Here is a 72,089-nt window from a genome sequence, read left to right as displayed (position 1 = left end):
GGCATGAAGGACGCGCTGGAAGTTCGAGAGAAGTCCTTGGAGGAGGCGCTGGAGGCAAACAGGGTGTTGACGGCGGAGGTGGAGAGGACGGGGAAACAGAGGACTGAGCTGCACAAACAGATGAGCATCCTGAACAAACGATGCATAGCCCAAGAGAAGTATGTCACCGACTGGGCTGCGTAGATGATGACTCGTCTGGCTGGTAAGTCTTATGCTTTGTCGAGTGGTTGGACCGTGTGACGAACACTCGGTTTTTACTGTCTGCTTGCTCGTTTGGTGCAGACTTTTGCGGTGACGTCGAAGCTGAAGCGGCGGCTGTGGAGCGATCCATGAAGGACAATGTGCCACTCGGCGAGGACGCCAACCGGGATCTGCTCCGGGCGCATATCCGCGTAGGCAAAGTGGGTCCTTTCATCAGCCGACTGAAAGAAGTCATCGGCCGCATTGACAAGGAGCTTTGGTCGGAAGACGAGTGGCGGGAGGAGATGGAGACTCTGTTGGGGTGACTGGAGGAGATTCCGGGCCGAGTGCAATCATGGAAGAAATCGGCAGCGCGTTGCGGTGCTGACATTGCGCTGTCCTTGGTCCGAGTCCATTGCAAGGAGGTGCGGGAAGATAAGCTGAAAGCATTGAAGGTCGCCAACACGAAGAAGCTTCGATTCGAAGACTTCATGGAGACATTCCTTGAGACTGCTACCCGCATCGCTGATGGAATCGACTTGGACACTTTTGTGGAGCCCTCCAGTCCTGACGCCGGCCCAGCTGACGCGTGATCAAACTTTATCCTCGGTATGTCGAGTGTTTGCCTGTAAGATACTCTGGCCACTTCTGTTGGCTATCGTACTTTTAAATCGGTGCGGGTAAGCTTGATCTGCACCGAGTCAGTTATCGTTGCTAAACTTGTGAAATCGGAATGAAAACGTTTAGTCTTTTGTTTGAATGCTGTTTCGAATGCAACACTTAGTGCGTACTCGGAGAAGATTAAGACTTAGGTGATTGTTGGCCACGTCTAAGTCTCCGAGTGGGACTTGTAGTGCACACTCGAATGAGTTATTACTTAGGTGATTCGTGATCACAGCTAAGTCCCCGAGTGCGACGTATAGTGCACACTCGAAGGAAGTTATTACTTAGGTGATTCTTGATCACAGCTAAGTCCCCGAGTGTGACGTGAAGTTCACACTCGGAGGAAGTTAGTACTTAGGCGATGTAGGATCGCAGCTAAGTCTCCGAGTGCGACGTGAAGTGCACACTCGGAGGAAGGTAGTACTTAGGCGATTCAGGATCGCGGCTAAGTCCCCGAGTGCGACGTATAGTGCACACTCGGAGGAATTGAGTACTTAGGCGATGCAGGATCGCAGCTAAGTCGCTGAGTGCGACGTGAAGTGCACACTCGGAGGGAGTTATTACTTAGGTGATTCGTGATCACAGCTAAGTCCCCGAGTGCAACATATAGTGCACACTCGGAGGGAGTTATTACTTAGGTGATTCGTGATCACAGCTAAGTCCCCGAGTGTGACGTATAGTGCACACTCGGAGGAAGTGAGTACTTAGGCGATGCAGGATCGCGGCTAAGTCCCCGAGTGCGACGTATAGTGCACACTCGGAGGAGGTTCGTACTTAGGTGATTCTTGATCACAGCTAAGTCCCCAAGTGCGACGTATAGTGCACACTCGGAGGAGGTTAGTACTTAGGCGATTCAGGATCGCAGCTAAGTCCCCGAGTGTGACGTATAGTGCACACTCGGAGGAGGTTAATACTTAGGCGATTCAGGATCGCAGCTAAGTCCCCGAGTGAGACGTATAGTGCACACTCGGAGGAAGTGAGTACTTAGGCGATGCAGGATCGCGGCTAAGTCCCCGAGTGCGACGTATAGTGCACACTCGGAGGAGGTTAATACTTAGGCGATTCAGGATCGCAGCTAAGTTCCCGAGTGTGACGTATAGTGCACACTCGGAGGAAGTGAGTACTTAGGCGATGCAGGATCGCGGCTAAGTCCCCGAGTGCGACGTATAGTGCACACTCGGAGGAGGTTAATACTTAGGCGATTCAGGATCGCAGCTAAGTCCCCGAGTGTGACGTATAGTGCACACTCGGAGGAAGTGAGTACTTAGGCGATGCAGGATCGCGGCTAAGTCCCCGAGTGCGACGTATAGTGCACACTCGGAGGAGGTTAGTACTTAGGCGATTCAGGATCGCAGCTAAGTCCCCGAGTGTGACGTATAGTGCACACTCGGAGTAAGTGAGTACTTAGGCGATGCAGGACCGCAGCTAAGTTTTTTTTGTATGTGTGTGAGAACTCTGAATCTGCACAAAACTGAATCTACTGAATATATTATTTCTTCAAACTTGTTCGTTCAGTCGACGATCACGTATAAAAACGCTTGAGGAGATCTCCGTTCCATGCACGCGGCTCGTCTGTCTCCCTCTGAATGTTGTATAGTCTGTATGCTCCGTTGTTCAGCACCTTGGAAATGATGAAAGGCCCTTCCCAGGCCAGAGCCAACTTGTGTGGTCTTTGCTGATCCACTCGGAGCACCAAATCGCCAGCTTGGAATGTGCGACTCCTGATGTGACATGCGTGAAAACGTTGCAGATCTTGCTGGTAAATTGTTGAGCGAGTGAGTGCCATCTCACGCTCCTCCTCTAGAAGATCGACTCCATCTTGCCTTGCTTGTTCTGCTTCGGCTTCGGAGAAGAGTTCAACTCTCGGGGCGTTGTGAAGCTGGTCACTCGGAAGGACTGCTTCTGCTCCATAAACGAGGAAGAACGGTGATCGCCCCGTTGATCTATTTGGAGTGGTGCGGAGGCCCCAAAGCACCGAAGGTAACTCGGTAACCCAAGCGCCAGCAGCGTATCCTACCTCTCGCAGTAGTCGGGGCCTCAAACCTTGAAGAATAAGCCCATTCGCCCTCTCGGCTTGCCCATTGGATTGAGGATGTGCTACTGAAGCAAAATCCACTCGGATACCCTGACTCGCACAGAAACCTTTGAATCTGTCCGAGTCGAAGTTTGTCCCATTGTCCGTGATTATGCTGTGAGGCACTCCGAATCTGGAGATGATGTCCCTGACAAACTTAACGGCTGTGGAGGCGTCGAGTTTCTTGATGGGCTTGGCTTCTATCCATTTTGTAAACTTGTCGACTGCCACCAATAGATGTGTGTAGCCTCCTTGGCCTGTCTTGAATGGTCCGACTGTGTCTAATCCCCAAACTGCAAATGGCCACACAAGTAGGATTGTCTTTAGTGCAGATGTTGGCTTGTGGGACTTGTTGGGGTAGAACTGACAGCCTTCACATCGGTCGACCATAGCTTTGGCCATCTCGTTAGCCTGCATCCAGAAGAATCCAGCTCTGAACGCCTTGGCGACGATTGCTCTCGAAGAAGCGTGATGGCCGCAGATTCCCGAGTGGATATCCTCTAGGATCAACTGTCCTTCCTCTGGGGAAATGCAACGTTGGAGGACGCCTGAAACACTCTCCTTGTACAATTGACCGTCAATGACAGTGAATGCCTTCGACCTGCGAACTATTTGCCGGGCTTGGACTTCATCTTCTGGAAGTTCTTGCCTTAGGATATATGCGATGATCGGCACAGTCCAATCGGGAATGACTACCAGAATCTCTGTGACCAGATCAACCACAGCAGGCACATCGACTTCAGTCGGATCTGTTGCGCTCTTGAGTTGTACTGGTTCTTCCGTGAAGGCATCTTCTTTAACTGAAGGAAGATGAAGGTGCTCAAGGCAGACATCACTCGGGACTGGTCTCCGAGTGGATCCGAGTTTCGCCAACTCGTCAGCTGCTTGGTTCTTTAGTCTTGGAACATGATGAAGTTCTAGACCTTCAAACTTCTTCTCCAGCTTCCTAACTGCATTGCAGTATGTTGTCATGGTGGGGTTCCTTACGTCCCACTCTTTCATCACTTGATTGACCACCAAATCCGAATCGCCGTAGACCATCAGGCGACGGACGCCGAGTGAGATGGCCATGCGCAATCCATAGAGGAGGGCTTCATACTCCGCCTCATTGTTGGAGGAATCAAAGTGTATCTGGAGCACGTACTTGAGCTTGTCGCCTTTGGGTGATATGATCACAACACCAGCGTCGGATCCATTCAACATCTTAGACCCATCGAAGAACATTGTCCAATGAGCCAAGTAGATGTGAGTCGGTTGCTGTTGTTCTACCCATTCTGCTATAAAGTCAGCCAGGGCTTGAGACTTAATAGCTTTCTTGGCCTCGAACTTGATGTCACAGTACAACATCTCCATTGCCCACTTCGCCACTCGGCCTGACGCGTCTCGATTGTGGAGAATTTCCGACAAAGGAGCATCAGAAACGACAGATACCGAGTGGTCTTGGAAATAATGGGCCACCTTCTTCGCAGTCATATAGATCCCATAGATAAGCTTCTGATAATGGGGATACCTCTGCTTGGAAGGGGTCAGGACTTCGGAGACGTAGTACACTGGCCGCTGCACTTTGTATGCTTTGCCTTCTTCTTCTCGCTCGACTGTAAGAACAGTACTGACGACTTGATTTGTAGCCGCGATATATAGAAGAAGGGGCTCTTTACTGAGCGGAGCAGTAAGAACCGGCTGGGTGGAAAGTAGGACTTTGAGGTCGTCGAATGCGACTTGGGCTTCATCTGTCCACTCGAAGGTATCTGACTTCTTCATGAGTCGGTACAGAGGTAGTGCTTTTTCGCCGAGTCGACTGATGAACCTGCTCAAAGCCGCTAGGGAACCTGTGAGCCGTTGAACATCGTGTATTCTGACCGGCCTATCCATTCGGACGATGGTCCCGATCTTTTCGGGGTTAACATCGATCCCTCGTTCGGAAACGAAGAAACCGAGTAACTTTCCGCTGGGAACACCGAATGAACATTTGGCTGGGTTTAGCTTGATATCGTACCTACGAAGGTTGGCGAATGTTTCTGCCAAGTCAGTCAGCAGGTCGGAACCTTTGCGTGAGTTGACTACGATATCATCCATGTATGCCTCCACATTGCGACCGATCTGGTCGAGGAGACGTTTTTGGATCATGCGCATAAAGGTAGCTCCTGCATTCTTCAGACCGAAAGGCATAGTGATGTAGCAGAAGCACCCAAACGGGGTGATGAAGGCTGTTTTCAACTCATCGGGACCATACAGACGGATCTGATGATAACCCGAGTAGGCATCAAGGAATGACAAACGCTCGCATCCCGCAGTCGAATCGACAATTTGATCTATGCGGGGGAGCGGAAAATGGTCTTTCGGGCAGACCTTATTGAGGTGCTTGAAGTCAATGCACATTCGGAGTGACTTGTCCTTCTTGGGCACCATGACGACATTGGCGAGCCACTCGGAGTGGTGAACCTCGCGAATGAAGTTGGCAGCCAGCAGCTTGGCCACCTCTTCTCCAATTGCCTTCCTCTTGTGCGCGGCGGACCGACGCAGGCGCTCTCGGACGGGCCGAGCGACGGGATCCACATGCAGTCGGTGCTCAGCCAACTCCCTGGGTACACCCGGCATGTCAGAAGGTTTCCATGCGAAGATGTCCCAGTTCTCACGGAGGAATTGGGTGAGCTCGGCTTCCTATTTAGGATCGAGGGTGGTGGAGATGTTCGTCGGGGCGGCAGACTCGTCCGTCGGGTGGATGCTGACCTTCTTAGTCTCTCCCGCCGACTGGAACGCGGACTCAGAAGCTGGCTTCTTTGAGCGCATTAAGTCGGCAGGGTCGACTGTCTTCTTGTACTCTTCGAGCTCGAGTACAACCATCTGCTGGTCGGCGATCCTTGATCCCTCTTGCAGACACTCCTCGGCTCGCTGACGGTTGCCGGTGATGGTGATAACGCCTTTTGGACCTGGCATCTTCAACTTCAAGTACGCATAGCACGAGCGTGCCATGAAACTCACGTACACCGGTCGGCCCAGAATTGCATGGTAAGCGCTCTGGAAATCCACCACCTCGAATATGAGCTTCTCTTTGCGAAAGTTTTTGTCGGAGCCGAAAGTGACGTCCAACGCGATCTGGCCGAGTGACTTGGCCTTCTGCCCGGGGACGACTCCGTGGAACAGCATATTGCTCTCGCTGAGTCTGGACATCGGAATGCCCATTCCCTTGAGGGTGTCGGCGTACATGATGTTCAGTCTGCTACCGCCGTCCATGAGGACTTTGCGGAGTCGGACTCCTTCCACCACCGGGTCGACGACCACAGTCTGTCTTCCTGGAGTGGGAACATGCGTTGGATGGTCCGACTGATCAAAGGTGATCGCAGTCTGAGACCATCTAAGGAACTTGGGAGCAGTCGGAACGGTCATGTTGACCTCTCTGTTCACTAGCTTCAGTCGACTCTTGCTTTCGACGTCAGCGAAAATCATGAGGGTTGCATGGACTTGGGGGAACGGATCCTCCTTATCCTCCTCATCTTGTTCAGGATTCTTCTCACACGGTTGTCCTTCGCTGAACCCCTGGATCAGGAGACGACACTGCCGAGTGGTATGCTTCGCGTATATGGGATTGCCTTCCTCGTCCATCTTCGTGTGCATTGGACAAGGCTGATCCAGGATGGGATTTTTGAACGGCTTCTTCTTGGGGGCAGACTGCGCTTTCCCTTTGCCCTTGAACTTGGCGCTGGTCACAGCTGCAGCTTCTGCCTGCGGTGTGGGTGGAACTTTCTGTTTCTGCTTCCGAGTGTTACCTCCGTCGGCATCGCCGACTGTCTTGTGTTTGCCGCTCCGGATGCGGTCTTCTTCCTCGCCATTTGCATAACGAGCAGCTATCTCCATCATCTTGCTCATGGAGATGTCGCCTGTCCGGCCGAACTTTAGGTACAACTCTCTGTACCGTACGCCTGCCTTGAATGCGCAGACTGCTTGATGCTCGGTGACGTTCTCCACCGTGTGGTAGAGAGTTGTCCATCGCTGGATGAAGTCGCGCAAGGGCTCATTCGGCTTCTGGACACAGTGCTGAAGCTCCACAAGGCCTGCAGGGCGTTTGCACGTCCCTTCGAAGGTCCTGATGAACACTCGGGCCAGATCTGCCCAACTGTAAATGCTTGAGGGGGCTAACTGGTTCAGCCAAGCTCGCGCCGAGCCGTCGAGCATCAGAGGAAGGTGCTTCTGTTGAGGAACGTCGCATGGGAAACAAAAATTTTCCTACGCGCACGAAGACCTATCATGGTTATTGTTGGGGATATTGCCTGCGGTTATGACCCGCCAAATATGGGCCGGGTCACTGTTAAGGCGATTCATCCTTTAAGGCTAGTTGGGCCTCTGTCCGGGCGGTTTGAAGTCGCAAGATGGTTATGATTTGTGGAAGGACTCTGGGTTCGGCAAGAAGGCGACTTAGAGATCGTGGTGGTCACGAGTTGTAAACCGGCTGGGACTCTTGTAAACCCTAAGGCTTCGACCTATATATAAAGGCGAGTCTGGAAGGGGAGAGGCAGGTTAGAAATCATCGAGTGCTAGGTTAGGGCGAGTTACGCCTCCCTTGTAATCGAATCCACATCAATACACACAAAGCAGGACGTAGGCTATTACCTCTTCTCGAGGGGCCGAACCTGGGTAAATCGCCGTGTCTCTCCCACTTAACCCCTTTGAGTCGCCACCAAGGTGCGATGGCTCCAGTACTAAGTCCTTTCACGAGGACATCTGCCGTGAAAAAACCACGACAGTTGGCGCCCACCGTGGGGCATGCGCACGGTGGAGTTGAGTTCTCAAAGGGAGCCCTACCAGGGTCTGGGAGTTACGCGGCGGCGCTCATGACTTGGAGCCGGCGCGGGATAGCCTATATCGACAACAGGCGATGGGGACCTGAAGCAAATTCTCTCGAATAAGGCTACAGGGTCCCCTTCGGCAAGATCAACGTCTTCGTCGGCATGGTCGGGTCACCCGTTCCTGAGCCGGACACCTCCTCCGACATCGTCGAGCCGGCCAGGTACGTTCGCCAAATCTGTTGGGGAACGTCGCATGGGAAACAAAAATTTTCCTACGCGCACGAAGACCTATCATGGTGATGTCCATCTACGAGAGGGGATGAGTGATCTACGTACCCTTGTAGATCGTACAGCAGAAGCGTTAGAGAACGCGGTTGATGTAGTGGAACGTCCTCACGTCCCTCGATCCACCCCGCGAACAATCCCGCGATCAGTCCCACGATCTAGTACCGAACGGACGGCACCTCCGCGTTCAGCACACGTACAGCTCGACGATGATCTCGGCCTTCTTGATCCAGCAAGAGAGACGGAGAGGTAGAAGAGTTCTCCGGCAGCGTGACGGCGCTCCGGAGGTTGGTGATGATCTTGTCTCAGCAAGGCTCCGCCCGAGCTCCGCAGAAACGCGATCTAGAGGAAAAACTATGGAGGTATGTGGTCGGGCAGCCGTGAGAAAAATCGTCTCTAATCAGCCCTAAAACCTCCGTATATATAGGTGGGAGGGAGGGGAGGAGGCAGCCTCAAAACCTAAAGGTTTGCCGAAATTGGAGGTGGAGGAGTCCTACTCCAATCCTACTTGGAGTAGGATTCCACCTTCCCACTTGGAAACTCTTTCCACCTTGTGTTTTTTTCCTTCTCAAACCTTATGGGCCTTAGTGGGAACTTATTCCAGCCCACTAGGGGCTGGTTTATCTCTTCGCACAGCCCATGAGACCCCTTGGGGCGTGACACCCCTCCCGATGGTCCCCGGCACCCCTCCCGGCACTCCCGGTACACTACCGATGAGCCCGAAACTTTTCCGGTAATGCACGAAAACCTTCCGGTAACCAAATGAGGTCATCCTATATATCAATCTTCGTTTCCGGACCATTCCGGAAACCCTCGTGACGTCCGTGATCTCATCCGGGACTCCGAACAACATTCGGTAACCAACCATATAACTCAAATACGCATAAAACAACGTCGAACCTTAAGTGTGCAGACCCTGCGGGTTCGAGAACTATGTAGACATGACCAGAGAGACTCCTCGGTCAATATCCAATAGCGGGACCTGGATGCCCATATTGGATCCTACACATTCTACGAAGATCTTATCGTTTGAACCTCAGTGTCAAGGATTCGTGTAATCCCGTATGTCATTCCCTTTGTCCTTCGGTATGTTACTTGCCCGAGATTCGATCGTCAGTATCCGCATACCTATTTCAATCTCGTTCACCGGCAAGTCTCTTTACTCGTTCCGTAATACAAGATCCCGCAACTTACACTAAGTTACATTGCTTGCAAGGCTTGTGTGTGATGTTGTATTACCGAGTGGGCCCCGAGATACCTCCCCGTCATACGGAGTGACAAATCCCAGTCTTGATCCATACTAACTCAACGAACACCTTCGGAGATACCTGTAGAGCATCTTTATAGTCACCCAGTTACGTTGCGATGTTTGATACACACAAAGCATTCCTTCGGTGTTCGTGAGTTATATGATCTCATGGTCATAGGAACAAATACTTGACACGCAGAAAACAGTAGCAACAAAATGACACGATCAACATGCTACGTCTATTAGTTTGGGTCTAGTCCATCACATGATTCTCCTAATGATGTGATCCTGTTATCAAGTGACAACACTTGCCTATGGCCAGGAAACCTTGACCATCTTTGAACAACGAGCTAGTCAACTAGAGGCTTACTAGGGACAGTGTTTTGTCTATGTATCCACACAAGTATTGTGTTTCCAATCAATACAATTATAGCATGGATAATAAACGATTATCATGAACTAAGAAATATAATAATAACTAATTTATTATTGCCTCTAGGGAATATTTCCAACAAAATCATAACCCGGAATCTGACCCGCCCGGTCTTTGTGGGCTTCACACAGGGAACGGAGGAACCAGAGCGCGCGGCGGCTCAGGAGGTCACCCCCGTCAACTCTGACGACGAGTCATCCATGGGCGAGTCCAATTCCATCCAGTCCCTCCACGGAGACGGTCTTGGGGGCTTGTCATTGGCCATGGATCCGGAAATCCTCGATCGAACCCGCCGCCAGATCGCCATCTACATGCCCGGGGCGACTCAACCCGCACCGAACCCCGCCGGGGGCGATGGAACCGGCGGGACGTCCAGAAGTGCGTCAGCAGTCCTAGTGGATTTAGCGGCGGAAATCACGAGGCTGATGTCAACTCCCCTCACGCCGGAGAACCAAGGAGAGATAAATGCGGAGATAGCAAAACTGAGGGAGGCGGTGGCAAAGGCCCATCAGGATGCTGAGACGGAGTCCGCCAGGATGGAAACTCGACAGGCCGAGATTACGGCCGAAAGGATGCGGTTGAGCACCGACAATTGGCGGCTCGAAAGACAGCAGCGCGCATCTGATGCTGTCCATCAGCGGAGGCACCAAGGACGCCTACCCCATGATCTCAATCCGACTCGCCTGTTCGACACTCCCCAGACGCCCGGGATGGGAGCCGCTCCAGCAGGAGGGATGGGCCGCCCTGCTAACCCGCCGATTCAGCCGACTGAGGGTCAAATCCCTCGGTTCCGCACCCCCCGAGGCCACTTCTCTAACCCGGTGGATAACGTGCTTGCCGCAACTCGCCATCTGGAGTCTCTCCCGATCCACGGCAACACCCCAGCTGAGATCGAAGCAAGAAACGCCATCGAGATGTTGAAAACAGCGGTGGTACAAAACGCGCAATTCTCACACAGCCCCGAGCGATTGCACTCCACCCCCCAGGCGAGCTATACCAGGGGTTGGCCGGAGGATCAACCGGCCGTAAACAGCGCCCCACGACACCCCCCGCTGGACAACCCGCCCGAGCGGGACCCGCCGGGCGGACGTCCACCCAACACTCAGGAGGCTCAGACTCCTCCCGTGGGGACCGGAGGGCGAGTCGGGGTGCCCTGCTTATCCCTGGCCCTCCGAAACGAAAGAATGCCCAAGGATTTCAAAGGACCAAGAAAGGTGCCAAATTACACACCAGATCTCGAACCGACGTCTTGGATCAAGGGCTATGAGATCGCCATGGACATGCTCGACGTAAACGAGGCGGTTTGCGCCAGATATTTCACCATGATGCTCGAGGGATCGGCACGCACTTGGTTGAAAAATTTACCCCCCAACTCTATACAGTCCTGGGCCGAGTTAAAGGAGCGTTTTATCAAAAACTTCCGGGGAACCTGTAAACGACCGATGACAATCGTCGACTTGCAACACTCCGTGCAACGCCCGGATGAGTCGGCGCATCATTGGTCGCGGCGAGTCACGGAAATTATCCATTCGTCGGACGGCATCACGGCGGCGCAAGCCGTGCTTATCCTCGAGCACAACTGCCACTACGAACCGCTGGTCCAGAAGCTGGGGCGACTCAAACGGAAAGTTTAGGATATGGGCGAGCTGATGGATACCCTCACTAGGTACGCCGAAGCCGATGATACTAAGGATCCCGGCGAGGACGGCAAGGGTAGCTCGCCCAAGAAGGGCGATTCAACGAATAAGCATGCCCGCCTCCAGGGCCGCAACCGTCATAACCAGGGGACCAACGGCAAACGTAGGCCGCACGAGGAGCCCTCGGATCTGGTTGCCAACACCAACGCCAACGACGGCAAAAAGAAGAATCGAGGCTTCAGTGGGAAAAGACCGCGCAACTACGAAGAATTACTCAAAGGCCCTTGCCCGCACCACGCCACGGCCAATGGCCCGGCGGGTCACTCCTGGGAGAACTGCTTCGTGATGCGGGAGTTTCGGGCCGAGGCAATCAAGAAGAGCCAGAGCGAAGACCCGAACCGTCGCCAAGACCAACTCGCCGCGCCTAACCAAAGGCACAACCCCTTCGGCGGTTTTCCCGAACAGGAGGCTCAGGGGGGGCCGCAGCCAGGCGGCGGCCAGTACCCGGTGCACCACCACCGGCGGTACAACCCGCCGGGAGTCTTCCAGCAGCAACCCCCGCAGGGGGCTCCGCAGGACCAGGATGACCATGGTGGCTTCCGCAACAATCCTAAACAGCTAAGTAATGGGCAATATCATGTTTTCACCACTAATGCTTGCAGACGTGATAAAAAGGTAAATCACCGGGCGTACAGCGTAATTGAGCGGGCAGTTCCCAGATACCTCCACTGGTCCGAACAGACCATAACATGGAGCAGAGAGGATCACCCGCCGAGGGTAGATAACCCGTGCGACCTGGCCTTGGTCGTGGCTCCCCAAGTGGCGGGTTACACTCTATCGAAAGTACTGATGGATGGCGGCAGCAGCATTAACATCCTATACTTCGACACCTTCCGGAGGATGAACCTATTAGAGAAAGACTTGATGCCTTCAACCACAGTTTTCCACGACATCGTCCCAGTCAAATCCGCTTATCCGATTGGCCGAGTCAAGCTCTCAGTAGCGTTTGGAACTGCACAGAACTACAGGTCGGAGTCTTTGGTCTTCGAGGTGGTCAAATTAAAAAGCCCATACCATGCGCTGTTCGGACGACCGGCTTACGCCCCTTCATGGCCCGCCCATGCTACGTCTACCTCAAGCTCAAAATGCCTGGCCCTAAAGGGCCCATCACGGTCGACAGAGATAGAAGGATTGCAAAAGAGTGTGAGGAAGGAGACGCAGCCTACGCAGAAGTCGCCTGCGCGGCGGAAGAGCTCAAAAACCACCGGGCCAATGTTGACCCGGCGGACATGACACCACTCAAGAAACCGACTACAGACTCCGAGTCGCCCCTCAAGTTCAAACCAACGGATGACACGAAGACAGTCGACTTCGTCCCTGGCGATTCATCCAAGCAGTTTACCATTGGGACGGGTCTGGACCCCAAATAGGAAAGCGCGCTCATCGAATTCATCCGTGAGAATCGGGACATCTTCGCATGGAAACCCTCTGACATGCCGGGTGTACCGAGAGAATTCGCTGAGCACCATCTTAATATTGACCCAAAATGCAAACCTGTTCAACAATACCTCCGCCGGTTTAACGAGGAGCGACGGAAGGCGATTGGAGAGGAAGTCGCCCGTCTTTTAGCCGCCGGGTTCATCGTGGAAGTCTTTCACCCCAAATGGCTAGCTAACCCGGTGTTAGTACTCAAGAAGAATGGCACCTTCCGTATGTGCATTGACTATACGGACCTCAACAGAGCTTGCCCCAAGGTTCCTTTCGCTCTTCCCCGCATCGACCAAATCATTGACTCGGTGGCGGGATGCGAACGATTGTGCTTTTTGGACGCTTACTCAGGTTATCATCAGATCAAAATGGCTGTGGAAGATCAAGAAAAGACTGCTTTCATAACTCCCTTCGGGGCCTTTTGCTATGTGTCCATGCCGTTCGGACTCAAGAGCGCAGGGGCGACTTACCAACATTGCATCCAGAATTGTCTCCACAGCCAAATTGGCCGCAACGTCCATGCTTATGTTGACGACATTGTTATCAAGACCCGCCGGGAGGAGACACTTCTGGAAGACCTTAAGGAAACCTTTGATAATTTACGGGTATATCAGATGAAGCTAAATCCTACCAAGTGCGTTTTCGGCGTACCTGCGGGAAAACTACTGGGTTTCTTGGTATCGGAGCGCGGCATCGAGGCTAACCCGGACAAAATTGAAGCGGTTGCCTCCCTCGGCAAGCCGACGAACGTTAACCAAGTCCAGCGATTGGCGGGTCGTATCGCGGCCCTCAGTCGTTTTGTAAGCCGCCTCGGAGAAAAGGCAATTCCGCTCTATCAATTGTTGAGGAAGTCTGACCGATTCGTGTGGACAGAGGAAGCCGACGAAGCACTTCAGGCCTTGAAACGTCAGCTGGTTAACCCGCCGGTCCTGGCGGCCCCGACTGAGAAGGAACCCATGCTCCTGTATATCGCCGCGAATTCCGAAGCGGTCAGCGTGGCCGTGGTCGTCGAAAGAAAGGAGGAAGGAAAGGAATACCCGGTACAACGCCCGGTGTACTTTATTAGTGAGGTGTTAACTCTCTCCAAACAACGATACCCCCATTGGCAAAAACTGGTCTACGGGGTGTTCATGGCGAGTCGGAAGCTTAAACACTATTTCCAAGAACACCCAATCACCGTGGTCAGTTCCGCGCCCCTCGGCGACGTCATCCAAAACCGCGAGGCGACAGGGCGAATCGCCAAATGGGCGATTGAACTTGGGTCACATCACATTCAGTATACCCCCCGCACGGCCATCAAGTCCCAGGCGCTGGTTGATTTCGTCAATGATTGGACGGAGCTTCAGGCTCCAGAAGATCGCCCCGACCTTACCTATTGGACTATTTATTTTGATGGATCCAGGCAGTTGGAGGGCTCGGGGGCTGGTGTGGTGTTGATATCCCCTCAAGGAGATAAGTTCTGCTATGTCCTCCGGCTCATGTTCCCTTGTACAAATAATGCGACAGAGTATGAAGCTCTGCTCCATGGTTTGCGGCTAGCAAAAGAGATGAACCTAACCCGAGTCAGATGTTTTGGGGACTCAGATCTGGTGGCGCAACAGGTTTCGGGCACCTGGGATTCTCGAGATCCTATGATGGCGGCTTACAGACGAGCCGTATCTGACGTGACGGGCTATTTTCATGGATACCAGGTTGATCATGTTGATCGACGACTCAATGAAGCAGCAGATGCCCTCTCCCGACTCGGCTCATAGAGAAAACCGGTTCCCCCTGATGTCTTCTTGGATATCTTGCATAAACCATCCGTGACTGTACCCACGGAGGAGGAATTGGCGATTCCAGATCCCGAGTCTCAGCTTGTGGCGGCTCTCCACATCGCTCCGGATTGGGCTCTTCCTTATCTAGCTTACCTTGCCCGTGGCGAGTTACCCACTGATGAAGTCTTGGCTCGCCAGATTGTTCGGCGTAGCAAGTCCATGGTTGTCATTAATGGCGAGCTATATAAACGAAGTGCTTTAGGGGTCTTTCAGCGGTGCGTCTCCTCCGAGGAAGGATGCACAGTCCTTAATGACATCCATTCTAGAGACTGCGGACATCACGCCGGGTCACGTTCTTTGGTGTCAAAAGCCTTTCGACACGGTTTCTTCTGGTTGACGGCTCACGCAGATGCAGAAGATATAGTACGGCGGTGTGAGGGGTGCCAACGCTACGGGAGACAGGCTCATGTGCCGGCTCAAGAATTGAGGATGATCCCCATTACTTGGCCTTTCGCGGTTTGGGGGCTGGACATGGTCGGTCCCTTTAAGATGTCCTCCAACAAGAAAACTCACTTATTGGTGGCGGTTGATAAATTCACTAAGTGGATTGAGGCGGAGCCAGTTGGGGCTTGCGACGCGAAGACTGCGGTAAAATTTCTGAAGAAGCTGATTTTCCGTTTTGGATATCCGAACAGTATCATCACAGACAATGGTACTAACCTGTCCCAAGGAGCAATGCTGGATTTCTGTCGCCGTGAACATATCCGGCTTGATATCTCTGCGGTTGCTCACCCGCAGTCAAACGGACAGGCCGAGCGGGCGAATCAGGAAGTTTTGCGAGGGATCAAACCTCGGCTCATGGTTCCCCTGGAAAGAACTCCAGGATGTTGGGTGGAGGAGTTACCTTCGGTATTATGGAGCATCCGAACCACCCCAAATCGGTCCACGGGGTTCACCCCTTTCTTCTTGGTCTATGGTGCAGAGGCCGTTCTCCCTACTGACATAAGGCATGATTCTCTTAGAGTCGCCGCATATGTGGAGCAGGACAACGAGCTGGCGCGTCAGGACTCTTTGGACGCCTTGGAAGAAGCACGTGACTTAGCAGCGGCTCGTTCGGCGATCTATCAGCAAGATTTGCGGCGTTATCATAGTCGCCGGGTGAAGAGTCGTACCTTCCAAGAAGGCGATTTGGTGCTTCGACTAATACAAGATCGGACAGGCATGCACAAACTTTCGCCCCCTTGGGAGGGACCTTTCGTTGTCAGCAAGAACCTCCGCAATGGTTCTTACTACTTGATGGATCTTCGGTCTGACCGACCAACTACGGGGGCTGAGTCAACTCGCCCTTGGAATATTGCCCATTTGCGGCCTTATTACACTTGAGTTCTTAAAACTCCATGCTTTGTAAGTTTTTCAATTTTTCTTATCGAATAATATAATGTTTCCCTGACTTGGGGGGCTTCTTCTTTAAAGAAAAAGCAATTTCATGATATCCTGTTGCGACCTTATGAGCCGACAGAACATGCATTAAGGGTGGGTGCACGAGCTTTCTGACTCACCTCCCCCTGTCGCGACCGTATGAGCCGACGAAACCTGCATTAAGGGTGGGTGCACGAGCTTTCTGACTCGCCTCCCCCTGTCGCGACCGTATGAGCCGACGAAACCTGCATTAAGGGTGGGTGCACGAGCTTTCTGACTCGCCTCCCCCTGTCGCGACCGTATGAGCCGACGAAACCTGCATTAAGGGTGGGTGCACGAGCTTTCTGACTCGCCTCCCCCTGTCGCGACCGTATGAGCCGACGAAACCTGCATTAAGGGTGGGTGCACGAGCTTTCTGACTCGCCTCCCCCTGTCGCGACCGTATGAGCCGACGAAACCTGCATTAAGGGTGGGTGCACGAGCTTTCTGACTCGCCTCCCCCTGTCGAGACCGTATGAGCCGACGAAACCTGCATTAAGGGTGGGTACACGAGCTTTCTGACTCGCCTCCCCCTGTCGCGACCGTATGAGCCGACGAAACCTGCATTAAGGGTGGGTGCACGAGCTTTCTGACTCGCCTCCCCCTGTCGCGACCGTATGAGCCGACGAAACCTGCATTAAGGGTGGGTGCACGAGCTTTCTGACTCGCCTCCCCCTGTCGCGACCGTATGAGCCGACGAAACCTGCATTGAGGGTGGGTGCACGAGCTTTTTGACTCGCCTCCCCCTGTCGCGACCGTATGAGCCGACGAAACCTGCATTAAGGGTGGGTGCACGAGCTTTCTGACTCGCCTCCCCCTGTCGCGACCGTATGAGCCGACGAAACCTGCATTAAGGGTGGGTGCACGAGCTTTCTGACTCGCCTCCCCCTGTCGCGACCGTATGAGCCGACGAAACCTGCATTAAGGCAAAATTGCTCGTGTTATGATTTGACTTTGGAAATTTTTTCCCTCACTGCTTACTCATTGAAACTGTTTGTGATTCTTTTATTTTCACAGATAATGTGCTCAAGGTTTTCATCCTTGGCGGGTTAAGCATTTCAGGCGATTCTAATAAAGGTTAACCAAATATTTTAAACCGCCTCAAAAACGGTATAAGGGTTTTTTGCAGAAGATGTCATCAAAAGATAGTACTGACTATTACATGGCTCTTGGGCCAAATTCAAGGAAAACCTATTCCGCTAAGTTCTGGCGTGAGCTCTGACCAGCTTCGATTTGTAAATCGCCCAAGACCCAATTGCATCTGGACAAAGAGGCGAAATCGTCTTCATCAGTCAAGATTGATGCCAGGTCCGTTTCCCAGTCAAAGGGATTCTTGGGTCGCCGAGGGATAAGGTTGGTCACCACAAAGGTTGGCGGGCTGATTTTCTTATTCTTGTCATCATAAGCCGCCTGATATTTTGTCAAGTCAAGGCTGGCGGCGAGTTGAGTCGCGGCCAGTCGAGAGTCCTTGACAACCTTCTGGTAGTCTTCCTCCACGAACTCCGAGCCGTCATCTTTAAGCTGAGGGAAGCCAGCAGCTACTTCTTCCAAATTGATTTCCGGAGCATACGCCAGGCAGCGACTCAGAGCCGTCAGGACACCCTTCCGAGCGGCTGATCGGGTTAACTCGCCGATCTGGGGAGGCAGCGTGGATAGATATCCAAGCACCTTCTTGATAGAAGTTATGGGTTCCTTTGCACCAATCACAGCCTTGACGGTCAGCACAGTGCCTGTGTACAGTTGTTCCGTCAGCATATAGATCGCCTTCAGCATCAACACGCTATCATCTTGCAGATTGGCAACTCTCGAGCCTGTGATTAAAAAACCGGTAAGTTAAACATTGAGGAATTTTGCCACAGGAAGAGGATAAGATTGGCGAGTTAGGTAAAGCTTACCAAAGATGGCTTGAGTCATGTTGGAAATATGGCGCTTTAAGCCGGATAGCTCCTGCTGCACAGTTGATAGCTTTGCTTCTGCTTTGTCGGCTCTCGTCAAAACCGCACTGTGATCAGCCTGAGTTCTTTCTAACTCGGCTTTGAGTTTTTCCAGTTCAACCAGAGCCAGGTTATATTTGTCTTCCGACTGAGCTCGGGCATCTTGTTGGTCAGCCAAGTTTCTCTTTAAGTCGCCCAGGGCCAGTTCGGTCTGGGCAAGGCTTTCCTGTTCAAAATTTAAAAACAGAGACAAGTCTCAGAATTATTGCAAGGCAATACCCCTGACACTTGGGGGCTAATGTATAATTTTTCAAGGAAAATTATACAGAGATCAAGACCCGGCTCATCATTTTACTGATGACCCGGCCCTTGGGGGTTACTGGTCGCGAAGCTTTTAAAAGACCCGGCTCATCATTTTACTGATGACCCGGCCCTTGGGGGTTACTGGTCGCGAAGCTTTTAAAAGACCCGGCTCATCATTTTACTGATGACCCGGCCCTTGGGGGTTATTGGTTGCGCAGCTTTTAAAAGACCCTGCTCATCATTTTACTGATGACACGGCCCTTGGGGGTTATTGGTTGCGAAGCTTTTAAAAGACCCGGCTCATCATTTTACTGATGACCCGGCCCTTGGGGGTTACTGAGGATAATATGGAATATAAATTTTTACCTCATGCTTGTTATTTAACATCTTCAGCAGATTCTTTTCCATCTCGTAACTCGCTTCCAGGCGACTTGCGAAGCCCGAACAGAGTTCTTTAAAATCCAGACCTGCATAATCAGAAAGTTTCGCCTTGGAAGGCCCAGACTCGAGAACTGATGGAGAAGGGGATGCTGTATGTTTGGAGAGGATTGTCTCTGCCGGCTTGGAGAAACCAAAACCAGTAATGACCACAACATCTGGGTCATCAGCTGTCGCCATTACGACCGGTGATCTAGGGACATCCGTTGATCCTTGGGGCGACTCAGGAGGGTTTGCTTGAATTGTCGGCTCGTTTTGACCCGGATCCTCTTGAGTCGGAGTAGTTTTCTTTGAAGGTTCAGGAGTGGCGTTAGGGTTTGATCCACTGGTCTTCCTCTTTTTGGCTTGCGCCCTAATGAAAGAAATAGGCGTGTTAAAAAATATATACATAAAAGAGTATCATTCTCAAGGATCAGGACAAGGAACTTACCCCGGGACTCGGATCATTGGTGGAAGGGTCGACATCACTGAGTCGCCAGAAGTGGGGGGAGAATCCTGCAGAGTTGATACATCGACAATACTGGCGGGTTAGGATTGTGATCCAGAGCAGCACGAACAATGGTTGTTCACATAAGAAAAGGAGGTACCTCGCTTGGTTTTCTTTTGTTCCTTGTTGGCAAGCCAGGTGTCAGGTCGCCAGAATGACTTCGCGTTTTCCGTTTTGAGGCGTGCTGCGTTTTCTTCAGTAAGAAATTTGGGTCCAAATGGGCATTTGGATGTGAGAGAGGTACTTTTCCACATATTCGCCGGGCCGGCTTAGGTGGAGAAGGAGATGAATCGGAAGAGACGGAAATTACCTCGACAGAGTCTTCCTGGCTCTCGTTACCTTCATTCTGTTATGAAAGGAGCAAGAGATAAGTAAAAGATAAAAGGTGATGAATGGCGAGTGAAGATAAGGACGGTTTGGTACCTCTGAGAGTGCGTCGCCGGCTTGAGATTCGTCGACTTCAGATGGCTCGGCCGCGACCGATTTGCCTTTGCCTTTGTTTTTCTTGGAAGGCGGCTTAGCACTCTTCATGGCTTGTTTCTTAGGTCTTCTAGACCAGAACTTGTCACCTTTCTGGAAGGGGATATGGCATGAAGTCATGATGACCGTAAACCAGATAAAGCAAAAATTGATGGCGAGTTAGCTTTGGTTACCTTGGGTGCCGGGTTGATCTTGCAGAAGGGCTTAAGGCCGATTTGGCCGCACTTCGCTGCAGGTTCGCCGGTCAGCTTCCTGATGATGGTGACTATGTCTTTTTCCGTCAACGCTGTATGGAAGTAGCATTGGGATGATCCAGGGTACCGTCAAAATCGCACATCAGGCCGTCTCGGCGGCTCAGAGGAAGGATCCGCCATTCGACCCAGCAGCGAATCAAGTCAACCCCGGTGAGACCGTTATTCGTCAAAGATCTCTGTTCGGACAGAATTGGGACGAACTCCGACTCTTCTTCCTCGGTGAGCTTGTCAGGGAGCTTGAAGTTGACTGGGAGGCGGCTTGGCCTGTAACCTTGAAGTTTGTTTTCACCGGCGGGGGATGTTTCCTTGCAGTAGAACCAAGATTCACCCCAGCCCTTGGGATGGCTAGGCATAGTGAGTGCAGGGAACGGACTGTCCCGGCGACGCTGGACATTGACCCCGCCGAGTTCCAAACTGGGGCCGTTGTGGAATTCCGTCTGGCGATTCAGGTGGAAGAAGTACCAGAACAGAGGGACGGAAGGCTCAATCCGCAAATAAGCTTCGCAAAGGACCTGGAATTGACTCAGGTTGCTTATGGAATTGGGTCCCAAATCCTGGAGTCGGACGTTCATAAAAGTCAGGGCGTCTCTAAGGAATTTAGATCCGGGCGGTTTAAAACCCCGTTCTAAGTGTTCCACAAACACTACTATCTCTCCTTCCTTAGGGTTGGGTAGGTCTTCTCCTAACCCGGAGCGCCATCCAATGACGTCTTGAGGATCCAAGCAGCCCGCTTTCACGTAATTCGCCAAGACAGCATCGTCAACTTTGGTGGGAAGCCAATCACTCTTGAAAACGGCACCCATGCTACAAATAGGCAAGAAATGGTATTACGTGTCTCGAGCATTTATTATGTAAGTCGGAACTAGCGCCTGTTTAACCCGCCGGATTGGGAGGCCGGGTTGGACTGATATGGCGACCTATTGGAGCAGGGCTATTGTCAGAAGCGATGCTACTATGGGTGGTAGCGTTTGTTCTTTCCAAAACACTAAGGGAAGAACGAGGTCTCCAAACAGTTTTTTGCGAACAGTGAAAGAGGAATGGATCTACCCAACAGATATAACAGCTTACGGACATGGCTAAAACATGAGCGGTGTGCGATCAGGATGGTGCCTCATGTTCAAAAGGACTAGTCTGTTGCGAAGATCCGCAAGGGCACGGATGGATAGCATTGTCCGAAACACTAGGTGCCCTAATGGCGCTCGAACTAATCGATTCAACAGCTAGAATGATGACGAACATAGAACTTCGAAGCTATGGCAATGGCGGCGGCGAGAACAAGAACTAAATCTATCCTTAGAGAAGGAACCAGTGGCCTAACCTGAAGATCTTGGTCGAAGAAGGTTGGTGACGATGGGGCCTGGCGACGGCGGCGACGTGCGGGCGGCGCTGGAGTCCCTTGAACGGCGCCGGAGCTCTTCGAACGGCAGCAACTTGCAGGCGTCGCCGGAGCTCTTCGAATGGCCGCAGCTTGCGGGTGGCGCCGGGGCCCCTCGAACGTCGACGGTTTACGGGCGGCGCCGGAGCTTCTCGGACGGCGATGGCTTGCGGGCGGCACCAGAGTTCTTCGGACGAAGACAGAGGTTGCGGCCGGTGGCGGAGTTTTGGGATGCGGAGCGTCTTTTCCTCGCTGTGATGATGGTGGAGAAATCGACGGGACTGGTAGGTGGACGGTGTCAGCCGTGTCCCTTCCGCTTATTTATAAGGATGGGCGCGGGGATCGAGGCGCCGTGAGCGGGAACCGTTGAGAAAGACAAAATTCGCCATGATGACATCCGAAATTTTTGGGTAATGATGCGCCCAAAAGATCCGTTGAGATTGTGTTGGAGTTCCCGAAAATCGAGGGCTAAGGAGAATACTGATGCGAAATGCGTTGGCGGCTCGGAGACTTTTTCCGGCACCAATTGGCGAGTTGAGATTTCTGGTGCAAGGAGGAACACAGAAGAGCGAATCGCCTTCGACTAAAATGAAGGTATTGGCATGAAGATTCAAGTCAATTTGGGGCCTAATGTTGGGGATATTGCCTGCGGTTATGACCCGCCAAATATGGGCCGGGTCACTGTTAAGGCGATTCATCCTTTAAGGCTAGTTGGGCCTCTGTCCGGGCGGTTTGAAGTCGCAAGATGGTTATGATTTGTGGAAGGACTCTGGGTTCGGCAAGACGGCGACTTAGAGACCGCGGTGGTCACGAGTTGTAAACCGGCTGGGACTCTTGTAAACCCTAAGGCTTCGACCTATATATAAAGGCGAGTCTGGAAGGGGAGAGGCAGGTTAGAAATCATCGAGTGCTAGGTTAGGGCGAGTTACGCCTCCCTTGTAATCGAATCCACATCAATACACACAAAGCAGGACGTAGGCTATTACCTCTTCTCGAGGGGCCGAACCTGGGTAAATCGCCGTGTCTCTCCCACTTAACCCCTTTGAGTCGCCACCAAGGTGCGATGGCTCCAGTACTAAGTCCTTTCACGAGGACATCTGCCGTGAAAAAACCACGACAGTGATGTCCATCTACGAGAGGGGATGAGTGATCTACGTACCCTTGTAAATCGTACAGCAGAAGCGTTAGTGAACGCGGTTGATGTAGTGGAACGTCCTCACGTCCCTCGATCCGCCCCGCGAACAATCCCGCGATCAGTCCCACGATCTAGTACCGAACGGACGGCACCTCCGCGTTCAGCACACGTACAGCTCGACGATGATCTTGGCCTTCTTGATCCAGCAAGAGAGACGGAGAGGTAGAAGAGTTCTCCGGCAGCGTGACGGCGCTCCGGAGGTTGGTGATGACCTTGTCTCAGCAGGGCTCCGCCCGAGCTCCGCAGAAACGCGATCTCGAGGAAAAACCGTGGAGGTATGTGGTCGGGCTGCCGTGGAAAAATCGTCTCAAATCAGCCCCAATACCTCTGTATATATAGGTGGGAGGGAGGGGACCTTGCCTTGGGGCTCAAGGAGCCCCAAGGGGGTCGGCCGAGTCCAAGGGGGGAAGGCTCCCCCCCAAACCGAGTTGGACTTGGTTTGGTGGGTGGGAGTCCTTCCCTTCCTTCCCACCACCTTTTTTTTTCTTTCTCTTTGATTTTCCTTTGTATGGCGCATAGGGCCCTTTTGGGCTGTCCCACCAGCCCACTAAGGGCTGGTGCGCCACCCTTATGGCCTATGGGCTTCCCCGGGGTGGGTTGCCCCCCCGGTGAACTCCCGGAACCCATTCGTCATTCCCGGTACATTCCCGGTAACTCCGAAAACCTTCCGGTAATCAAATGAGGTCATCCTATATATCAATCTTCGTTTCCGGACCATTCCGGAAACCTTCGTGACGTCCGTGATCTCATCCGGGACTCCGAACAACATTCGGTAACCAACCATATAACTCAAATACGCATAAAACAACGTCGAACCTTAAGTGTGCAGACCCTGCGGGTTCGAGAACTATGTAGACATGACCCGAGAGACTCCTCGGTCAATATCCAATAGCGGGACCTGGATGCCCATATTGGATACTACATATTCTACGAAGATCTTATCGCTTGAACCTCAGTGCCAAGGATTCATATAATCCCGTATATCATTCCCTTTGTCCTTCGGTATGTTACTTGCCCGAGATTCGATCGTCAGTATCCGCATACCTATTTCAATCTCGTTTACCGGCAAGTCTCTTTACTCGTTCCGTAATACAAGATCCCGCAACTTACACTAAGTCACATTGCTTGCAAGGCTTGTGTGTGATGTTGTATTACCGAGTGGGCCCCGAGATACCTCTCCGTCACACGGAGTGACAAATCCCAGTCTTGATCCATACTAACTCAACTAACACCTTCGGAGATACCTGTAGAGCATCTTTATAGTCACCCAGTTACGTTGCGACGTTTGATACACACAAAGTATGTAACGACCAAGATGCGGTCCTTTCCGATCTGGGGGTCGAGGCCCCGAATAGGAAAGAAGCGCATCTAAGTGTTTTGCAAGCAAGTAAACATAGCACATAATAATAAATAAAGTAGACAATCTGGGATTCAACTGTCTTCTTATTAATAATACAGAGTACAACGCAGATACAATCAATGTAGTTCCGGTACGGACTACAAAACAAGGAAAATGCTATGCTACCCGCTGCAGGCCCACGATCACGACCACGGCTCAGTCCTCTGGATAGTTCACGTAAAGGCGATTTGTCTCCTCGTCGTACTGCCACGCCAGCTGGGTGCCGTCGGGATCATCTGCCTCTGGGATACCTGTACCTGCTGGGAGTTTCGGAGGAATCCGTGAGCCACGGGGACTCAGCAATCTAAGACCTTGGTGTCAGATCTAGTCATGTTATTGGGTAAGGAAGGGGTGAAGTGTTTCAGGCTGCTGCACCCTAAGGTTGAATAAGTGGCTAGCTTACGCAAAGGAGAAGTGACAGTGTTCTATACTAACGATCGTGAAAACTTGATCAGAAAGTGATCCTGAACCCCTACCTACGGCATTCATAACCCCACCGTGTTCCGGATCGAAGAGAGATCTTCGAAGGGACAGTCACGGTTACGCACACAGTTGGCATATTTTATTAGTTTATGTTTAAGTTTTCTAATACCGGATGTTAACAAAATATTCCAAGTTACCACATAACCGTGGGCACGGCTTCCGAAAGATTAAACCCTGCAGGGGTGCTCCAACTAGTCCATCACAAACGAACACAGGCCCTAAAGGCATCCTCTATCACGAATCTCGTGATCTCGTCGGATTCCTTAGAGGGAAAACCTCAACTTTGGAGAAAACCAAAGCTTCACCGGGATTCCTATACGCAAGATATACCGCTAAGGCAAGACAAGACTAGCAGGACCTCCCGACGTGTCGACGACCCCGATAAGAGCTGCGTATCTCAGTCTCAGGACACGCCGGATGGAACTAGCTACAGGTGCCAAACCTCAAGTTTCCTTGTGGTGGCCCCGCAGGCAGACCAGTTTGGACCAACACTCATGAGGAGCACTGGCCCGGGTTGTTGATTAGAATCCTCGGGGTAGCTATTCCCTATGCAGATTATTATTAGGTGATTAGCAAATAGTACCAAAGTTGGGTCCTGCCGGACAAGCCTTAACACCACGCGATTTATCAAGGGGGTCCCCATAACAACCCCGAACGTGTTAGGAGCGATCATTATGGAATCAAACACCGGTAACCGGTAACTAAGGCGGCAATAACGGAACAAGACACCCGACAAAAGGCTAGGCCTCCCGTCATTTACCAAGTATATAGATACATTAATTTAATAACATAAATTAATATAATGATATCAAGCTCATGACAACTCATGAGTTATAATCACCTGCAACTAACAATGCTAACATTAGTAGCTGAGCAAGCCTACCTAGCCATGCAAGTTTGCTAGGAAGGAGTAAGGTGTTTAGGCTCATGGAATATGAAGAGGCAATATATTTTCAGTGGTAGGCAGCGAGCAATATGACGTGGAATCGAAACTAACATAACAAGTCTAGATATGGGATCAAGGTCATGTCATCTTGCCTGTGATATCCTCAGCTTGGAATGGTTCTGGATCGTCCTGCACGTACTCTCCTGACTCCACGTAATCGGTCTCCGCTCCCGGTGCTACCCAACACAAAAATAACAGCCAATGAACAGCAGCACCACAAAATGCAACAATCACATGATGCATGAGATGAAAGTTGAGCATGCACCACTATTTCTAACACTAGCACCAGCAAGATAAACTACAACAAGTTCCTGGACAGAACTTTGCACTAAACTATTTGGACATGCATGGGAATTATATGAACATATGCACCTTGTAAAACTGGTGCAAAACCATATAAAGAACTTTGCAAACGGAGCTACGGATCAACGGGAATCAACGAAACACGATATGAAGCTCTACGTGAAAGATTCATCACCACACACACAATTGGCACAAATCTGGTGTTCCCAGGTTGCCAAGACATATATTAACCCAACATGAATGAAATGGAGCAAGGTAGAACACCCCAACAACAACTGAACACAAACTTTGAACAAAATGGCAAAACTACGCAATCTGCCAGTTTCTGCATCTTAGCTGTTTGTGAGCCACATGCAACATAGCTACAGGTCTTCAAATATGACAAATAATATATGTGGCTGTTGCCAACCAAGAACACTACAATCTCCAGCAATAATCACAGCAAAATTAATTAAACTCTAGAAGATACAAGGCCAAAAACTTTCCCAAAACCATCAGTCCTCAGGGACTTAGTGAAAATTCCTGCACCTGAGTTTCTGTTTCTGTTCTGAAGCCTTTTAACAGCAACCAAAACACAAGCTACTGGAATCCAAATGACTTGAAAATTGACAGGAAGCTTCACAAACATCTCAGGTTCAAAACACTAGCACTGAACTAAGTCCAGTTCTCAACATAATGACCAGAACAACCTTGTCTACAGGGGAAGAAAATGTTTTCAGCATCCCAGACTTAGTGAAATTTTCAGAGTTCAAAAATCTGGAATTTCCCAACCACATGCCCACTTTGTCTAGGCATAGTTTGCACACACAAGTTCCCAAGAGGTGTTTGACACCACTATGGTATTGAGCACAAACCCCTACAACTAACACACCAAGATCCATGCCTTTGGGCTCCATCTATATCATGGAAACAAAGCCCAAACTTTCAACAAAATGAAAAATGCAAATCCATAAGGTATTCTTCTAAGATGACAATACATAGGAGGGTTTCATGTGCACAATGACAAAGTGACATGGGGGTTTGAACCCCATGTTTGTGTCATGCACATCGACAACACCAACCCACACAATTCCTCTCAAGCACTAGCATCAAGCTCACACAAAAGAAATCTTTAAACTAACAAGAGGGTAAGCACACCCCCACATATGGGCATGTGATGGTGCACACTCTCACAAGCATCACTAGGATCTTCCTAGTAATCATGTCATCCTCTATATGCAACCACCACAACATCCACACCTTCACACACTAGCGTGGATAGTCACCTAGATCTTCACATCACACCAAAACATGTGATGAGGGGGAGGCACCCACATCAAAGTAACTCCATGCAAAACAATAAAGCTACAAGTTCAACTTAGCCCACACCAAAGTTCACAAGCTAGGGCTTTGCAAGATTAGCTAGGGCAACTGATCACCTCCAAACACTACACCCATATTTGTCAAGGCATCTAGCACCATGCCCTTAACAAGGTTGGCTCCTCTTCACTAAGGTACAACCACTATAAACATCACAAGCTAGCAATAATATTTATCACCCCTAGTGTGCAAAACATACTCACAACTATATCTATTCCACCATTCTAGCAGGAACAGGAGCAATCACCACTGCGTAGGAGTTTTTAAAATAAAAAACAACAGGGGACAAAACTGATAAGACACAAGTGTAGGAGTTAGGAAAACAGGAAATAAGTAGGCAGGAAAAAGAAAAGATTGCAAAAAAAAATTAAAAAAAAAACAGGGCTGCTGGGATTCGAACCCAGACCCCTGGTGTCCAGCACCACACACCCACGACACGGCGCTACGACGCTACTTGTTGACAGGAGAAGAGAGATATGCAAGGTAAGCTGCCTGCACTCTCACTGACCCGAAATAATCGAGGAAAACAAACAAAAAGGCGCCAAGGGGGGACTCGAACCCACGCACTCCTACAGGCGCAAGTTTATGCCAGCACAACACTACCATCGGGCTACGGAGGGGTATCTGACAGAGGGGGATTCTCATACAGGAATAAATACCTGAAATCGCCCTCTGCCTGTCTACTGGGAACGACGGAGACAGGGAACCTGACGGCTATCCTAGCCGACGTTGCTAGTTGCGCTGCCGGCGACGAGCTCTTGCACACGACGAACAGCCACCTACTCGGGAAGGAACCGCCGCTGTTGCTAGAGCACGCCCGCATGGCGCCCTAGACTGACGGAGGAACCGCACCAACACTACGCTGTCGCTCTGCGTCTACCGCGACCGAGGCAACAGGAGGCCACATAATCGGCGACGAGGTGGTTCCCATAACCACGGCGCTGCTGCTGCGAGGGGGGAGGAAGCCCTCCTCTGCGCGGCACCCCCAAGAACGCGTTACTTGCAGAACAGCCGCTACGACCGCATCATCTAACTTGCTGCTGCCACGAACAGAGAACGCACGCACACGACGGAGGTCCGAGCCGCTCCGCGGAGGAGGAAGGAAGGGGGACGCGTGGCCTCACCTTGGGAGAAGATGGGGCGCCGAACGGGGAGGAGGAGCGCCGGACCGGGGAAGAAGACGCCGAAGAAGCTCCTCCGACGTAGACCGAAGCAGGGAAGAAGTTCGCCCGGTTCGCCCCGTTGACGAGGACGAGCTCGACGGGGGGGGGTCGCTCCTCGGGGTCCTAACGCCGGGAATGGGACGCGGGGACTCACCCCGAGCCCCCGGACATGGCGGCCGGTGCCGGAGACGACGGATCGGCGGATTGACGGAGGAGGCGCTGCACTCTCTCTCTCTGCTTTCTCTCTGAAACTTACCAGGGAAGAACGAGGGCAGGAGGGAAACTGGCGGCGCTGGGGGGGAACGGAGAGGGAACCCTAAGGCGGAGGAGGAGGGTCCCGGGCTCCTTTTAACGTCTCGGGAGGCGAGCTCGAGCCGCTGGATCAAGGAGAGAATGATCGAGAGGTGGAGCGCACGTCGTACAGGGGTGACGCCGGGAGGAAGAAGGAAACGCTCGCCAGTGGGCTCTGTCGCCAGGGGGAGTCCTACTGGGCCGCACGGGAGAAGACATAATGGGCCAGGGAAAGAAAATAACACACAGGAGGCTTAACCAACAAGATTGATTGAAAAACAATTGCACCCAGGGAAGGGACAAGAAATTATATTGCCCAAAATGACTACTGGGTTTTTTAAAAATAAATAAAAGGAAAATCCTGCTAGACATAAGAGATACTGACCCAATAGGGAAAAATAGGAAAGCAATATTTGGTGATGTTTGAAATAAATGCAAAACAGTCATTAAGCCACTGTTTTGAATTTATTTGCACCACTAAAATCAAGGAATCAAATCAGAAAAATTGCACCCCCTCATAAGCACATTTTATCCAACCACTAGACATTTTAGGATCATCTTTGGGAAGAAGGAATTTTGACAAGAATAAAAATAGGAGGGAAAAGGAGTTTAAAAGGCAAGAGCTTAAAAAGACTAGCACACCCTCTTGCATCACACACACCATTATCACATGCATCACAAGGTAGTGCAAAACCACCACTTAATCCTAGCAAGATCACATGCACTCACAACACCACAACACTACTCCTATTAAACTCAAATGCAACATGATCATGGCATGCAATCATTAGTATGGCAAGGAATGATATGTAATTCATGCATGCAAGGGAAGTAAGCACTAGGGAACACACATGAATTCATGGCACAAAATGATATCATCAAGATCCCTGACAAGGTGGCCCCACATGGAAGGTTACAAGAAGGGAAAGTTCTACACTTGGGGCATTACAAAGTATTCCTCCGGTGTCAGTGAGTTATATGATCTCATGGTCATAGGAATAAATACTTGACACGCAGAAAACAGTAGCAATAAAATGACACGATCAACATGCTACGTCTATTAGTTTGGGTCTAGTCCATCACGTGATTCTCCTAATGACGTGATCCAGTTATCAAGCAACAACACCTTGTCCATAATCAGAAGACACTGACTATCTTTGATCAACTGGCTAGCCAACTAGAGGCTTGCTAGGGACGGTGTTTTGTCTATGTATCCACACATGTAAATGAGTCTTCATTCAATACAATTATAGCATGGATAATAAACGATTATCTTGATACAGGAATTATAATAATAACTATATTTATTATTGCCTCTAGGGCATAATTCCAACAGCTTCATAGTGACATGGTCGTCCCCTCCTCCGATCTGGACTGCCACTCGGTAGTCGTCTAGCCATGTTTCAGGCTTGGATTCCCCCGTAAATTTACCGATTCCCGCTGCCAATCGGAAGTTGGGCGGGATGTCAGTCGAGCGGATGGCTTGACTAAAACACTCGGGGCCGAACACGATGGCCCTGCCGCCACTCGGACGATCCAAATCGTGGCCATCGCGGTGGGCTCGACCCCTGTCGACTCTTCGCTGGGCGATTCGCCCTCTTGCATCGGGTCTCGGGTCGTAAGTGTCGCCGAATGAACGCCGATCATCATGATGTCGGGACCCATAGGGCCCACCCCGCGGAGGGGTGCGCGAACGGCGGCGATCTTCACGGACCATGGAACGACTGCCTCCCGTGTGGTGCTGATAGGAGCCGGGGCTGTGAACCGACCGATGCGTGTTTGCATGGACGGAACTATTGTGGATCCGATTGTGCGACTGGGAGACTGCCGAATTCTGCTGCTGTGCCGTGTGCAATAGAGCACGGATCTGCTCGATTCCTCTTCCTGCCTCTGAATCAGTCGGCTGGAGGGAATCGGCGATCTTGGCTGCTGCAGCCAAGTTGAGGAGAGGTGTGCGGAACAACTCTACGTTGCTCTGCCGGGTGTGCCGACTGGCAAAATGGCGAGGCGGACGGCGTGCACCGGATGCTTCACCGACTTCGCGCTCGTTCCGGCCGGCCTGATGGGGATCTTCATGGGTGTTGGCCATGTGAACTTCTGCTGCAGGCTCGCGGCCCACGTACTCGGAAGGGAGCTCAGTCGGAACCAAGCCCGAGCACTGGGGACGCGGGGCAACCACAAGAGACTCTAGAACCGCCACTTGAGAGGACGCGAACTGACGCGCTCGGGCATGCTCCACCCAACGTTGTAGACGCGGACTGCGAGATCGCTTGCTGCGGCGCGTGACGAAGATGCAAGCCGGCAATGGAGCCGATTGTTGGAGAAGAAGAACGCCGCGAGCGCCGACACGGAAGTGTGTGGCCCCGCGACGGGGAAGCGCCTCGACGTCGAGAGGTGCCTGCCGAAGCCACGCCGAATCGTCGACGACGAAGGAGAGAGCGCTGAAGAGGATCTGGTGCCCCATGCTCGAACCTCCACCGGACGACATGACGAAAGGAAGTAGTCGCAAACTCGCCGGAAGTCGCTTAGACGCCTGCCCCACGATGGGCGCCAACTCTCGTGGGTATAAGCCTGACAGTAGATGTGTAGGGTACGAATGAGACGGGCAGAGTCCTAGCTACGGCGAGGTTGTATGAGTTTAGGCCCCTCTGCGGTGGAGGTAACAGCCCTACGTCTCAGTGCTCTCGGAACTTGTTACCGAGTGTGATATGGAGTACAAAGATTTGCTAACACCTTGACCAGTGGGGGAGGGCGGCTTATATAGAGTGTGCTGCCCTCCACAACGGTTCTGACTCAGGGGTGGAGTAGTGGCCATTGAATGCATACGTTACAGGTAACATATGCTCTAAATGCTAATAAATACACCCGGAAACGTACGACAGTTTCCCTCCAGAGAGGTTACGACGTACGAGTGTATCAAGTCGGTAGGCCCGGTGCTCTCCGAATGTTAGTCTCCGACTGGATGATTCTGAGCCTGTTACCGACTGGATGATGGGGGCACCTTAATTCAGTCGGGGCATACTTAAGGTCCTGTCCCTTGTGTGGGGTAGTCCTTGGGTAGGACATGTAGGGAAGGCCTATGACCCTACCCTAGGACTATGACCCCATCACCTACCTACGTTAGACATAACCCCACTGTGTCCTCGATCGGAGAAGGAACTCACGAAAGAGACAGTCAAGGTTACGCACACAGTTGGCAAGTTTTAATTAAATTAACTTCAAGTTATCTAGAACCAATGTTAAACAAAGTTTCCACGTTGCCACATAACCACGGGCACGGCTTTCCGAAAGATTTAACCCTGCAGGGGTGCTCCAACTAGTCCATCACAAATTACCACAAGCCGCATAGAAATCCTCAATCACGAAGCTCGCGATCTCGTCGGATTCCCTAGTGGAAAACCTCAACTCTGAGATTACCCAAAGCATCACCGGAATCCCGATGCACAAGATATCTCGTCAAAGGTAAAACTAATCCAGCAAGGCCACCCGGTGTGTCGACGAACCCGATAGGAGCCGCGTATCTCGTTCTCAAGACACACCGTCTATGCAAAGTGGACGGGAACCAAACCTCGAGTTGCCCCGTGGTGGCACCGCCGACTGCTAGGTGGGTGGACCAACACTCATGAGGAGCACTGGCCCGGGGGTTGATTAATTTAGTCCGCGGGTGCCGGCGGGTCCCTATGCATTATTATTAGGTGATTAGGCAAATGTAGTACCAATTTTGGGCCTTGCCAGACCAGCTTTAATCTAAAACGAATTATCAAGGGGGTCCCCATAACAACCCCGATCGTGTTAGGAGCGCTCGATTATGGAACATAACACCGGTAGCCGGTAACTAAAGGGGGCAAAGGTGGAACAAAACACCAGGCAAGAAAGGCCGAGCCTTCCACCTTTTACCAAGTATATAGGTGCATTAAATTAAATAGCATTTAAATATGGTGATATAACAAGGAACCCATGTTTTCACATGGAAGCAACTGCACCTGCAACTAGCAACGCTAACACAGGGTTAAGCAAGCAGTAACATAGCCAATCAGTGGTTTGCTAGGTCGAACAGGTTGAAGGTAATCATGGCATTGTTGAGAGGCTGATATTTAACATGTGGTAGGCAACGAGACATAAACGATAGCAACGGTAAACTAGCATGACAATGATAGTAATGGTATCTGGGGAAATGATCATCTTGCCTGAGACCCCGCTTGGAAGAAGAATGCCTCCGTGAAGCAGACGAACCGACGTAGTCGAACGGGTCCTCACAATCCGGCACGCTGCGGAACTCTATCGAGACGAAGCAAACTGGAAACACAAATCAACACACGAAATTCACCACACGATGCACAACACATATGATGCATGAGCTACTAAATACATGCAAGTCACGGCATGACAAATCACACAATCAAACACTACACATTAAGTGAAGCTCAATATGCACGAGTTGCATATTGACGAAACTCCACGTTAATTATTTAGTTCACTCCCGGTTATCTACACGGCAATATTAATGTTGTCAAACATGCAAGAGGTGAAGCGGAAATTAACCTACCTATCTAGACATTTTAAATGAGGTCGGAGATGACATATAGCACCTCCGAAATGACCTCACATGGTAATTTTCAATTCTGTCCAGATCTGATTTAACACCTTTAATTAGTTGTTAAACAGAAAAACAAATAGGTTCACGTGATTCTACGCGTCAAGGCAAGCAATCTGCACACAAAGAACAGCTCCAACGGAGCTACGGTTCAAAAGATACAAGCACCGCAAGATATGACGGCATGAATGCAAAAAATGTGTGCAACGGCGGCTACGAGCACTTCAACACATACAAACAGCAGGAGAAAATGAAACTACACGAGATTCTAAGCAAGTTTCATGTAGGACACGATCAAAATGGAGGTACGGTTCGAAAACTACGAGCAAAACAAGAAATCACTACAATCTGCCAAAATCAGCCACATAGCACTTTCTACGCCCCACAACTACGAGCTACACAACTCCGATAAACTCATGCAAGGCATGGCACGGAAGAGGGCAAGAAGCACTACTACGAACAGCTAACAACAACTAGCATGGCAGCAAGGAACACTAGGGAAAGAAGTCACAAAATGGCTTCCCACACCCTATTTCAGACTTAGTGAAAATAACACCTCATGAAAGTGTAGTTTTCAGCCTGAAGGCATATTGACAGCAGCAAAAACCTAAGCTACAGGTCTCCAAATGGCATGAAACTTTACAGCATGCTAGAGAAACACAAGGGGTACAACTAACTCCATTGGACCAACCTCAAAAGAGCTACAGATCACAAGCTAGAAGCAAAACAAAACAGCAACAAAATAATAACAGATTCCAGACTTAGAAATATTTCAGCTCCTCTAAATCAGCACTATTTCTAGCAACTTGAGAGCAAGCAAACAACACCTAAACATGCATTCCTATTGCAACTAAAAATACCAGGGGCTAAACAAAACATCCAAGATCAACTCTCTAGTTGACAACTAATTCGAACGGGGCACGGAATAAATCCCACGAATTAATCAAAAGGGCAACAAAGCAAAATATCTCGCGAACTAACTTACTCGAAAGCTAAAACTAATTTCACAGAAAAATCCATGGGATTTTTCTACCCCGGAAACATATAAAATATGTGGGGTTTGCAACACAAAATAACGCCACACAATAATGCGAGATAATCACCTAGATACGGGAAAATAAATTACCGGCAAATCCTACACGCAAAAAAATACGAGTGACCGCTCTAAAATACATGCAAAAATGATCCCTAAAACACGAGCATTTAATCTACGGTATACGGGCAGTCCGTACTTGCGCGACAAATTATACGGGTCGGAAACGTAATAGGACAGCACGTGTTTCTAAGCATACGGCAAGCTAAACGACCTCAAATAATTATGCATGTTTCAAAATCATATTCTACGTGCGAAACTACCACAAAACCATATATAATACGCGCCGTTCCGACTTACGGATAAAAAGTTACGGGGTTTTTATTAAACGTCTAATTCCTGAAATTAACTAAACCGGAGAAAAATCCCTAAGGAAAAAAAATAAACTACCAGGCCGAATCATGTGGCGCATTTTAGCTAAGGCATGCGCGGGCGTAAAATAGAGGGGTCTGGAGGTGTTCTCACCTCGGGCTCAAGGACTGCTGGAGGGGAGGCAGCCCGGGGTGAAGTGGGCCTCGGGAGGCGGTGCGCATGCTGGGCCTCGCGTGGCCAGGCCGGCCCACCGGGCGAGGAGGCAGCATCTCCCATCTCTGTGCTCGTTCCCGAGCAGACAGGGGCGCAGCGGCGGATGGCAGCCACGGGAAGCCGGCGGGGAGGCCGGGACCGCCGGGACCGATGGGTAGGCCGCCGGGACGGGACCGCGGCAACACTGCAAGCAGGCGAGGAGACTGCTGCGGGATCTGATGCGCGGCTTCCCGACGAGGGCTCCGGCCAGGCAGCTCGGGGAGGCGCTCTTCGGCGAGAAGCGGCCAGGGTTGGGTCATGGCGGCGGCCGGCAGTAGATGCGGGAGGCGGCGCTCGGCTGCGGGCAGGGTGCGCGGGCGCACGGGAGCACAGGAGGCGGCGGGCTGGCCATGGCCAGGAGCTCGGGAGACTCGGGAGCACGGGGGCTCGGCCCACGGCGGCGGCGACGCCATGGGCTCGGCCGGGCCCGATCTGGGCCTAGCGGGCCGGCGGCGCGGGGGAGGAGAGAGAGAGCAGGTGGGAGGCTAGGGTTTCGGGTAGGGTCGCACGGAATTCGAGGAGGGGGCTGTCTAAATTAAGAGGGGGTCTATATATAGACAAACGGGGGGGCTAGGTTAGCCGGAATTTCGTTCCAGATCCAACCGCGGGGTCGGATTCGGACGATTCCGAACGCGGGACGTGCTTCGTGGCCGTGTTGTGTAGATATCCGGAGACGAGAGGGAGAACGGGCAGCACGGCAACGAATTTTAAAACACCGACAAACGTCCGACGGTAGCCCGAATACGGTGCCGCTACGGTCGACCGTTCGGGTACCATACGGTCTCCGATCGCGACGGAATTCGACAGGCGGCCTGGCTATATCTAATCGCGACCGCATGCCAAGTTTCACCTCGATCAGAGAAAGTTTTAAACGCACTATAAAAACAGGGTTTCGACGGTGCCGCGGGCGCGTGCGAGTGCGGTCGGACTCAGAACGGATGACGACGAGAACCGGCAACTACTAACGAATGCAAGTTTTGAAAACTGGCGGCAACGGAGATGCCGATGCAATGCTGATGATGCGCATGATGCGATGATGATGCGACAAATGAAAATACCCACACGATGAAAATGGAAAGAAAGGGGAATCTTCTGGAACGTCGGCATCGGGCTGTCACATCGTGACCGTCATTGCACACATATTGCATTCATGCCATCATATCTTGCGGTGCTTGTAACTTTTGACCCGTAGCTCCGTTGGAGATGTTCTCTATGTGTAGATTGCTTGTCTTGACGCGTAGAATCACGTGAACCTATTTGTTTTCCTGTTTAACAACTAATTAAATGCGTTAGTTTAGATCTGGACAGATTTGTAAATTAACATGTGAGGTCGTCTCGGAGGTGCTATATGTCATTTCCGACCTCATTTAAAATGTCTAGATAGGTAGTTTAATTTCCGCTTCACCTCCTGCATGTTTGACAACATTAACATTGCCGTGTAAATAATCAGGATAGAACTAAATATATAAATGTGGATTTTCGTCATTATGCAACTTGTTGCGTATTGAACTTCACTTAATGTGTAGTGATTGATTGTGTGATTTGTCATGCCGTGACTTGCATGTATTTAGTAGCTCATGCATCATATGTGTTGTGCATCGTGTGGTGAATTTCGTGTGTTGATTTGTGTTTCCAGTTTGCTTCGTCTCGATAGAGTTCCGCAGCGTGCCGGATTGTGAGGACCCGTTCGACTACGTCGGTTCGTCTGCTTCACGGAGGCATTCTTCTTCCAAGCGGGGTCTCAGGCAAGATGATCATTTCCCCAGATACCATTACTATCATTGTCATGCTAGTTTACCGTTGCTATCGTTTATGTCTCGTTGCCTACCACATGTTAAATATCAGCCTCTCAACAATGCCATGATTACCTTCAACCTGTTCGACCTAGCAAACCACTGATTGGCTATGTTACTGCTTGCTTAACCCTGTGTTAGCGTTGCTAGTTGCAGGTGCAGTTGCTTCCATGTGAAAGCATGGGTTCCTTGTTATATCACCATATTAAATTCTATTTAATTTAATGCACCTATATACTTGGTAAAAGGTGGAAGGCTCGGCCTTTCTAGCCTGGTGTTTTGTTCCACCTTTGCCCCCTTAGTTTTCGGCTACCGGTGTTATGTTCCATAAACGAGCGCTCCTAACACGATCGGGGTTGTTATGGGGACCCCCTTGATAATTCGTTTTAGATTAAAGCTGGTCCGGCAAGGCCCAACATTGGTACTATTTGCCCAACATAATAACTTGATAATATTGAAATGCATAGGGAGTTAGCGCTACCCGATGAGTAATTTTACATAAACACGGGGGCCAGTGCTGTTGGTGTTGGTCCCAAATGGTCTGCCTGCGGGGCCACCGCGAGGAAACTCGAGGTTTGGCACTCATAGCTAGTTCCATCCGTCGTGTCCTGAGAACGAGATACGCGGCTCCTATCGGGTTCGTCGACACGTCGGGCGGCCTTGCTGGATTAGTTTTACCTTTGACGAGATATCTTGTGCATCGGGATTCCGGTGATTCTTTGGGCAATCTCAGAGTTGAGGTTTTCCACTAGGGAATCCGACGAGATCGCAAGCTTCGTGATCGAGGATTTCTATGCGGCTTGTGGTAATTTGTGATGGACTAGTTGGAGCACCCCTGCAGGGTTAAATCTTTCGGAAAGCCGTGCCCGCGGTTATGTGGCAACATGGAAGTTTTGTTTAACACTGGTTCTAGATAACTTGAAGTTAACTTAATTAAAATATGCCAACTGTGTGCGTAACCGTGACTGTCTCTTTCGTGAGTTCTTCCTCCGATCGAGGACACGGTGGGGTTATGCCTGACGTAGGTAGGTGTTCAGGATCATTCATTTGATCATCAGTAGTTCACGTCCGTTATGCGTAGATCTTCCCCCTCTTATTTCTTGTACTCGTAAGTTAGCCACTAAATATATGCTTAGCCGCTGCTGCAACCTCACCACTTAACCATGCCTCACCCATTAAGCTTTGCTAGTCTTGATACCTTTGGAAATGAGATTGCTGAGTCCCCTGTGGCTCACGGATTACTACAACACCAGTTGCAGGTACAGGTAAAGGTTACTTGACGCGAGCGCATTGATTGTTCATTTGGAGTTGCTTCTTCTTCTTCTTCTTCATCATCGATCTAGGATGGGTTCCAGGCCGGTATCCTGGGATAGCAAGGATGGACGTCGTTCTTTCTTTTTCTCGTTTGTTTTCGTCCGTAGTCGGACCCTGCTCTTACTCTTGATGTTTATGTAATGTACTGTGGTGACTCTGATGTAGCTTGTGGCGAGTGTAAGCCAATTCTTTATATATATCTCTTCTTTTCAGTACATGTACTTGTAACGATATCCATTCTTGCGACACGACGAGATGCGCTTCTATCCCTGACGAGGCCTTCGTGCCAAATTGAGGATAGGGTCGCATCTTGGGCGTGAAAGTATTAGCCGTGGAAGATTTAAAGTACAGTAACCCAACATCAACACAAGTAGAATTTAAGTTTGCTACAGTACCTAAGGAAGTGGTGGTTTGCTTTCTTGTACTAATGTTATCACGAGTTTCTGTGTAAGTTTCGTGTTGTGAAGTTTTCAAGTTTTGGGTGAAGTTCTTATGAACAAAGAGATAAAGAGTGGCAAGAGCTCAATCTTGGGGATGCCCAAGGCACCCCAAGAGATTCAAGGATGCCGTAAAAGCCTAAGCTTGGGGATGCCCCGGGAAGGCATCCCCTCTCTTGTCTTCAATCCATCGGTAACGTTACTTGGGGCTATATTTTTATTCACCACATGTTATGTGTTTTTGCTTGGAGCGTCTTGTATCGTAGGAGTCTTTTATTTTTGTTGTGTCACAATCATCCTTGCTGCACACCTAGAGAGAGAGACATGCACACACCGTGATTTTGTCGAGCTTCACTTATATCTTTTGGTAGACAAATCAGCTCACATGTGCTTCACTTATATCTTTTAGAGCGCAGCGGTGCATGGCTTGGTAGTTGATCTATGCTTTGAAAGTAGTCTCAAAAGGGGTAGTTATCCAAAGGGATACAAAACTTCCACCTTCATGTGCATTGAATAGTTAGAGAAGTTTGATTCATCTCAATTAGTTTTGAGTTGTGGTTATGGTAATATTGAAGTCATGCTAGTAAGGTGTTGTGGATCTAGAAATACTTGTGTTGAAGTTAGTGATTCCCGTAGCATGCACGTATGGTGAACCGCTATGTGATGAAATCTCAGCATGATTAGTATATTGATTGTCATCCTTTGCGTGGCGGTCGGGATCGCGCGATGGTTTATACCTACCAACCCTTCCCCTAGGAGTATGCGTTGAATGCTTTGTTTTGATTACTAATAAAACTTTTGCAACAAGTATATGAGTTCTTCATGACTAATGTTGAGTCCATGGTTTAGATGCACTTTCACCTTCCACCATCACTATCTTCTTAGTGTCGCGCAACTTTCGCCGGTGCACAAAACCCACCATTAGCCTCCCTCAAAACAGCCACCATACCTACCTATTATGGCTTTTACAAAGTCATTCCGAGATATATTGCCATGCAACTACCACCATGACATGTGCCACCACGTCTACATTGCCTTTGCATGATCGTAATATAGCTAGAATGATGTTTCCATTGATGTCTAGGCCATGCTAGATCATTGCCACTGTACACTACCGAAGGCATTCCATATAGAGTCATAATTGCTCTAAGTTTTGAGTTGAAAGTGTGATGATCATCATTATTGGAGCATTGTCCCATGTTAGGTAATAAAAGAGGCCAAAGAAGCTCACAAAAAAAAACAAGAGGCCAAAGAGCCCACCAAATAAAAAAATGAGAGAAAAAGAGAGAAGGGACAATGCTACCACTTTTTCCACACTTGTGCATATTGAGCACCATGATCTTCATGATTGAGAGTCTCTCGTTTTATCACCACCATATAGCTAATGGGAAATTCTCATTATATAACTTGGCTTGTATATTCCAATGATAGGCTTCCTCAAAATTGCCTTAGATCTTCGTGAGCAAGCAAGTTGGATGCACACCCACTAGTTTTCTTTAAGAGCTTTCACATACTTGTAGCTCTAGTGCATCATTTGTATGGCAATCCCTACTCATTCACATTGATATCTATTGATGAGCATCTCCACAGCTCATTGATATGCCTAGTTAATGTGACCATCTTCTCCTTTGTGTCTTGCAACCTCCACCACATTCCACACCATATATAGTGCTATAACCATGGCTCACGCTCATGTATTGCGTGAGAGTTGAAAATATTTGAGAAAGTAAAGGTGTGAAACAATTACTTGGCCAATACCGGGGTTGTGCATGATTTAAATTCGTTGTGCAATGATGATAGAGCATAGCCAGACTATATGCTTTTGTAGGGATAACTTTCTTTTGGCCTTGTTATTTTGAAAGTTCATGATAACTTTGCTAGTTTGCTTGAATTATTATTGTTTCCACGTCAATAGCAAACTATTGTTTTGAATCTAATGGATCTAAACATTCACGTCACATAAGAGGAATTACAAAGGACACCTATGCTAGGTAGCATGGAAGCATCAAAAATTCATTCTTATCACTTCCCTACTCGAGGACGAGCAGGAGTTAAGCTAGGGGATGCTTGATACGTCTCAAACGTATCTATAATTTTTGATGTTTCACGCTGTTATCTTGCCTTCTTTGTATGTTTTCTGTACCTTTTTATATCTTTTTGGGACTAACTTATTAATTCAGTGCCAAGTGCCAGTTCCTGTTTTTTCCGTGTTTTTGACACTTTTCAGATCTGATTTTGGAACGGAGTCCAAACGAAAGAAAAAAAACCGAAATGATTTTTTCCCGAACGGAAGAAGTCCAGGGGGCTTTTGGGCCAAGCCAGGTGGGCTCCAGGGAGCCCACAAGCCCCCACTCCGCCACCAGGGGAGGCGGCGGTGGGCAGGCTTGTGGCCTCCCTGGCCGCCCCCTCACCGAGGTCTTTGGCCTATAAATTCCCAAATATTCCGCAAAAAATCAAGGGCAGCCTCGAAAATACTTTTTCGCCGCCGCAAGCTTCCATTTCCGTGAGATCTCATCTGGAGACCCTTCCCGGCGCCCTGCCGGAGGGGACTTTGGAGCTGGAGGGCTTCTTCATCATCATCATCGCCCCTCCAATGACTCGTGAGTAGTTCACTTTAGACCTACGGGTCCGTAGTTAGTAGCTAGATGGCTTCTTCTCTCTCTTGGATCTTCAATACAAAGTTCTCCATGATCTTCATGGAGATCTATCTCATGTAATCTTCTTTGGCGGTGTGTTTGTCGAGATCCGATGAATTGTGGACTTGTGATCAGATTATCTATGATATATATTTGAGTCTTTGCTGATTTCTTATATGCATGATTTGATATCCTTGTAAGTCTCTCCGAGTCTTGGGTTTTGTTTGGCCAACTGGATCTATGATTCTTGCAATGGGAGAAGTGCTTGGTTTTGGGTTCTGCCATGTGGTGACCTTTCCCAATGAAAGTAGGGGCAACAAGGCACACATCAAGCAGTTGCCATCAAGGGTAAAAAGATGGGGTTTTTATCATTGGTTTGAGATTATCCCTCTACATCATGTCATCTTGTTTAAGGCGTTACTCTGTTCTTATGGACTTAATACACTAGATGCATGCTGGATAGCGGTCGACGTGTGGAGTAATAGTAGTAGATGCAGAAAGTATCGGTCTACTTGTTTCGGACGTGATGCCTATAGAAATAATCATTGCATAGATATCGTCACGACTTTGCACAGTTCTATCAATTGCTCGACAGTAATTTGTTCACCCTCCGTCTATTTGCTTTCATGAGAGAAGCCATTAGTAAACACTACGGCCCCCGGGTCTATTCACATCCATCGTTTACAACTCCGCTTTTACTTTGCTTTGTTACTTTGTTGCTTTCAGTTCTCACTTGGCAAACAATCTATAAGGGATTGACAACCCCTTCATAGCGCTGGGTGCAAGCTGTTTGTGTTTGTGCAGGATCTTGAGATACTCTTCCGCCGAATTGATACCTTGGTTCTCAAACTGACGGAAATACTTACCGTCGCTGTGCTACATCACCCTTTCCGCTTCGAGGGAACACCAACGCAAGGCTCCAAGGCCACGTGGGAAATCCTTTGCATACTTGCCTAGGAAGTCCCTTAAGGCGTAGCCGTAGCTGAAGGATTCCTGGTGCCGTCGACACAACTATTTCTGGCGCCGTTGCAAGGGATACACAACAAACATCAAGGATCATCCCAAAAGTAGTGTCTCAAATCAAAGAAGAATTTCTTCTTTTGCTGGTAGGTGAAACTGGGTGGTATGTATTTGGCTACGATTAGTTTGCGTAATCAGCATACCACGGTGCACTATGTGAAGTGCGAATGACATTCAATTGCTCATTGGGAAAGCTGTCATCAATAGGTCGTGGGCCATCAAGGACATTCTCTAGCCTAGACAAGTTATCTGCTACAGGGTTATCAGCACCCTTTCGGTCAACAACATGCAAATCAAACTCCTGTAGCAGGAGAACCCATATGATTAGCCTAGGCTTAGCATCCTTCTTCTCCATAAGGTACTTAATAGCAGCATGATCAGAGTGAATAATGACTTTGGAGTCAACTATATAAGATCTGAACTTTTCACATGCAAACACGACTGCTAAAAATTCCTTCTCCGTAGTGGCATAGTTTCTTTGGGCACTGTCTAGATTTTTACTAGCGTAGTGAATGACATTCAACTTCTTGTCAACTCTTTGTCCTAGAACAGCACCAACAGCATAATCACTAGCATCGCACATGATTTCAAAGGGCAAGTTCCAATCAGGTAGTTGAACAATAGGTGCGGTTATCAAGGCCTTATTACGTATTTCAAAAGCCTCCTCACAATCCTCATCAAAAACAAAAGGAACATCCTTCTGCAAGAGGTTGGTAAGAGGCCTAGAAATCTTAGAGAAGTCTTTAATGAACCTTCTATAGAAACCAGCATGACCTAGGAAACTTCCTCAAAGTTTTTAATAACTTCTTCTCTTCGCGATTCGAGAGGTGAGCACTAATTATAACAGGATATATCTCCTTCTCATCAAGATAGGCATACTTAAGTGTATCTGGTAACTGTTTTAGCTCGAACACAGGATCACCCTTTGGTGGGGTAGGATCCCCAAGCAGTTCAACAAGCAGATTATTCTTAAGAATAGGATATTGTTCTAAAACAATTTTATCTATCTCATCTCTTTCATCCATATGCATATCATTTTCATGCTCAAGCAGATATTGCTCTAAAGGATCCATAGGAGGCACGACAATAGAGGCAAGAGCAATGATTTCATCCCTACCAGACGACTCTTTTTCATGGGGTTGTCTTCCAAACTTGGAGAAGTTAAATTCATGAGACACACCCTCGAAACTAACAGTGACAGTCTGTTTAATGCAATCAATATGAGCATTGACAGTGTTGAGAAAGGGTCTACCAAATATGATGGGACAAAAGCTATCTTGTGCAGTAGCAAGAACGAGGAAATCAGTAGGATACTTTGTCTTACCACACAAGACTTCTACATCTCTCACAATTCCCACAGGGCAGATAGTGTCTCTATTAGCTAGCGTAATAGTGACATCAATGGGTTCTAACTCAACAGGTGCAATCTCATCTTTGATTTCATCATATAGGGACCGGGGTATTGCACTAACACTAGAACCCATATCACATAAACCATGATAACAGTGATCTCCTATCTTGAGAGAAACAACGGGCAGGCCAACTACAGGTCTGTATTTGTCTTTCGCGTGAGGTTTAGCAATTCTAGCGGAGTCCTCACAGAATTTGATAACATGCCCGTCTATGTCTTCGGCTAAGAGATCTTTGATAATAGCACCACTAGGTTCAACTCTAATTTCCTCAGAGGGTGCAAGTGGTCTAATGTAACCCCTACGTATCACGGTTGGAGCTTTAGAATAATCCTTTTTCCTAGCAGGGTAAGGTGGTTTCTCAGTGTAGGCACAAGGAACAATAGGATCATTATAGGCAATGACTTTCTCTTCAACTAGATTGGATTTAACTATGTTGACTTCTATAGGAGGATGATACTTAAACCACTTCTCTTTGGGAAGATCAATATAAGCAGCAAAAGATTCACATAGAGAAGCTACTATCTCAGAGTCAAGTCCATACTTAGCGCTAAAATCTCTAGAAGTGTTTGTTTCAACAAAAGATTTAACGCAATCAAACTGGAAATTCATACCTGACTCCTTACCTTCTTCAAGCTCCCAATCTTCAGAGTTACGTTTGATTCTTTCCAATAAATTCCACTTGTGGTCAATATCCTTCTTCATAAAAGAACCGGTACAACAAGTGTCAAGCATGGTACGATCTTCATGAGAAAGCCGAGCATAAAAGTTTTGAGTGATAATTTCTCTCGAGAGCTCATGATTGAGTGATGAATATAATTCCGATCACGATGTACTAAATGCATGGGATAAAACTTTTGATGAAATTCCAATTTCAACCGATTGTAGTCCCATGATCCAGTATCATCACATAGCCTATACCATGGCAACGCCTTATCCTTCAAAGATAAAGGAAAGACTTTCTTATTTACCTCATCCTCGGGCAAACCTGCAAGCTTAAATAAACCACAAACTTCATCTACATAGATTAGATGCAAGTCTGGATGTGAAGATCCATCTCCTGTAAAAGGATTAGTCAGCAGTTTCTCAAGCATACCCGAAGGAATTTCATAAAAGATATTTTCAGTAGGTACCTTAGGTTGAGGAGAAACTCCTCGTGCTTCTGTTCGTGGTGAAGATACCCCGAATAAATTCCTCAAAGGAACAGTTTCCATAGTGACAAGTGACAATAAATTTCAGCACAGTATATAAATGTTTCCTTACCAAATTCCACTTACCAAAGGCACTTCCCTCCCCGGCAACGGCGCCAGAAAAGAGTCTTGATGACCCACAAGTATAGGGGATCAATCGTAGTCCTTTCGATAAGTAAGAGTGTCGAACCAAACGAGGAGCACAAGGCTCTCATAAACGGTTTTCAGCAAGGTAATAACTGCAAGCACTGGAAGTAGCGGTAACAAGTGATGGTGTAGTGAGGTGAAACGTAGCAGGTGAAAAGTAACAAGTAATAGCAACGGTGCAGCAAAGTGGCCCAATCCCTTTTGTAGGAAGGGACAAGCCTGAACAAAGTCTTATAGGAGGAAAAACGCTCCCGTGGACACACGGGAATTTCTGTCATGCTAGTTTTCATCATGTTCATATGATTCGCGTTCGTTACTTTGATAGTTTGACATGTGGGTGGACCGGCGCTTGGGTACTTCCCTTACTTGGAAAAGCATCCCACTTATGAGTAACCCCTCTCGCAAGCATCCGCAACTACGAAATAAGAATTAAGACAACGTCTAACCATAGCATTAAACTAGTGGATCCAAATCAGCCTCTTACGAAGCAACGCATAGACTGGGGTTTAAGCTTCTGTCACTCTAGCAACCCATCATCTACTTAATACTCCCCAATGCCTTCCTCTAGGCCCAAATAATGGTGAAGTGTTATGTAGTCGACGTTCACATAACACCACTAGAGGAAAAACAACATACAACATATCAAAATACCGAACGAATACCAAATTCACATGACTATTATTAGCATGACTTATCCCATGTCCTCAGGAACAAAAGTAACTACTCACAAAGCATAATCATATTCATGACCAGAGAGGTAATGAGTAGCATCAAGGATCTGAACATAAACTCTTCCACCAAGTAATCCAACTAGCATCAACTACAAAGAGTAATCAACACTACTAGCAACCTTACAAGTACCAATCGGAGTCGCGAGACGGAGATTGGTTACAAGTGATGAACTAGGGTTTGGAGATGAGATGGTGCTGATGAAGATGTTGATGGAGACGAGTCTCCTCCGATGAGAGGAGTGTTGGTGATGACGATGGCGACGATTTCCCCCTCCGGGAGGGAAGTTTCCCCTGCCGGAGCTCTAGATTGGTTCTGCTCAAGTTCCGCCTCGTGGCGGCGGCGCCTCCTCGAAAAAGCTCCGCCCTGATTTTTTTTCCGGACGAAACCCTTCATATAGCGGAAGAGGGGGCCAGTGGGCCACCATGGTGCCCACAAACCCTGTAGCCGCGGCCAAGGGGGCAGGCCGCGGCTACCAGGCTTGTGGGCCCGTGGCAGCTCACCTTTGGCACTTCTTTCGCCCAATATTTTTTATATATTCCCAAAAAACTCCACGTTGATTCTTAGGGCATTTGGAGTTACCAGAATAGAGGACTCAAACTTGCTCCTTTTCCAGTCCAGAATTCCAGCTGCTGGTATTCTCCCTCTTCAAACGAACCTTGCAAAATAAGAGAGAAAATGCATAAGTATGGTACCACAAAGTATAATAACAGTCCATAAAGCGATAAATATCAACATGAAAGCATGATGCAAAATGGACGTATCAGCGCTCGCCACTACGGCATGCCAAGAGCAAGCTCCCGCTCCTCCTCGTCCTCTTTCCAAACCCACACCGCGTCCACGACGACCACAGACACGTTGCGAGGTCCCCTCTCCTTCCTTGGTCGTTGCCACGGTCTCGTCAGTGCACGAGCTCTCAGTGAACCGTGCCCCCTCAATAAAACGCCACCCCGGGCCTCCCTCTCCCTCCCTTCGACCTCCTGCTACTCCTAATCACACTCTTGAACCAGCCACTCCTCGCCAGAGGCTCCCGAGCTCGAGATCGAGCTTCGGATCTGCTGCATCGGGATTCTGTCAATCCCCAGGTACAAGGTCGCTCCGGCCCTCATTTCTTCCCCATTGGAACCACGACAGCTTCTTGATGCTTGTCCCCTCTTCCCCGTTCCTATTCTGTGGGATTCAGCCCCGACGACCACCCTCCCGAAGCACCTCCGCCACGCGACCTCGCCCCCGGTGACTCGCTGCACCTCAGCTCCTCCCTTCACCACCCATCAAACGACGGGACGATGCTGGTTCCATTCCCGTCATCGCCAAGCCCAATCGTGCCCCTCTCTTCGCCAGTGAGCTCGCCCTCTCTCCTGTCGGGAGGTTGAAGACGACCCCGACAGGTGGCCGCCTGTCATCCTCCCCCCTCCCTCTTTCGCTAACCATTGGGGCCAAGCGATCAGGTTTGAATGCGCTAGCCGCGCGGGCGCGGTGTTGGCTGAAGCCGTAAAATGCCTTGGCGCCTTCAACGTGGCCGCCTGGCGCGGGCTGGTTTCACTGTGGGCTGGCTTTGCCGAGCCGGTTTGGCCCACGGGGAATAGTGGACTTTGTTTGTATTTCTTATCCAGAATCTTTAAAAAATTCCCTGAGGTTAAATAATAGTCCAAATTCAAATATTTCTTCACCAAAAATCTTGTAATATCGTGTAGTATTTTAGGGTGCCACTTGTGTAATTTTTACAATAGGTTGCATGCACGGTTTTATTCTAAAACCCTGTTTAGAGCATTTTAACACTTTGTTAAAATAGTTTCTGCAACTTTTTATAGTCCAAAAATAAAACTCAATAATTTTTACAGAACCTACACTCATCCTAGTATTTTACAAAAATGGTGTGACATTTTTCTGAGTAGATTATTTTCTCTGTTTGTGCTTGAGTGCTTATTTTGCCCGTTGATATTGCAACGATAGATTGCGTTGCTCGCGAGGGACTTGGACCACAAGGCTTTGAAGACCCAGAGACTTTGTTGAGCAAGGCAAGCAGTCCCTTGACCATGTCTAAGAGCATACTTTCATGCATGTCATATTTAGCATTTTATTCCGACGCATAAGATCATGTTGGATCGGTAACAACCTCGGTGGGGTGTTTCCGATAGTTCCTTGTTGACACTTGCACTTGGGCATGACCCTACCTACCTATGAGGATTGTGCAGATGGGGTGTAGTTAGGTTGCCGTAGTGCTACGCATGGGATTGAGTACATGCATGGTGACGGTAAAGGAAGATGATTCCAAAGGTTTACGAAAACCCCGCTGGGTGCCACTAATGCCCGAGGGTGATGTTTTGACCTAGGTAACCACTTGATAAGGGAGTGGAGTATCGAGGCCAGTTGTGTGAGTGGTTTCTAAAAACATGATTAGATTTAAGATTTGACGACCATCCCAACCTTACATGTACAACCTTATATTTAAGATTTAAGATTAGCACCTTACTATGGTCGGTGCTAGTAGGGAGCACACATTACTAGTGGCAGGAGTGACGTGGTAACTCCCGAGACGGGGTCGTACCAAGAAAGGGCGATCATGGGTTGTTTTCACAGACACCGGGCACACCGTTGCGTGCCCTCGTGGATGATACATATGATGTACATCACGAGGGATTGCCACCAATGAGTGGTATCTTTGTTAGTACCGTCATGGAAAAGGTGATGTTCGGGTACTTATCTCAGGTATGAGAAATGTCGCGAATCGGGTCATGACACGAAAGTTTCTCGAGTCTTGTGGGTAAAGTGTGCAACATGTGCAGAGTGTAAAGACTATTCGTATAGCCGTGTCCCCGGTCAAGGATAGGTGGGTGGTGCTGCTTAAACTACGTCCAGGAGTTTTTTTTTGCATAAACCATGTGTGTGCGTGTGTGGGAATGGTGGTAGTATGAATGCTGAGCTAAGTCAGATGACTTGGCATGATGGGTGATCATGGGAGGTTCAGCTCTTAGTTGATATTGATACCTGGAGCCTGTTCACATGGTTATCGCTTACCTTATGATGCATGCCCGCACAAGAAGTTGATCATGTTATTGCATCAGGGAAAAATCTGCTTTCCGCAAAATTTCCTACTAGTGTTATATCATGCTTCATTATTGCCTTGTTCCACGTCATGGGTTGCTTGCGAGTACAATCAATGTAATCATTGGCTTGCCACTGGTTATTTAATTGGCCAGGCATGGAAGAGCATGAATTTGGAGAAGTGTTCGTCGATGACGAATATGCGAACTAGTACGCTTCTCAATCACAATGCATGTAGGTTAAGGCAAATGGCATGGGTTCACGCTTTTGTTCAAGATTTCTGTTGTTAGTTATGATTGGTGTGTCGGCCTTCGAGGCCCTATCTATGTAAGACTTGGATGTAATGGTCCTTATTTGTATCGAACGATATGTATGGATGTAAGACTCTTGCTATTCAGCTTCTGTGTGTTTAGTGAGCATTGATATATGGGTTCACTATACACGTGCATTGGTGATCACGACTTATAAGTCGGGGTCCCTACAATCTGGGTGCGTGCAGGACACGTGTCACCAATCCACCGGGCCGAGCTAACCTCGAACTGACGGCTGTCTGGAGTTTTTCTCTCTAAAACTTCAAGAAATGTAGAATATAAAAGAGAAGTCAGACTTGTCAAATCTGGTCCTTTAAACATCCGCAAAAGCGTTCGAATAAACCCGCGTGCATATCCGGATGGCCCCTTATATTTTGTTTCTAGCATTCACATATCTCAAATCCGGACTTCTAAATCCATGCACGTCGATCATACACGTCAATGTCTCACGTAAATGACAAATGTTTGATAGCGAAAATAAATAGCGTTTACATAAAATTTATTTAAAATGCACAACTGAATTATTAGCTATTTGGTCTTCATTTTAGATCCACACATGGTCCACAACATCACTGAGTAGCTGCACGTGTACATGATGATCTCGAAGATTCCGATGCATATGTAGAAAATTCATAAGCTGAGCTGCATCTTATTCTTCCGAGATTTGAACTTGTTCGCATGGACGCTTCAAAATCATTGGTTTGGGTAACATCATCACCCTCATCCTCGACAATCATATTGTGTTAAATAACACAACATGTCATCAGCTGTCATAGGGTTTCCGATTTCCACATCATTGCATCTTCATGAACAATTTCCCAACGAGCTTGAAGCAATCACAATGCTCTCTCCGTGTCCTTCCTAGTTGTTTCCTGCATTGTTGTGAAATGCGTTTATTTGTTGTTGTGTGGCTCGGATATGATCTTCACAAACGTAGCCCGATGAGGATAGATGCCATCAGCAAGATAATATCCCATGTTGTAGTCACGAGCATTGACGGTGTAGTTGCACGATGGTGATTCTCCATTGCAAAGCATCCTGGACACCAGAGATTGTCGAAACATGTTGATGTCGTTGTGGCACCCGACATTCCAAGAAAGCAAGCCAAATCCATATGTCATGTGGCGCCACCGTTTCTAATATCATAGTGGCCTCTTTGGTGTGACCTTGATACATTCCCCGGAAACCTTTGAGGCAGTTCTTCCATTGCTAATGCATTCAATCAATTGATTCAAGAGTTCCTGGAAATCCTCTGGCCTCTCCAATAGTCAATAACTTCTTTGTGTCATGCGCATTTGGTTCTCTCGAATACTCTGCTCCAAACTCGTTCACCACGGTGCGGACAAACTTGATAGTAGTCTTCACGATGGTGCTGGCATCACATATGCTCGGAACAGCTGCGTAGCGCGCGGGGGCGGAGCTGCGAGACGGATGGTGCGGAGGAGAAAGAATAGAGGAGAGATCAAATGGATCTGGTAGGTCGATAGGATGGATTTGGTGTAATTTGCGGTGGGGTCGTGATGTCGGGTCCGATATTTGGGCTGAATATGAGGGGTGTCGGTCAGCCCGGGCATCTGAGGCCCGTTTAAGTCTCCTCTAACCGTTTTTTTGTGATCGGTCAGTAATTCGACGGCCTGCCCGATCATTTGAGATGAGTTTGAAAGGTCCAGATGTAGATGCTCTGAAATCAAATATAAATATAGATAAATATAGAGAATGAAAGTTTGGATCCTTTTGTAGCGATGTTCATCAGGGGAAAGTGGAGAGCAACTAGTGAGCGATCACTCCGTCCGGAGCCTCCCAGCGTTCACTCCCACCCGCCGCCGCTTGGCGTGTTCTCAACCGCCGCCACGTGTCGCGCTCTCAACGTTCCCCTCTAATTTTTTTTTTATTTTTTCGCACGCGTTTTTGGCTTTTTAAATATCTTCTTTCGGGTTTTTTGTTGTTTCAGTTTTTGACCGGTCATTCTTCGCTTTCGACAAAAAAAAATTGCGCGAAAAAACGTGTTTTCTGTTGTTTTTTTCACGAGAGAAAAAAACGTGTTTTCTGCTTTTTTTACCGAGAGGCACGACCGTGCCTCTCGGAACCGGAAAAAACGTGTTTTTTCTATCATGAGAGGCACGGTTTTGCCTTCGCAAGAGACACGTCCGTGCCTTTTGGAAACGAAATAAAAAACTTATTTTCTCTTTTTTTTATTGCAAGAGGCACGATTTTGCTTCCGCGAGAGACACAGTTTTGCCTTCGCGAGAGGCACATCCATGCTTCTCGGAAACGAAAAAAGTGTGCTTTCTTCTTTTTTCTATCGCGAGAGGCACAGTTTTGCTTTCGCGTGAGACACGATTTTGCCTTCGCAAGACACATGACCGTTCTCTTGAAAATAGAAAAAAACACATTTTCTTCTTTTTCTATCACGAGATGCACGATTTTTTCGTCCGTTTTTTTATGAAAAAGAAGTTCATCAAAACCTAACAATATGAAATCTAGTTTTGAAGATCTCGACATGAAAAATCCAAAGGTGAAAACTGTTCAAAATTTTAGACGCACGGTTTAAGAAATAACATATTTTGAAAATACTGATTTACGAAAAAAAAACTTTCAGATTACAACAAGTGACACGCATGCAGTGCCTCACTTTTCCTAACATGACAAGATGAGAGTAATCTTTGAAAGGACTATTTTTTCAGTTAGTGATGTCAAAAGTGATGATAAAATTGCCACGGGCAAGCCTGAGAGGTTGATGAGGGAGATGAAACTTTTCTACCATAAGACCAACTAATGGATGTTGCGCGTCCAAACCAAGGGAGGGCAAAATCTATTTGGCACCACACCCCCCGTTGCAAAGCAATTTTGCAAACGGGCCAGCCCATGTAGCGTCCAGCGCGGGGTGACGGGTTGTTTCCCCCCGTTGCTTTCCTCCTTTCTTTCTTTTTTTCTTTTTCTTTTTCTTTTTTTCTTTGACCTGGGTTAAGGATTTTTTTTTTGACCTGGTTCAACGATTTGAAAAGATTCATCAATTTTTTGCCTTTTATTTTTAAATGATGAACTGTTTTTAAAGTTTGATTTTTTTTCAAATTTGATAAATTTTTTACAAATTCGATAATATATTTTCCAAAATCGGTGAACGGTTTTTCAAATTTGTTGAACACTTTTCAAATTCGATGATTTGTTTTTTCAAAATTGGTGAACTTTTTTCCAAAATCGGTGATCGGTGAACTTTTTCAAAATTGGTGAACTTTTTGCAAAAGTTGATGATTTTTTTTCTAAAATCGGTGAACTTTTCTTTCAAAATCGAAGTTTTTTTTTTCAAAATCAGTGTTTAAAAAAATGATGAACTTTTCTACAATTTAAATTAACTTTTTAAAAATTCAATTGACTTTATAAAAATTGGTTGATCCTTTCTTAAAATCCATGACTTTTTTATTTTTATTTTTCTTCCTTCTTATTAAAGTCAACAGTTGACCAGTCAATTGGTCAATCGTGACCGTACAAAACAACGGGGAGCGAGCGAACGTCGGGCGCGGCGAGTTGAGCGCTCGCCACATGGGCCGGTCCATTGGGGAATGAGCGAAGTGAGCGGATGTGCTAGCGATCGACAACTGTAGCAACTATAAATTTCGCATTTCCCTAAAAAAGGACAATAAATTTCGCATAAAAATTGAGAAATAACTAGTATCGAACACGAGATCTTTTTAATCTTATTTTCGTGTTTTTTAATTTTTCGTTCAAAATTCCAAAAAATGTACTTGAACCTGAAATTTATTCACTAATTCAAAAAATGTTCGTTATTTTTTTTCAAAATTTCAGAAAACTTATCTTGTTTTCATAACTTGTACGTATTTTACAAAAAATGTAACTTTAAAATTTTATTCTTAGATTTTTGGGGGAAATGTTCAGGTTTTCAGAAATTGTTCATGTTTATAAACAATAGGATTTTTGCAAGATGAATGTTTAATGCAACATGAACACTTTTCTGTTAAAGCATTTTCTAAACACGTGAACATTTTTTGAAAATTACGGATATTATTTTAATATATGTACATTTTTTTCAAAATTTGAAAAAAATTGGAACTCCTAACTTTTTTTGAGAACTTGACCACTTTTTGAAAATTGGAACACTTTTTGAAACTCGTGATTTGTTTTGAATACATCATTCTTTTTTGAATTTATTTTCAAAATAGGAACAATTTTTGAAAAGGCGAAACTTTTCTGAAAACATGAACATATTTAGAAATGTTCGTAGAAATTGAAAACCTGAACTAACTTTAGAAGCACAAACATTTTTTGAAACTCCTGAAAAAATTTAAACTATATTTTTTTGGAACACGCGATTGAAAATATTTATTAAAAAATGAAAACTAAAAAGGAATGAAAAATAAAAATAAACAATTGGGATTAAAAGAACTAGGGAAACGGAAAAAAATAGAAATCAATAGAAACATAAGAAAAACTAGTCCAGGAACCTCCTAGAAGGTTCCCAAAACAGGAAAACCCTAGATAGAAACCTCCTAGAAGGTTCTTAAAACCGGGATCGATGAAGCGCTGAATGGGTCGGATGTCCATGCCAAACACCTCAACTTTTGGTATCATTTTCACCTTTCTTTTATGCAAAGCATTTATAGATGGTAGCATAAAAGTCTAAAACATACTTCGCCGAATGAGAATCCAAGTCCATCACTTCCACGAACAACAACTTTTGCTCCTATGAAGTGGCCTTGATAGCAAGCTTCCTCTCCTCGAGCTTAAACTTTGTTTTATTCTGCATCTCCATGAATACGTGAAACCTCTTCGCCTTATTTTCCTCTATAATCTCATTGTGTTAGGAACATTCCTCCTTCTTCTTTGCCATGCTCTCCTTGAACTTATTTGACATCTTGGCCATCGCTCGTTCTCGCTTCTCTCTCTCTCGTCTCCGACCCCCAAATGAATCCTCTTCGTCTTCATTTCATCCTTAGTTTTATTGTGTTTGGCACATTCCTCCCCCTTCTTTGCCATGGTGTCCTTGAACATGTTTGGAATCTTGGCCATCGCCCCTCCTCACTTCTTTGTCTCAGTTCCCACTCCCCCCTCAACCTAGCCACACAGATGGCTAGTGCTTATGGAGATGCGTATCAATGGTCGTAGGTTCACATGGTCAAACGAGCAACAAAATCCATCCTATACGAACATTGATCATGTTTTCTGCTCAAATGGTTGAGAGATACTCTTCGGTGTGCCCCTTCTACAGGATCTGCTACCTTATGCTCTGACCACTACCCTTCGTTCCTGGGCTATTCTACATTAAATGTGTCCTCTCCAAATTTAAGGAATTTTGGATTAAGATTTAGGGATACATGGAGATCGTTCAGGCAACTTGGGACAGAACCACCTCCATCCATGACCTTATCCACATACTTCATACCAAGGTATGCTACACCGCCAAAGCTCCATCCATGAAGCTTCAACTAGAAAGTGTAAATATATCATTTGGCCGCTCAACACTACTCAATAAAACGGTGGCATATCTGTTGTTGAGCACACTTTTGCACCAAGCTCAAATTCAAGCTCACAAGCCTCTACATTGTCGAGAAGTCTCTCATGTGACATCGTTCCAGACTGACTTGGATTAAGAAGGGGGATGCAAACACTGAGCTCTTACACATCACCACAAAGGGCTAGACGTCGCAAGAACTTCATACAACCCCTTCAAACCTCTGTTGGCGGCGTTGCCATCTCAAAGGAGGACAAGGAGACTGAGCTTTCCAACCATTTTTACACTCACCTTGGCACTCGGTGGCAAGATCAGCGTGCCTCAACTCAGAAAACATGGGATATGAGCCTTTTAACTTCATGAGCCTCGACGCGTCTTTTGATGAGTTGGAGATTAAAAAGGTTGTTTCTTCTGTTCATTCGGTCAAAGCTCTCATGATGGCTTCATCAAAGATTTTTCCAAGTATTGCTTGAAACCACCAAAGATGACATTGTTGTTACCATCCTACACTTGGCTGGCCTAATGGGATGCTAATCTCATAAATTGAGCGAATATTGTCCTTCTTCCTAAGATCGCACATGCACATAACTTGATTCACAAAATCTCCAAGATCTTCTTCAAGCAGCTTGCCAATTGGCTCGCGCCTCTATTGGGCATCCTTGTATTTAGAAGTCAAAGTGCTCGTCACATTCTATCTTAATAGAAATGATAGACTACTCATATAAAAAAGAATTCATTCTTTTCTAAAGCCCATTCACAAGGAACCTAAAAATTAAGCGTGCTTGGTTGGAACAATTTGAGAATGGTGACCGATCGGGAAGTTGATTGGTGTTGGTTTGTGGGTCTAATTTAAATCCGAGACGTAACAGTCAGTAACCAGTGATTGTGGCCGGGGCGTTATAATGCTTCCATCCATAAGCAATATACACGACAACTTCCCAGTCTATAAATCCCATGCCCAACATCACAACATAGTATATCAATCACATGGACATCATTGTAGCGGTACACATTCCAAGTGAAGGACCATCTGGTCGCTGACAATCTTGAAGAAGCGGAATGACCACATTATGTCCTCCTTTATGCATGTGACGAATAATTTTAGTCCAGTTCTTATGAATCATCGAGGACCCATCGTTCACATTCTTGATGTAGACTACATAAGTAGGACAAGGGGGATTCTATGCTTTTGACATAAAGATCTTTGTTGGCTCAACGGCCCGCAGATGCTCTGTCCAAACATTCAATGTGCATAGTACTCCCTCCGTTCCTAAATATAAGTCTTTTAAGCGATTTTATTAAGAGTCTACATGCAGAGCAAAATGATTGAATCTATACTCTAAAGTATGTCTATATACATTCGCATGTAGTTCACTAGTAAAATATTTACAAAGACTTATATTTAGGAACGGAGGGAGTAAGATATAAGGTAGTGCATATGTGTTTGTGTGGCCATAATTTCTATTTTAGCAATGTTCACTCATGAATAGCATTTCATGCTTTCGCTACTTCGCCAAAAAAATTCACGTAAACTAAAAAGAAGTGGGGACTACACTGTTCATGCAATACCCAAAAAATAAGTTCTCCTGCCGCTATTCAACGGACTATTTTTTTTGTCCTTCAGTTGGTTGAATTTGAGTGAGATAAAAAAAAACATGGCTGACAGCAGAAGCTGATGGAAGGAGACGTAGAGAGAGGAGGGCATGCATGGTCAGGAACGGGAAGAAAACTTGAAGCACAAGAGGATAATTCCATCTTGAGCTTCCGAAGAAACAACAGACCGGTCCGAGTATTGCTCATCATATTTTGTAGTACTCTCTTTATTTTAAAATAAATGTATTAAATTTAATGTAATTTTATACTACCTCTGTATCATAATATATGTCATTTTAACAACTTAAATAAACTGCTAAAACGTCATGTATTATGGTACGGAGCAAGTATTAAAACTAATATAGTCCCTCCGTTTTTAAATATAAGTCTTTTAAAAGTTTTACTAGTGAACTATATACGGATGTATATAGACATACTTTATAATGTAGGTTCATTTATTTTGCTTCGTATATAGACTTTTAATGAAAATCTCTTAAAAAACTTATATTTAAAAACGGAGGAAGTAAAATTTACACTTATATTAAAAGTGAGAGTGTATAACCTTGATGCTTCATGTTAAATTAATAAGAATGTCCTTTGGCTAATCCTAGCCGCCGCCCCATAAAAGCTAGGGCCCCACCGTCTCCCGCCGGCGTTGTCATCGGTCCGCCCCATCTCCGATGGCCTTAGGGCCATGGAGGCGGAATGGATCTCGGCTCTTGCCGGTGAAAGGGTTCCGTCGTTAGATCTTTCTTCAAGTTTTGTTAGGGGTTATGTTCTGTTTAGGAAGGCGAGATGGTGGCGGCTTTCTGAAGAAGGAATAAAGGTCTCCCCCGTCCAGCTCCCGTTTCGGCGATGCGTTTAGCATCATTGGTGGGCGTGTGGAGGCGTGTCTCCGGCGAATCTATCTTTGATGGATTTGCTCGGATCTGTTCGTCGTTCGTCTTTGTCCGTGTGTTTTTAGGTTGGATAATTCCGATCTACACTCTTCATCTGCGACGGTTGCTGTTCTGGTGTGTTGGTCCTATGGGGCCTTAGCACGACGACTTCCCGACTGTCTACTACAACAACGTTTCGTGGCTCCAGCGAGGAAGGAACGATGACAGCGACATGCCTTCGGCTCCCTTTAATGTTTGTAGTGATCGCTAGATGGTCTTCGAATCTGAATGTAATTTTTATTATTTTTAGTTTTCGTTGTACTATGATGATCAAAGATGAATAGGATGACCTTTGTGAAAAAACGGAGCGGAACAGTGGGCCGGAGCACGGGGGCAGAGCTACACGCCTCATCCTTCTCGGCATCTCGCTCGCTGATTATGTCAGCCATGAGCAAAGCCGTCGCCTGGTGCCGATCGACTTGTTTAATCGCTCCCCGGAGAAGCCCATCCGCATCCTCACCGCAAAAGAATACTAAACTCCAGCCGCGCGCTCCGGCGATGCGGCGGCGGAAGCGAAAGGCAAGCGCGACTGCGATGGCGCTACATTCCGACGCTCCATCCCCTCATGTCCCAGCCCTGAGCAATGCTACATAGCCACGCCAACGACGACCTGGAGCCGCAGAGGACACATCAATCAAGGAGACGGTGAGCGATGGAGGCGGACGAGCTCCTCAAGAAGATACGGGTGCTGGAGGAAGGGCAGGCGGAGCTCAAGCGGGAGGTGGGCCGGCTCATGCCGGACCGCCGCGCCGCGGCCCGGCGCCGCGCCGTCCGCGCGCTGCCGCAGCAGCAGCGGCCCTCGTCGTCGTCGCGGCGCGTCGCGGCCCGCAGCAGGCTGCCCGACAGGCACTGCCACTGGATACTGCAGTCGCTGGGGCAGGCCGTGCACATCATCGCCCCCGACGGGAAGCTCCTGTACTGGTGAGGTCCCTTGATTGCACTACTTGATTGCATTGGTTCGGTCGTGTCTGCTCATTGTTCACCAAGTGTTTGATGAAATGCTGACTAGTGCCATTCATAAGTCTTTTTACAATTTTTTTTTTTGCAAAAACTGCTGCAAGGTGACACATTTATTTTATTTTTATTATTGAAATACAAAGTACTCCATATCTTGATGCATGTAGTTAGTGTAGATCCCATTCTCTCGACCGGTCAAGTTGGCTAAAGAGGCATAGCAGGTTCTTTATGCGATAGGCATTTCTGCACACAATTGACTCCGCTCGGTTCTCTGAACACATGTCTTACCAAACTCTTTGTTTTTGCTCTGTGATGTAGGAACCGGTATGCTGAGCACATGTATGGTTATTCTACATCAGAGGCGGTTGGTCGGAATGCCGTTGAATTAATTGTTCATCCTACCGACTTCGATTCAGCACAAATGGTCATCCAAAATATATTTAATGGCAAGTGTTGGAGAGGGAGGTTTCCTGTGATGAACAAGTCAGGAGAGAGGTTTTTCATTTCTGTCCACAACACCCCTCTGTACGATGACGATGGTAGCTTGGTGGGCCTCATCTGTCTCTCGCTCGATGTGCGTACATTAGAGGAGATATTTAGTCCCTCGGACTCGGCGGAATCCTATCCAAGCACAGCAAAGCCCCAGTTTCATGCTAACAACCGTCCTAAAAGTGGTTCAATAAACAACGCTTCTCTTCACTCCCAGCGACCTCCTCAATCTGCAATCACCTCCAAGATAGTAACTTTGGTAAGTTGCACTGCTGAACAACAGAAGAAATGATCTTGCTGTTTAATTTCAAATTTTCAATTGAAACTTACTCTTTCTGGTACTTATTCTTCATTTATTTCTTAGTGTACTGGTTTCTTCTTGTTGGAATTACAATGCAGGCTACCAGCGTTACAAGTAGAGTTCGTTCTCGGATAAGGACATGTCAGAATAACGACAAAAAGTATGGTGGTGGCTGTGAGGCCCAGTATTCTGAACTTGACCTCCAGGCCCAGATGGCATCAAGTGAAGAAAACACCCCAAGTGGGGATGTAATGCTTGGTGCCTTTGTGGCCCAAGAGAAATCCCTTGGCAAGTCGAACAAAACAAGTAGTGATGATCCAGGAGAAGGAAAAGTAGGGTCCTACAAGATTTTTTGTTCGAAGGCTGAGGCATTATTGGCAAAGAAGGGCATATCATGGCCTTGGAAAGGGCATGAAAATGACGGGAGTTCTGTAAAGAATAACTTGAACTCAACACAGTTGCAGGATAAGCAGGAGAATGACCAGAGTCATCAGAGAGTTCCAGTTCTAGAACCTATCATAGTTCCAGACTGCCAAAACAGCGAAGACACTTGGGCTACGAAATATGAGGTCTCAGGTTCCTGGTGGGATTTCAACAAGAACAGCACGAGTAGCATGAGCAGCACTGGGAGTACTGATAGCAGCGGTACCGAGAGAGTAGATTATGAAGCAGACTGCCTAGATTATGAGATTCTCTGGGAAGACCTAGTAATTGGAGAACAAGTAGGTCAAGGTATTACTTCTCCCTTTGCAATTACTCCATCTGTAAGCATTCAGATCTCTTGTTAACATGCATTCCAAAAAAATTAGGAGTAGCCATAGCCATAGCTTGTAATCGTAAAGAACTACTTAGGCTGTTTGTTCTTTGTCAGTAATTCCTCACTATGCATGCATCTTAATAGCTTCCAAGCATAGTAAAAATCAGTTCTTTTCAGTAAAATTCCTCGCTCTTCATGCTTCTTAATAAAATCTTATGTATTCTCCTCTTATCTTTGGCACAGTCCAAATTGGTTCTGTTTCTTCTAATGTTCAGGAGTCATAATAGTTCAGTTAATTTCATGTTTTTACTATAGTCCTGGTGGTGTGGATGTATATTCTGAGATTCTAAGTTGCAAGTGTTGCATGTCCACAACAGTGATGGCACTGTTTACTCGTAAGGTTATGCATGTACTTGTTCACTGCTGAAAGTCCATGTAGATAATCAAACTAGCACTAATATCCCGATTCTTAGACTGCTGTATGTTGGAACTAAACACGACATGTATATGTGTCCGTGTAGGTTTCATACTGATCACCAAGTAGGATTAGGAGTAGTAACCGAGTAGGTTAGCTAATCTATCCTGCTACTATATATATGTTTGTATAGCCCCTTGTAAGAACGACCGTGAGAAGCAATAAAGAAAAAATCATCACGTACGATACGTACGTGTGGTAATCAGGCGAAGTCTTCTATGTGTGCGTGTGTTTGAGTATCCAGCCCAAGGGCTGCTGCGTACGTACGTGTTTAGCCTGGGAGATTAGCGAGCTGCTTTGCACTGCGGTGCATCGGCTTCGTATGGTGCGTCTCGACTTAAAGCACTTCGTCGAGTTCGCAAGTTGCTTTGTTTTGTCATCGTCTTTCATCGTCGGTCGTACCGTGTCATCGGAAAGTACTCGACGACGTAGTCTGGGCCAACAATTGGTATCTAGAGCAAGGTTGATCTTCTAGTAACGGGAGATCATGTCGGACGACGAGAAGGACAAGCAGCTGGCAGAGTACACCGGTGCGGCTAATGTATTTGCTGCTCCGGTGAGGTCGTCGTACCCACGATTTGATCGTGAGAACTTCGGGGTCTGGAAGGCCCTGATGGAGTGTGGTCTCCGCGCCAACGTGTTGTGGGATGCAGTCGATCCAGGAGGCGACGCTTTCAAGGAGGGTGCTGAGCATCGGAAGGATCGGCAGGCGGCGTCGGTGATTTATTCGGTAATGCCGATGGATGTCCTTCAACACGTGATCGCCAAAGAAATGGCGAAGGAGGTGTGGGATACCTTGAAGCTCATGTTTGAGGGACACACCGGCGTCAAGCAAGCCAATCTCCAAACTCTCTTAAGGAACTATGAGACTTTGGTCATGGACGACAATGTGTCCGTGGACGCGTTCGCTTCGCGGGTTGCTACTCTCGTCAATCGGATCCGTGCACTTGGAGAAAACCTAACGGAGGCCTCGGTAGTCTGTCGGTTCTTGCCCGCGGCTCCTCCCCGGTACCTGCAAATTGTCACGGCGATCGAGCGGTGCGTCGATCTCGCGACCCTCTCCATGGATGATCTCGTCGGACGCTACGAGGCTCACGACAAGCGTATGCGGTACAGTCTCGGGGACGGGATGAACGATGAGCATGTCATGCTCACGCGGGCTCAGTGGCAGGCGCTGGACTCAAGGAGAGAAGGTGAGGACTCTAGCAGTTACGCTCGCCAAGATCATGTGCCAAACGAACAAAATCAAAAGGACGCCAACGATGGCGCTCCGAAGAAGAAGAAGAAGTTCGACAAGCGCAAAATCAAGTGTCACAACTGTGGCATCATGGGGCACTTCAAGTCGGAGTGCAAGAATCTCCCGAAGAAGAAGACGCTCATGGCCCAACAAGAAGATGAAGGTGACATGATGTTGATGTGTGACCTCGTGGACGAGGATGATCCAGTTTTTCAAGTGTCGGCTAAAGAAATTGCCGCACTGCGTGAAGGAAGAGTTTGCTCTCAAGATTATGGTTCGGAAACCCGTATCTATGCTACGGATGCGGGAGGTGATTCCGAAGCTTACATCAATGTTATGGGTGTAAGTGCCAACTTTGCTGGAGCGAAGGAAGCGCTCATTGCGTCTGCTCGGCCGTGGAGAAGCGACCTTGCTACAAACATGAGGGGTGATTCCAAAACTCGTGTCGAAGCTACTGATGCGAGAGGTAATTCTGAAATTTGTGTCGATGTTACAGACACAAATGGTATTTCTGTTGACGCTGATGCAAAAGCAGACATGAGCGCAACGGCTTGTAGTGGCAACCGTGGCCCTTGTGCTACGTTTGGGACGCATGAAGGAGATGGACCAGAAAGGCCGAAGAATAGCAGCAGCTACCCTGTTCGGGATGGAGCTGCTGGTGGCCTACGTGGAGGATCTTTAAGTGGTGGAACGGATGGGCTTCGCTCATCAAGAGAAGTTCCACTAGGCTGCAACTCAGGCGTGAAGGTTGTCGAGCGTGGCCGAGAGGGTGAAGGAGGCCAATCTGCATTGGTGCCTAGTTCAGGTGAAAAGTCAGGAAGCTCAACTCGGGTTGGAATTTTTACATCGCCAAATGAAACGTGCGTAGCAGAAATTTTTCTGTCGCCTCTGACTGTAATGGAGGAAAGGACAGCATCACCTACACCCGTACAGCTACAACCGGTGTTAATTGATCCGGTAAAAGTGAAAGGGAGTGGGCGACAATGTCTAGCAATTGCCGAGAAACCGGCAGATTTTGAAGACGCAAATACGAAGGAGTGTTGGCGTCATGCTATGAAAGAAGAGTTGGGCTCGATCCACGACAACAATGCATGGGAGCTTGTGGATCTTCCCAACAATGAAAAAACCATGGAGCTCAAGTGGGAATTTACGATCAAGAAAGAAGCTGAAGGAAATTGTATGAAGCACAAGGCGAAGCTAGTGGTCAAAGAGGACATGCAAGATGAAGGTGTGGGCTTCAAAGAAGTGTCCGTTCCCATTGCACGGATGAAATCGGTGAGATTACTCATCGCTCTCGCGGCTCAAGAATCATGGAAGATACATCACATGGATGTAAAATCCACGTTCTTGCACGGTGAGATGGAAGGAGATGTGTACGTGAATCAGCGACTGAGCTTCATCGAAGAGGGAGAAGAGCACAAGTTATGGAAGCCACACAAAGTCTTGTATGGGCGACGGCAAGACCTTCGGGCGTGGAACATCAAACTTGACCAGACTATGATTTCTCTTGGATTTGAGAAAGCCTCACTAGAGCATGCAATGTACAAGAGAGGTCAAGGAAGTGTTCGTCTACTAGTTGGCATCTACGACGACGATCTATTGATAACTGGAGCAGATGAAGAGGTGATTGCAAAGTTCAAGCTACAAATGAAGGAGTTTTTCAAGATGGATGATCTAGGTCTTTTGAGTTGCTACCTCGGGCCAGAGGTGCATCAAAAGCCGGAAGGGATCACACTATGCCAGAAGGCATACACAAGGAAGGTACTTGAAAGTTGTGGCATGGAAGATTGCAATCCAATTGACGCTTCAATGAAACCTCGTCTTGAGATGAGCAAGAAGAAGATGGTGAGACTACTCGGCTACAGTGGTAGTGACAAGGAAGGAATTGTTGACGACCGTAAGAGTACCTCGGACATGGCATATTTCCTTGATGGAAGCATAGTAAGCTGGCTAAGATGAAAAAAGAAAGTGTTGACATCGACTTCAAGTGAAGCAGAGTGTCAAGGTGTGTGGCTAGGAAGGCTACACGGTGATCTCATGGATCGAGATCCGAAACGAGTGGTGCTCAATGTTGACAACGAGTCTATATTTATTTTACGCGAGGATCCAGTGCGGTATGACAGGAGCAAGCACATTGATACGATGTATCTCTACATGAAGAACTGCGTGGAAGAAGAGAAGACGAATGTCAACTACGATCGCACCGATGATCAACTGGAGGACATGCTGAATAAAGCTTTGGATCGAGAGAAGATCCTGAAGATACGAAGAAGGATCGACGTCGGAGCTGTGACGTGACGACGTCGTGTTTGGGGGGGTGATTGTTGGAACTAAACACGACATGTATATGTGTCCGTGTAGGTTTCATACTGATCACCAAGTAGGATTAGGAGTAGTAACTGAGTAGGTTAGCTAATCTATCCTGTTACTATATATATGTTTGTATAGCCCCTTGTAAGAACGACCGTGAGAAGCAATAAAGAAAAAATCATCACGTACGATACGTACGTGTGGCTGATAGCCGAAGTCTTCTATGTGTGCGTGTGTTTGAGTATCCAGCCCAAAGGCTGCTGCGTACGTACGTGTTTAGCCTGGGAGATCAGCGAGCTGCTTTGCACTGCGGTGCATCGGCTTCGTACGGTGCGTCTCGACTTAAAGCACTTCGTCGAGTTCGCAAGTTGCTTTGTTTTGTCATCGTCTTTCATCGTCGGTCGTACCGTGTCGTCGGAAAGTACTCGACGACGTAGTCTGGGCCAATGCAATCTGTTATTGTCTTCTTTTATAACAAATGTACTCATTTTTGTTATTTTCATATTTGGTGCATACAGGTTGTTGCGGAACAGTGTATCATGCTTTGTGGTATGGCTCGGTATGTCATTTTTGTCGCATGATTATGAATGGAGCTTTACATTTTAACAATAAACCCTCAGTATCTATCAATGTTCCTGTAGGACGTGGCAGCTAAAGTATTCTCCAAGCAGGAATATTCAGAAGAAATGATAAATACCTTCAGACAAGAGGTGGACATCTATATCTACATACAATTTCTGTTGATCTTTAGTTGCTCATGAATTTGGGTATAATGGCAATGAAACCACACGATATCTACTGTATTATTGAGACAGATACTCCATTGTAGAAATAATTACCATGTTCACTATTCTGTGTTAATTTGACTATGTGGATAATTATGAAAAAAAGATATGGCATTGACAAATTAATCTTCACTTCTGTTGGATTTTGTGGGTCAATGAGCACTACATTGATAACTTTCTAAATCATGTTCTGTGATCCCTTTTCCATAGTTTGTGGCCATGACCATATTTGTATCCTTCAAATGTGTAGGTATCATTGATGAAGAAGCTACGACATCCCAATATAATACTTTTCATGGGTGCAGTTGCTTCGCAGGAACGACTTTGTATTGTTACTGAATTTCTGCCACGGTATGCTCTATATCTTCCTACATGTTTTTCATATCTGTACTAGTAAAAACACTTCAAATGATTGATGGATGGCTCAACCTGGTTCTGTAAGCAACCAACCATGTTGTATACTTGCCTCTTATTGAATAAATTGGGAGTGCTAATGTCCCTGGTTCTTTTCATTTGATACTAAAAACACCTATGACACACCATGCATTGATTTTGTACTAGGTAGAGTTGTTTTACTTGTTCTGTATAACACTTGACCGAGTCCCATAATGCAGCGGGAGTTTGTTTCGGTTGCTTCAAAGTAACATTGGCAAGCTGGATCCAAGACGGAGAGTTAACATGGCTATTGACATTGTGAGTGCATTTTCTTTTAACAGCTGGTTAAGGATTCAGAATTTTTCAAGCCAAATAAACTACATGGAACTTTTGAGAAATGAGCATGACCTGATAAACATTCTTCATTGAAGATGTCAAGTATTGTTTTGAATAGATACAGACTTTACCTTTTGCAACAGCCTAAAAGCGAAGTTGAACTGCATGTAAGCCATATCTGTAGCTTCAGTGTATGGAAGAATGAAACAAGAAAATAGGTGATATCATGTACTATATCTTGTGCTATATCACACATTATGTTTCTACGATCATAACTGAAGATTGTATCACCAAAATTCAATCATGATTCATGTGATTATGATGTACAACATGCCAACGTTTGTTACCTAAACCCTCCAAAACTCATGCGTGTTCATGCTGTGGGCTCTTAACCTATGGAGATAGGAGTTACTTGATATTTTCTTTGCCGAGTACATATTTTTCCATGTGAATTCTTAGAAGAATAATTTAATATTGTTGCAGGCAAGGGGCATGAATTATCTTCACAGTTCCATCCCAACTGTTGTGCACCGTGATTTGAAATCGCCAAACCTGTTGGTTGATAAGAATTGGACTGTAAAGGTAATTATGAAACTTTATTTTCCATGCTTTATGTTGTCTCTTCTCACTTGGTTCTATTAGGTTGCAGACTTTGGTCTTTCACGTCTGAAACTCGATACATTTCTGTCAACAAAAACTGGAAAGGGAACAGTAAGTACAAGCAAACTTAACCTTTTGCTGACAAGATTGTTATAAACTTTAATCTAAGTGCCTGATAACTTGGTTTCCACATCCAGCCGCAGTGGATGGCTCCGGAGGTGTTACGGAGTGAACCTTCAAATGAAAAGTAAGCTCAGTGTGGAGATTCTTGAACAACAGATGTTCTTGTTACCTATGGATGTTTACTGATTTCTTCCTTTTTATAAGTATAGGTCAGATGTATTCAGCTATGGAGTGGTCCTGTGGGAGCTTGCTACTCAGAAGATCCCTTGGGATACTCTCAATACAATGCAGGTACACGGACATGACTTTTCTGTTGAAGAATTGCCAAGTAAAAGGTCCTTAAAAGTCGTCTACTCCACCAAGGCCTAAGATTGTCATCCCCTCCCCCCATTTACCCTTAGAGAAGTGCCTACATACACTCCATTTTTGTGGTTTCTTAGAGCCAAAAAAAGATTCTTGGAAAGTACTCCCTCCATTCCTAAATATAAGTCTTTTTAGGGATTTAACTAGGAGACTACATACATAGCAAAACGAGTGAATCTACACTCTAAAGTGTGTTTATATACATCCGTATGTAGTCTTCTAGTGAAACATCTAAAAAGACTTATACTCCAGGAGTACTAGCTTACTGGTGAATGGTGAATCTTCTCCAAGTGTAATCACCATCATTGCAGTTTAAGAAGGCCTAGTTTCTTTTTTGCTTCTTCTTTTTAACGTAATAGCACACACATTGCCATTAATGCCTGATCCCTAACGATGCCCCCCTATGTTGCAGGTTATCGGAGCCGTGGGTTTCATGGATCACAGACTAGAAATACCAAGCGACGTGGATCCTCAGTGGGCATCGATGATTGAGAGCTGTTGGGGAAGGTATATATACTACCATTTTGCAGTCTAGTGAAGGAGTACCAAACAGCTGATTCCCGATCCCACTAAATCAATTATCCCCTCTGTGCAGTGAACCGCAGCACCGCCCTTCGTTCCAAGAACTTCTCGAGAGGCTCCAGGTGCTGCGGAAGCAGTACACGGTTCAGGCGCAGACGGGGCGGAAAGCGGCTGGGAAAGGTGCTCGAAAGACGAGCGTCAAAGATGATGGCTGAGGTAGCTTCATGCTCTGATGGAGCTGCCATCTTGGGGAACAGTTTTCCATGATACCTCTAAAGGGGACTACCAGTGTACCAGTACCAGGGAGGTGGTGCATGGCTTCTCAAGGTTCAACCTTGAAGCTTTGGACTGCGGTTTGTCTCTAGAGGACACTGGTTGGTGGCATGACATGAGACTGCCAGTCGTTTCAAGGCTAGTCCGGATTTTCACAACCTGGGCACATCTGACCATGATACGTGTTTACGATTGGTCTAACAGCTAGTTGTACCTGTACCACAAAATTTGTCATGGCATAAACAACACTTTCCGCATCGGACATGGCTTTTCAATTCCTTTTATTTCTTATTTTCTATTTTACGTTTGTTTTTTTATTTTTGTGATTTACAGTAGTATTTTTTATTGTTATGTTTTCATTTTTCTTCTTACTTGCGTTTTTTCCTTTTTTTCTTTAAAAAATACGTGAACCCTTTTTTTAAAGTGCAAATATTTATAAAAACATGAACATTCATTAAAGGTACATAAACACCTTTTTAGGTTTACATGACATTTTTTAAAACACTTCTTTTTATTACATAAACACTTATGAAATACTTCCTTCGTAAAGAAATATAATTTAGATCATTAAAGTGGTCATCTAAATGCTCTTATTTTTTTTCCGGAGAGAATACATGATAAATAATTTTAATAACTGTATGAATTGATTTTAAGCACGTGATGAATATTTTCTAAATACACGATGGACAATTATTTAATGCTTGGTGGATATATCTTCTTAGAGCAACTCTAGCATACCCCGCATCCCGTCGGCCCGCAAAACGCGTTTGGCGTAAAACAACTTTTGCGGGCTTGCCCAGGCTGGCACAGATGCAGACCCCCCCAAACGGATCCGTAAAAAAGTATATTCGCGGTATATACTTTTTTACGGGTCGGGTTTGCGGGGTCTGCTCTTTGCGCCGCTGCTTCTCGCATATCATCAGCTCGCAAATATCAAATACAACATAATTCAACAATCGAAAACAAACTGAATTATTCGAATCAAAGATAATACAATAATCATCCGCATTACAAATAATTATTCAAAACTTGTCATGAATACAAATACAAATGAATACAAAAATAAGTCATTGTGCAGCCCTTTGCCAATGGTGTTCAATGAGATCTTTCTGAAGTTGAAAGTGGGTGTCTGCATTTTCAATCTCCTTGTATGTTTGAAGAAAAGCTCTAATGCGGTTTGGGTCTCTAGCTGGTTTGACACGGTTACCCACATTGTCGTAAAAGAATTCTAAGTTCAATCCTCTCTCATCTTCAAGAATCATATTGTGCAGGATAACACAACATGTCATGATGTTCTTCAAGGTTTTCTTATCCCAAAAACGAGCAGGACCACGGACAATTGCAAACCTAGATTGCAAAACACCGAATGCTCTTTCAATGTCTTTGCGGGCTGCCTCTTGCACCTTTGCAAATTCACATTGTTTTTTGGTTTTGGGTTCTTTGATGCTCTTGACAAATGTGCACCAAGGAGGGTATATACCATCTGCAAGATAATACCCCTTTGTGTATTCATGCCCATTGATAGTGTAGTTGCAAGTAGGAGCATCACCACTAGCAAGCCTAGCAAACAAATGAGACCGTTGCAACACATTGATATCATTGAGAATGCCCGTCATACCAAAAAAGCAATGTCAAATCCATAAATCCTCGGATGCTACGGCCTCTAGCACAATTGTTGCATCACGAGACTTGCCACAATACATTCCTTGCCAAGCCTTGGGGCAATTTTTCCAATTCCAATGCATACAATCAATGCTCTAGCATGACAGGACAACCTCTCCTCTCATTAGATGCCATCAATTTCTTCGTGTCATCTTCATTGGATGCCCGAAGATACTCAGGACCGAAGACACGGATGATCACTTTCGCAAATCTACGCACAAACTCAATTATGGTATCTTCACCAATGCGAAGATACTCATCGGCATAGTCAGCTGGAACGCCATATACAATCACCCGCATAGCTGCGAAGATTTTTTGGTATGCACTAAATCCCTTTAAGCCCGCGACATTCCTTCTTTGAGTAAAATACCGACAATTTTCCTCGCAAGCTTGAACAATTTTCACAAAGAGGGATCGGCACATTCGGTACCTTCTCCTGAAGAGGTGCGGAGGATATGTAGGATTCTCCGCGAAATAGTCTTGCATCAACATCTCGTTCCCAAGATGGCGATTTCGAGGAATGCACAAACGCCCGACAGTCGATCCTCGCCTCCTCTTCCGGTTCTCGTCTTCATGCTCCTTCACGGCAAGCGCCATGACTAATGTTTGCTGACGAAAGGTCGCAAGCATGGTCTCAACATCCGAGTCGTCCAAATCGGACGAATCGGATAGTAGGAACTTCTCGCACGGGGTCAACTCCATCTTCTCGCTCAGCTTGCAAAAACCAGAAAAAAGGTACTAACCGGCGGCGGGTGATCCCGGGCGGTGACGAGGCGGTGGTCGATCCCCGGCGGCGGCGGGGTGGCTCTTCTCTTCTCACCGGATCCTGAGGGGCGGTGCAGCGGCTCGCGTGCAGATAAGGCCGGAATCGCCGGCGGCGGGCGGGCGGAAGCAAGGGCGGGGCGGCGACGGAAGGAGGGGGAAAATAGCGTGGGTTGAAATGTCTCTCCCGCCAACTGCTTCTCTATGATGCAGGGCACCGCAGCCGCAAGGGAGAAACCCGCGTTTTCCCAGGTTGGGGTCGGGAATTTGCCGCACCCCCTAAATTTTTTTGCGGGCCGGGGCGGGATGCGGGGTCTGATCGGGCAGGCTTTTCCGCCCCGACCCACATTTTGGCGGTTATTTTGCGGGTCGGGGGCGGATGCGGGGTCTGCTAGAGTTGCTCTTAATACATGATGAAGCATTTTGGAAAACTCAATGGACAATTCTTTAAGACACATCATACATTTTTTTTGAATTGATAAGGAACTGTTTATTTAATACAATGAAATATATTTTAAAACATGGCAATCCTTTTTTAATACACAACAAACATTTTCCAATGTTCATGTCTTAATATGCAATACACTTTTTTAATATGTCATGAACATGGTTTTAATTTACCAGAGACCTTTTTTTAAACACAATGAACCTTTTCATAGTACACAAAAAAAAACTTCTTAATACACGATGAACCTTTTTAAATGCTTTGTACATTTTTTTAGTACTCAAGATCATTTCTAATACATGATGAATCTTTCTTTGAAATATTTTCTTTTTCTATAAATATTATTGTATTTTTAGAAAGTTTTCACATGTTTTACATGAAATGATAGTGTATTCATACTCTACCACAAAGCATTAAATTGTGCCGGTACGTCCTAGTCTCTCACGCAGCCGCCGCGTCCCCTAAGAAAATTAGGGTTTCTCTGCCTCCCACCGGCTCCGGCGTTGGTCCGCCTCATCTCCGGTGGCCTTAGGGCCATGGAGGCGCGGTGGATGCCGGCTCTTGCCAGTGGGAGGGCTCCATTTTAGTTGTTATTTCAAGTTTTGTTAGAGTTTGTGTCCTGCTCAAGAAGACGAGATGAAGACGATTCTTTGGAGATGAAATAAGGTTCTCCCCTCCTAGCCCCCATTCTGGTGATGCATCTAGCATCGTCGATGGGCATGTGGAGGTGTGTCTTCGACGGATCTGTCTTTGGTGGATTTGCTCGAACCTATTCGTCGTTCGTCTACGTTCGTGTGTCTTCAGGTTGGTTCCTTTCGATCAACGTTACTCTTCAGCGATGGCGGTTGCTGTTCTGATGCGCTGGTCCTATGAGGCTTTAGCATGACGACTTTTCAACTGTCTACTACAACAAGTTTTGCTCGGCTTCAGTAAGAAGGGATGATGACGGCGACGCGCCTTCGGGTCGCTTCAGTGCTTGCAGTCGTCGCTAGGTGATCTATAAATCTGAATGTAATTCTTATTATTTCTATTGTTCGTTGTATTACCATGTTTGAAGATGAATAGATTGGATGTTTTTTCACACAAAAATGATAGTGTATTCATATAAAAACTTTATATCTATATATATTGAAAAAAGAAATGAAAAAATGGAAACACAAAATTGAAATATAAAAAAGAAAAATAGAAAGAAAAGGGGAAAAGAAACCAATAAAAAGAAAGGAGAAAGGAAATACAAAATATTAGGAAAAAACCCGAGCAAAGCAAGGCTCGTGCGACCCAATGAAAACGGCAGGAGCTCCCCAAACACATATCGTGTCTAAAACCACCCGAACCTTCTTAGTGGGCTACGACCATATTTTGGTGCATGGGCGAGATATAGCATATGCGGCTAAACTATGGAGTAAATTCATCTAAAAAGAACTATGAACTAAATTTATGGAGCAAACTTAGATACTTCATCCGTCTCGGTGTATAAGTCATCTTACAAAAACTAAATAATCTAAAAAAAAGCTTAGACGCGGTGCATTAACTGTTACCTCCTTTCTTGTTTTTTGACATGAATAAAGGAATCAACCAATAAAAAACGTGGAACGTGTATATTTTTAAGGCTGGCCATAGTGGGAGTAACTAAGGTAGTATCATATACTTAGAAATAGCAAACATGCTGATGTGGCAAACAATTAAAGAAGAGAAAGATGATTAGAGTAACACTAGCAAAAGAGCTCGTGCGTTGCAACGAAAGAGAAAATAACACACGCTCTGAACGTAATATATTTTCACATGGCATCACATTTGTGTTACCGACGATGGCCTTAGTGTTCACACAACGAAAACGCGTTTGAATGTACAGTCACTCGGAATAAGATGAGAAATATATTGTTTCTCCCCACGAGGTTTTCCAAAGGTGTGCATGTGTGGTTAACGATGTTTTCTTCTCTCTCAATTTGGTTTAATTTAATGAATGTTTATTGCAATTCGTATCATCGTCGGAAATAGAGAAAAAAAGGACCGTGCACTACAGATTAAGTTTGCACAAAAAATAATATTTAAGAAGTATTCAACAGTTAAAAATAACATCCTATTTAAATTCTACACATTTTTTAATCAAATTTCATATATAACATATAAAGAAGGTATAGTATCCGATAGGAATGAACATCCCATATAATGCCAATAATTGCTATTGCGAGAGCATCAAATAATCATATTTACGACATTTAAATGAGTATGAAACATAAACAATAGACATTTTCAGAATACCACATATAAAGAAGGTATTAAAATATTAATTTAGGTTGCAACCAAAACATAATTATAAAAATATGTTAGATTTGAACTCCTGGTTTAAATGATATGAATATTTCGAAAAACATTTTGAATATGCTCCTACACCCACAAAAAATCAAAGAGAAAAGAGGGCAAAAATAAAAAAGCTAAAATATTTTGAATCTGCTCCTACACCCATCAAAAATCGAAGAGAAAAGAGGGTAGAAATAAAAAAGCTAAAACATTTTGAATCTGCTCCTACACCCCATCAAAAAATCGAAGAGAAAAGAGGGCAAAATAAAAAAGCATGGATGGGATTCAAACCCAGGCTGCCTGGCTGCCTGGCTAGAG

The 72,089-nt window shown here is 47.1% G+C and overlaps 1 protein-coding gene across 2 annotated transcripts; it reads left to right on the top strand.

Annotated features, from left to right (window-relative positions):
- Positions 1–57,063: 57,063 nt before the first annotated feature.
- Positions 57,064–66,858, top strand: LOC123404106 (serine/threonine-protein kinase PAK 1-like). 2 transcript variants are annotated; one of them, XM_045098029.1, is made up of 13 exons: positions 57,073–57,619; positions 57,974–58,403; positions 58,544–59,177; positions 63,743–63,783; positions 63,866–63,934; positions 64,260–64,360; positions 64,624–64,702; positions 65,204–65,302; positions 65,363–65,431; positions 65,518–65,567; positions 65,653–65,734; positions 66,219–66,313; positions 66,402–66,858. In XM_045098029.1, exons 1-13 carry the CDS (start codon positions 57,351–57,353, stop codon positions 66,541–66,543), a joined length of 2,160 nt encoding a protein of 719 aa, XP_044953964.1. In that variant the 5' UTR covers positions 57,073–57,350; the 3' UTR covers positions 66,544–66,858. The 2 variants fall into 2 exon arrangements, with proteins under 2 accessions (XP_044953965.1, XP_044953964.1); XM_045098030.1 differs by lacking the exons at positions 65,653–65,734; positions 66,219–66,313; positions 66,402–66,858 and having other exon boundaries at positions 57,064–57,619; positions 65,370–65,431.
- The last annotated feature ends 5,231 nt before the right edge of the window (positions 66,859–72,089 follow it).

This window comes from Hordeum vulgare, chromosome 6H (assembly GCF_904849725.1).
Source record: "Hordeum vulgare subsp. vulgare chromosome 6H, MorexV3_pseudomolecules_assembly, whole genome shotgun sequence".
Lineage (NCBI taxonomy): Eukaryota > Viridiplantae > Streptophyta > Magnoliopsida > Poales > Poaceae > Hordeum > Hordeum vulgare.
This window is presented reverse-complemented; position numbering and strand designations above follow the sequence as displayed.

Coding starts and splice junctions, on each gene's coding strand:
- LOC123404106 (XM_045098029.1), top strand. CDS start 57,351: ATGGAGGCGGACGAGCTCCTCAAGAAGATACGGGTGCTGGAGGAAGGG. Junction 57,620..57,973: donor GACGGGAAGCTCCTGTACTG/GTGAGGTCCCTT, acceptor TCTGTGATGTAG/GAACCGGTATGCTGAGCACA. Junction 63,784..63,865: donor ATGCTTTGTGGTATGGCTCG/GTATGTCATTTT, acceptor ATGTTCCTGTAG/GACGTGGCAGCTAAAGTATT.